The 72,089-nt window shown below is 37.2% G+C and overlaps 1 protein-coding gene across 1 annotated transcript; it reads left to right on the plus strand.

Annotated features, from left to right (window-relative positions):
- The first annotated feature begins 18,579 nt into the window (after positions 1 to 18,579).
- Positions 18,580 to 44,837, plus strand: LOC149808562 (NPC intracellular cholesterol transporter 2 homolog a-like). Its single transcript, XM_089979118.1, has 4 exons — positions 18,580 to 18,758; positions 29,630 to 29,731; positions 33,656 to 33,831; positions 41,010 to 44,837. The coding sequence occupies exons 1-4, from the start codon at positions 18,662 to 18,664 to the stop codon at positions 41,094 to 41,096; spliced, it is 462 nt and encodes a 153-aa protein (XP_089835244.1). The 5' UTR covers positions 18,580 to 18,661; the 3' UTR covers positions 41,097 to 44,837.
- Positions 44,838 to 72,089: the final 27,252 nt, after the last annotated feature.

Consider the following 72,089-nt stretch of genomic DNA (forward strand, 5'->3'; position numbering starts at 1 on the left):
TGATAAGAATTGACTAATTTTATTTCAGTAACATGACTTTTGTAAAAATTTGTTGTCCAGTGTTATCAACGATGTCATCAATGAGGGACCGACAAACATTAATGTCCATGATACCGTCTGTAAATAATCTCTGACAAATATCAACTGCTTCATTAATGATTTCTGGGGAATTATTACCGGTTCGTTTTCTGCCAATCAAAATTTCTAGTCGTTCAACGTCGGTAAGGACATTACTGGGACATGGAGCAATAAGTCCACTTCCTCCAGCAGCAAAACGACTTCCAGTGGCTAGACAATATTTCTCTTCTTCTTCAACCCATAACCATCATCGCATCTTCCATTGCTTCTAATTCTTCTTCTTCACTTGTTCTTTTGACTGCTTTTTACTTACCTATTTTTGAAGCTTTCTTTTCTACTCGTTTTTTCAAGTTGCTGCTTCATTTCTTCTTCTTTTTAGCCTCCTTCCTTCCTTTACCTGTTCAGTATATTCATATACTTTCTGGTTGAAGAGGCCAACATTATAAATATCTTGCTCAGATCTGATTTGCGGAGTATCATTAGCTATGCGATATACATCCCTAATCCAGTCGGCAGCTTTTAGAGTTTTAACATTCGGGTTTTACATATTTATCTCTATCACGATATCTATACGCGGCAATATTAATTAATTTGTTTGGGTCTTTGATAGCAGCAATACCTTCAAGTGTAAATTTTTCCATGATGTTAGTTCTGACTCTTGGCAAAGGTTATGGTTGAATTTCAGGTTGTGATAGAGGAGGTTGCTGGGGTGGTGGTTGAGCTGATTGAAGACGGCCAGTAATATCAAGACGTAATTTTTCAAGAGCTTTCTGAGTCACCTCAGTTGCTGTAACACTTTTCTTTGTTGGTTAGACAATTGGTTTAAATAATTGTCCTGAACCCTCTGCAAATTCACCCTGAGACTCCTGACGTGCTTGTAGTTGTTGCTTGACAGCATCACGAACATGGATATATTTCTTAATTGCCTCTAATCGCTCTCGAGCTACTCTAGCTGTGCGAGATTAGTAGTATATGGGGTGAGATTAGCGACAATGGGAATTAGCATTAAAAACACCCCGTGGATAAGATTAGCGACAATGGAAATTTAACATTAACCACCCTGGGTAAGATTAGCGACAATGGAAATTTAACATGGGCAAAAAACCCTGGGTAAGATTAGCGACAAGGGAATTTTAACATGTGAAATGGAAATTTAACATGGGCAAAAAACCCTGGGTCACTCTGGGGACAAGGGAATTTAACATATGGAAATTGAACATGGTGAGTCTGTATAGCGTCAAGGGGAATTGAACATGGTGGGACTGTCTAGGGACAATGATGGTAGAGGGTCAAACACAACAGAGACAGAGACATACATACACTAGTACAAGCGTGAGATTTATATATAAAGCATTACCAAGACCTGAAATCTTGCTGGGGTGTTCAAAAATTTGCATATTTGTAATGATGCTATAAATAGCTATAATCAAGGAAATGTTCAACGACAAAATGGATGTGACTAAAAGTAACGCTAAAATGACGAAATTGTCCCAGAATTTAAAGGAAAATAAACATATCCAAGAAAATTAAGTTACAATGGTTTAGACTAAAATGGATAAAATTAGTAACTACTTACAATATCAACTTGTGCGACGATCGTGGATAAACACCCATGTATCTATTTATAGCTATAATCAGCTAAAATTCATATGAAATTCCACTATCTATTTATACTACAACTTGTGGGTTATTCCTTTGGAAAATCCCACTATCTTTTTATAGCCTCAGCTTGAGTGACGTTCCTGTTTATGAACTCTAGTACATATGTATAGCTACAACCTATGGAAATCCTAAAGTCCATATTTATAGTCTCGAAATAGGGGATAAATGTCAACAGTGTTGCAAGTGGCTGACCTGAATACACGCTACTGCAGGTAGGTAGGTAGAGTGTATCTGATAGGGATAAAGTGAGTCTTTATAGGGACAAACAGAGACCAATACACACACACACACACACACACACACACACACACAACGTACGCGCGCAGACATACGCACACACACACACACACACAGAGGGAAGAAGAAAAAAAACCCAAATATACTATCAACACAGAAGGGAGATAATAAAAACCACAAATAAACTATCCACACAAACGTACGCGAACGCATACAAACCCCAAATATACTATCAACACAGAAGGGAGATAATACAAACCCCAAATAAACTATCCACACAAACGTACGCGAACGCATACAAACCCCAAATATACTATCCACACAACGTCGCTAACGCATACAAACCCCAAATATGCTATCCACACTCGGGAGGAAGAAGAAAAAATCAACCAAATATACGATCTACACAACGTACGCGAACACACACACACACACACACACACACACACACACACACACACACACACACACACACACGCACACACAGAGGGAAGAGGAAAAAACAAATCCCAAATATACTATCAACACAGAAGGGAGATAATAAAAACCCCAAATAAACTATCCACACAAACGTACGCGAACGCATACAAACCCCAAATATACTATCAACACAGAAGGGAGATAATACAAACCCCAAATAAACTATCCACACAAACATACGCGAGCGCATACAAACCCCAAATATACTATCCACACAATGTCGCTAACGCATACAAACCCCAAATATGCTATCCACACTCGGGAGGAAGAAGAAAAAACAACCAAATATACGATCTACACAACGTACGCGAACACACACATACACACACACACACACACACACACACACACGCACACAGAGGGAAGAGGAAAAAACAAACCCCAAATATAATATCAACACAGAAGGGAGATAATACAAACCCCAAATAAACTATCCACACAAACGTACGCGAACGCATACAAACCCCAAATATACTATCAACACAGAGTGAAGAAGAAAAAGTTTTTTGAAAGCACCTAAGCCCTCACCTGCAATGACCAACTCTGCCAAACACCTACACCCCACCCCCCACTCCCAACACTACAAAACCCATTTAACCCGTTATTTTATGGCATCAGTGTGTGATTTAGGAAACATCAAGACACAAAATGATGGATGAATAGACTGACTATTGTTTACCGACTTGCATGCCTAAAGAGCGTGCGTGAAGGAAAACATCCTTCCATTTCAATTCTAACTAAAACATGATCCAGAGGGATAGAAATAGGTGAAAGAGCACAATTTCATAAAGTGTGAGTAAAAACAAAACACGCCATCCTTATTATACAATGTCAAGACCAAGAGACACTTACGTTTTCTTTCTGGTCTGTTCTCTTTTAGAAGGTAGTATGAAATTTCACATCAGGGCCAACGCATCGGCTCACATTGTCAATTTTTCCATTTCCATGTCTTTACTGGTACAAGTTCTTCATCATCTTCAATTTTTTCTTCTTCTGAATCCCTCTTCTCTGTTTCGTCTTGTTTTTGTTTCTTCTCTTTTCTCGTAGGGCACTCTGAATTCCAATGTCCTTTCTCCTGACAACGATATTAGGTATCTTGACTTTTGTCTCTCTTTCTTAGACGAAGCAGGTATTCTGGAGACAAATACCCATTTACCTTTGCAGATATAGCAAACTTCATTAGCACTTACACACTTTCGTATGACTCTCATCGAATCAACGACCAAAAGAGTAAGTTTTGTTGCCACTTTCGCATGTGAATTATGCTTTCGTATGACTTTTAGCAGTTATTTGACCAGCAGGTCGATCTGTGCTGACTCTTCCATCTTCTTGATCGTTTGAGAGCGGAATGAATACTCTGACGCTAAGACACTCTCCTTATATACAGGGACCTGCTGCGTATGAAACCTAGTCAAATGTAATTTTGCAATAAGATGAAACGATTTCATTGAGGAAGTAAAAAGCAATGATGTACCGTATCGCCTCACACAAAACCTGAAGTGTTAGTTCAAATCCGTGTCAGCGATTTCGAAGACGACATAACTGAGCTTTAATCAATGCTCTCCGATTATGCCACAAAACCACGAATCCTGATTCACGCCAAAAGAAATTTCGTTCGGTCCATAAAAAATAGTATCACATCTGAGAAAAGCAAAAACGGACTTCCAGAAAACTGAGAACGACGGCTTACACCTACAACGTAAATGTATGAGTTCAAGTAGTGCGTAAAACTTAGTCAAATTAAATTTTTATAGTCAAGACGAAACGATCTCTTTTCGAACAAGAAAGCAGACACCAAGCGACAATGACGATCCGTGTCACACAACACTTTTCAAAATGTATATTATCAGAGGTTTGTTCTAGCGATCTGCACGCACGGTTAAATTAAATGTTGATGTATTTTGCAATAAGACGGACACAATTTCCATGGTATCGCCCATGATACGATTGTTCGTGTATTAGTTTAATTTTTAAAAATATTTTTTTATATAAATCGCCTATAGGATAGACCCAGTAAAGCATGGCCATTCTCGTCACTGTCTGAATAGCTACTCAAGTCAATTCGAAGCGAACGCGGTAAGAAAATAAGTATAGCCAATGAAATGGCTTACAACGGGTGATGCATTGTTTTGTTCTAGGACTGTGTGGCATAATAATCCGTATGTTCTTGCGTTGTTACCATTACAGTGCAGACAGACTGAAATGTGAATTTACAAGCCCTCTTTGTGTGTGTTGTACCATTTCCTCTTACCACATCAAAATACTGAGTGTCACAGTATTGGTTCGCGTTTTCAAGCTGACCATTTTTTTATATCTCACTTAAACATTTCGACATAAACACTCACACTCACATCGGTAGAGTCAGAACAGACGTGTTACAGTATTGAGGGGCATGTTATCTTTTTATTTTTCAAACTAATAAATTTGGGGCTTGTATGAAGTAAAGAACCGAAAGTACAGTGAAACTCAAGGATGATGACCCAATCTGTCTGTCTATTGATGCGTGTATTTACTTAAGAAGAAATATGACCTCTAAAACACAAAGAGATACGGCAAGCATGATTAGATTAAACACAACGATGTTTTCCTTCACGCCCGTGTAATTTAGAGTTTCAATCGTCTTTGAAGACAAACTTGGTCTCCTTTTGTAGGGCTTGAAATAATAAAAAAAACTGAAAAATCTTAAGCACTTTGCTATAGATAATTTCATCAACAGACTAAACAACATAAATACCGTTACAACAATAGAAAGCCTTAAATCTTCTATCAAAAAGAAATGCATGAAAAAAATTAAAGATTAACGATAACTAACCAATGAAACCGAATTTAACAAAGGCAATGACATGTGAAGAAATGCCTCTCACTTTGGAAAGGTAGGCGAATGTACTCTGTCATGCACCATCAACTTGAAAAAAATTATAAACAGAGAGAAACCTGAATTCAAAATTCAGTTGTTTCTTTTACTTCAAAATTGTTTTGTTTCTTTTTTCTTTTTTTGGAACAAATCTAAGCACTAATATAGTGTGGAAAAGGGAAAATGCACATACAAGCTTTGATATTTCTGAAAAAATGAGGGGATATTCCTAACGTTCATAACCACCTATATATGCTTGGACTTGTCTGTGACTTATCCACAAAACAAGATGTACATATTGCTGGTCAAGCTGCAAGTGTGTGCGTGTTTTTGAAAATGGTAAAAATGGGATATACAATTTTCTCGTGACACTTATAAAGTGAAGAGTCTGTGCAAGTGTCAAAAGCCAAAGTCATATAAGTTTTGTATTTTGTACGGCTTGTAAAGATTTCCACTTTAGAAAATGTGAAGTATCACAAGTTATTATCACAAACAGAAGTGGAACATAGGGGCTTGCAAGAAAGAAAATAACCCAGACAGTTGGTGTCATCAAGAGTGCTAGAGACGGTACCCGAACTTGCTTGCCTGCTTACTTGAATTAAAGTGATTTTCGCTCTGACGGAGCATATATCACTGGTTTAATAACGCACCGCGTGATTATTAATTACTCCTGGGGAAGGAAAGAGAGCCTCATCTCCCAGGCTTTTATGTACTCACAGACTACTTTTAAATTTAGCCACTCAGGTGTAGGACTAACTAGTCCTTAACAACCTGACTGAAAGACTTTAAACATGAGTGGGAATAGTCTCACCACACACTCATTTTTTCTGTCCGAGCGTGGTAAAGGAGGAAAAAGGTGCTCAAAAAGACAGCCATGGGTGTTAAGTACTCAACAAAACGCTAGCCTGTACTTATTTCAAATCAAGTCCCGTTTTTGCTAATGGACAGTAAAAAGTACCAATAATGTGTTAACCACTTGTGCAATTAGTTCAAATCTAACGAGTCTGTTAAATGTCCTATTTCCTAACATATCTATCATATATTAGTACTTAATGTAAATAAAAATAGCCATACTGATCTTATTTAAATTATTATGTCTAAGAGACATATACCAGTTTGGTCACTGTTAGGTTTAAAAAGTTAAGTTTGTTGCGGTGTTCCAATGGGTCAAGTTTGTTTCGAGAATAGTTTAGTCAAGGAGGGATACCAAGCCAAATATGGTTCCCCATTTAATAAAAAGCAATCTTTTGGAGCCCTAAAAAAGGCTGTTTTTTCTGTTAGAAGGTAACACGTCTCTCTTTTGCTTTCACGTTCTTTCCCGCACTCCTAGTCTCATGATTCTTGATATCAGGAAATGCGTAGCCATGATGGGCGGCAATGTAAGCAGCGGCTTCTACCAGTTGACTGAGGGGGTATCCAGTGTAGGTTTGTCTGTAGAATTGGGGAAGAACTCTGACCCTAATCCCCATTGAGAAGGTCTTGGTTTAAAGGTGTCTAGAGATTTGTAGGCAACGTATTGTATGGCTCTAATAAACTGCCCTGCTTTGTTGACGTCATACAATGCTTGATCTAGCCCCATTTCGGTGTACTTCTCAACGAGGGTCAGCGTCCCCCTCCTCCTCCTCAACCTCCTCAATTTCCTCTTCTGGTTCTGATACTAATTCTTTAGTTGAGGTAGATAGTTTCAAATCCGCTGCTATGGTGTCTGTCGCTGTTATTGTTGTTGTGGTTGTTCTTTCAGCTGAGATTGCCTGTAGTATCGGAGTGAGAAAAGAACGTTGTTGTTGTTGTAGGGTTTAACGCCATTTTTCAGCACACGATAGGCTATACATGGCGGCCAGTATTAATGGTGGAGGAAGAACCCGCGAAAACCCCGGAAAGAACCACCGACCCACGTGAAGCTACTGGCAAGCTTTCTCACATACCCACATTAGCCGAATCCGAGACTCGAACCCACACAGACAAAGGTGAGATGACAGTGATCCGTAACGGAGAGCGCTTTAGACCACTCGGCCACTCGGGGCCCCAGAAAAGAACGTAATGCCTCCGATAATTACATTTGAGTTTGCCATACCGTTTGTCTAACATATTTGGCCCTTTGTTTTGCCACCACTCTTTCCGGGGCAGGTTGTTTGTTAGGTATAGTCGGCTGTTGACTAGATTTTTTTGTGTTCTCGAGGTGGGTGGAGTGCTAACTGGCTAGGTCTGCATTTCTTGCTCCCGCTGCTGTTGCGTATATTTCTTCCCTCCACACCGAGTTCTGGGCCGAATTCTTTTAATTTCGTTGTACCCGAACTTACATTATCCATATTATCACCAACAAAAAAAACGCACAGACCTAAAAGAAACACTCACTCACTTTTTTATAGAACATTACTATTTTTAAAATTTTGATAAGCGACGGAAACGAAGGACTTAGAGTCGCACTTTCTAACCAAGATAAAGAAATCATGTGCTGATAGACTCACTTCTGTATTTTTTCTTCTAACTGACTAACATATCATAGGCAATGGAATGTTATTTCTTTTCGAGAGTATGGGGTAGCCCTGAAATTTGTTTTTTTTGGAACTTGAAGCTATGGCGATCGCTTAGGTTATAAGATGGCGGCCTCCTCTGACGACAGGCTTTCTCACAGGATAAGGTCTGCTTCTTCGGAAAAGAGAAGAAGAACTCTTTGGTGTCGATACAACTGTTGACAAAGCCTCTGTCAGGTTCATGCTGCTGATGTTGCTGCTCTCTCTGCTGTTTGTGAAGTCTGTACTTCTCCATCCATTCTTCTTTTTCCTTCTTGAATTCCTCCTTGAAGAGCTCTTCTTTCAGGTCTTCAGTGACTTTCAACATTATGATATTGTCTGTCTCTTCAGGTCTCGGTATCAGACTTGTCATGACCCTATGCAAATTCACATAGGCTTCGTTCAACTTGGCTAATCTTGAGCACGGCTTCGTAGGAAGATAAGTTAACAATGGATGGTCAGACTGGAGACTGCCCCGTTTTTATGGTCAAAGCGCGGACGTGAAGGAAAACATTACTACACGATTTTCGAGCCGGAACGTTCAAATAGTGTTATGGGAGGGATAGAGAGAAGTCAAAGAACATGAATCAAGATTCCCATAGCCAAACAAACCACAAAGGCATTTTTTTCTTCATAACACAACATTTTTTTATTCATACTAACAAACAACTCTAACATTTGTAACAATAATCCAACAATATAACATCAAACATTTTTTTCAAATACCAAACATTTTTTTCAACTAACACATTATTTTGGACAGGGCTGACAACGTTGTGAATGAAATTGTGATTTCCACTGTTGGACGTCATTAGGCCATTGATGAACACTACGTTTCCTGAATAGAGACAAAAGATAAGCATACTGGTCACAAAACCATCGATGTACTTTCACATCGTTTCTAGAAGAATGACGAGGATCAAAATGAGTCACTAAATGTTCTAAAGAATAGCCCAGGCTGCAATGATGCAGAAAATACACACAGTACTGTCCACACACCAAGGAATATGTGCCTTGTTTTTTCACATTATTGAATCGTGTGGTCTGAGCATTTCTTCTCATAAAGTCAATGATATCGTCTTCCAAAGGGGGCAGTCCATAGGAATCAAAATATTCCACACATCCTTCTTGAGGAAAGTAGACGGCTACCCAGTGGGTTCCTGGGAGATGACTGTCGTCCGTGTTGATCACATAAGCTTGATGGTTTTGAGGTGTGCAATGAGGGAGTTCATCTTTAGCACAGACGACAGGATTCCAAGAAGCAGTGTTCAAACTGTGGTTCAAAAGGTAATAAAGTTCTCAGGTATCCATTTTTTGTTTTTTTCTTCTTCACAGGTAATGATAAGTGATCAGTTCGATCCTGACTTTTTGCTTGAAAATGTCTGACAAGTAACCGTTTCTTCGCCTTGTCTCCCAACTCTGATCCAACAGAGCTTCGATGCGATGGATCTCTTGAGTTGTTAATGGAGGACAATAATGTTCACGCAAGCCTTTATACCACTGTTGTAACACGTCTTCTTCCGAGATGAGACTCCAAGCTTCGTCCAGATATTCGTCCAATTTTTCTTCTTGACTCAGCATTAGGCATTTATCGTGTTGAATTTGACTGGGATGATCGTTATGACATCCATAGCAATCTTTCTTGATCAATTCCTTAATTTTTTTCTGTCAAGACTATAGCATAACAGGAAACTAAATGTGATTCTTGTTCTGGCCATCTAGACTTCATCATGATGACTTCTTTGTCTTTGTCTTGGGGTTCTCCTTCCTCAAGATCTTCACATTCCATGTCCAAAGAATCTCTACTATACAAACATTGATAAAAGTCTTCCATGACTTCTAATAGCCTAGAATGACTTCTCTCAAACTGTTGGTTTATATTGTATTGTCCAATTCAGCATACAGGATGACGTTCACCGTATTATCTGCGCGTAGATTTTCTGCAAACTGAAATTCCACACGCATCTGGCCGGATTTTATAGGGTGAAAATGTCCCTTCTCGCTGTCTTGATTTACAATTCGTTAGAGAACCGTTTTCGAAAATGGAGTTTCACTGTAACTTTTCCTTTGGAGAATGGAATATTTTGTCCCAGATCTCCTTTTATAGCAATGTTGACAGTGTCTAAATACGACTTACTGACGGGCAAATAGTGAGAATGTACAAATTCACGGTGTACGTGATAGGTGTGTGCACCTTCCTGGTCATTGTTTGTGGTACTATCCACTTTAAAAGGAATGGCACGCAGTAACGGAACAGAGGTGTGTCCCACCACGTTGTACTCAACCACATCGGAATACACAAAGATCGAATTAAGTCCTTGGTTCAGTTCTACCGGGTTTCCAAAAGCTCTGTAAAAATCCATATTACTTTTGATCTTGGGGCTCAAATTGTTTGCGACCATTTCTGCATGTCCACCCAAAATTTCAAACAAACTACTATTGAACCTGAGGGACAATGTGTCCGTATCTTGAAATTTGATCACGAGACGATGAGCCACTTTATGGTACTCAATCTTCACACTTTTTTTTGGCTCTGTTCAGTGCTTTGCCAAAGGCTAAGTTGAACCTGTCCGCAATAGTGTCCACCAAATGTTCACCACTAAAATAATAACCTGAAGGAATTTTCAAGGTGTAGATAATGAAGGCTGGATTGCTGGCTGGTCTTGTGTCCCCTAAAAACCCGATTTTATTGATTTCTTCCTCCAGTTGGGCATTCAGGATTTCCACCTCGAAAGTGTTTTGCTTTTCGGTGATGTTTTTGATTTGTGTTGGGTGAATGATTTCCACTAAAGCCACTTCCCAATGGGCTTCGTGATCTAACTGGATGGTCTGAGGTAATTTGACTGTGTAACAGCACAACGTGTTCTTGGGAAACACCTCCATGGAACTGTCACTGGGTAAGGTTAAGTAAAACTGGTTGTTATTGCTCATAATTCCAGAGTTTTGTGGCGCTCCGAGGCGATACTGGAAGTTAGAGGAGTGTCTCCGCCCAAAATGGGGTTGTTGTTGGAGTGGTGACTGGTACTGACACTGGAAACAAGGTTCCCGTCGTTCCCGTTCGAAGAGAATTTCAGGGAGGGATTAGGAAGCAGGTAACCGATGTAACTGCTCAATACAATGGTCCACAAGTGTTTGTCTCCTTGTTGCAAACTCAAATTGGCAATGGATGCACCGATGACACAATACACCACGAAGGTTTGGCAGAAAAAGACGATTTGCGTTTTAGGCACACGTTTTCCATACCACACCCACAAGGGTTGTGTTTGTAAATCTTGCAGAGAAGAATTGGGTGAAGGAGTGATCGCAGTAGCTGAATCTGTGTGAAAGGGCATGATGGTCACTTCTTTTTATAGTGCGAAGCGTCGATGCAAGAATGAAAACTGGGTGGATATCCTTTCCAACGTACTTTGACTTCTTTGACACGTCGTTTGCCCACTTTACGGTTTCTGCGTTTGACAATGCCTTTGATGTCGTACACGTCGTCTTTTTTGGTGACACGACTTGATTTGAAATAAGTACGGGCTAGCGTTTTGTTGAGTACTTAACACCCATGGCTGTCTTTTTGAGCACCTTTTTCCTCCTTTACCACGCTCGGACAGAAAAAATGAGTGTGTGGTGAGACTATTCCCACTCATGTTTAAAGCCTTTCAGTCAGGTTGTTAAGGACTAGTTAGTCCTACACCTGAGTGGCTAAATTTAAAAGTAGTCTGTGAGTACATAAAAGCCTGGGAGATGAGGCTCTCTTTCCTTCCCCAGGAGTAATTAAAAATCACGCGGTGCGTTATTAAACCAGTGATACATGCTCCATTAGAGCGAAAATCACTTTAATTCAAGTAAGCAGGCAAGCAAGTTCGGGTACCGTCTCTAGCACTCTTGATGACACCAACTGTCTGGGTTATTTTCTTTCTTGCAAGCCCCTATGTTCCACTTCTGTTTGTGATAATAACTTGCGATACTTCACATTTTCTAAAGTGGAAATCTTTACAAGCCGTACAAAATACAAAACTTATATGACTTTGGCTTTTGACACTTGCACAGACTCTTCACTTTATAAGTGTCACGAGAAAATTGTATATCCCATTTTTACCATTTTCAAAAACACGCACACACTTGCAGCTTGACCAGCAATATGTACATCTTGTTTTGTGGATAAGTCACAGACAAGTCCAAGCATATATAGGTGGTTATGAACGTTAGGAATATCCCCTCATTTTTTCAGAAATATCAAAGCTTGTATGTGCATTTTCCCTTTTCCACACTATATTAGTGCTTAGATTTGTTCCAAAAAAAGAAAAAAGAAACAAAACAATTTTGAAGTAAAAGAAACAACTGAATTTTGAATTCAGGTTTCTCTCTGTTTATAATTTTTTTCAAGTTGATGGTGCATGACAGAGTACATTCGCCTACCTTTCCAAAGTGAGAGGCATTTCTTCACATGTCATTGCCTTTGTTAAATTCGGTTTCATTGGTTAGTTATCGTTAATCTTTAATTTTTTTCATGCATTTCTTTTTGATAGAAGATTTAAGGCTTTCTATTGTTGTAACGGTATTTATGTTGTTTAGTCTGTTGATGAAATTATCTATAGCAAAGTGCTTAAGATTTTTCAGTTTTTTTTATTATTTCAAGCCCTACAAAAGGAGACCAAGTTTGTCTTCAAAGACGATTGAAACTCTAAATTACACGGGCGTGAAGGAAAACATCGTTGTGTTTAATCTAATCATGCTTGCCGTATCTCTTTGTGTTTTAGAGGTCATATTTCTTCTTAAGTAAATACACGCATCAATAGACAGACAGATTGGGTCATCATCCTTGAGTTTCACTGTACTTTCGGTTCTTTACTTCATACAAGCCCCAAATTTATTAGTTTGAAAAATAAAAAGATAACATGCCCCTCAATACTGTAACACGTCTGTTCTGACTCTACCGATGTGAGTGTGAGTGTTTATGTCGAAATGTTTAAGTGAGATATAAAAAAATGGTCAGCTTGAAAACGCGAACCAATACTGTGACACTCAGTATTTTGATGTGGTAAGAGGAAATGGTACAACACACACAAAGAGGGCTTGTAAATTCACATTTCAGTCTGTCTGCACTGTAATGGTAACAACGCAAGAACATACGGATTATTATGCCACACAGTCCTAGAACAAAACAATGCATCACCCGTTGTAAGCCATTTCATTGGCTATACTTATTTTCTTACCGCGTTCGCTTCGAATTGACTTGAGTAGCTATTCAGACAGTGACGAGAATGGCCATGCTTTACTGGGTCTATCCTATAGGCGATTTATATAAAAAAATATTTTTAAAAATTAAACTAATACACGAACAATCGTATCATGGGCGATACCATGGAAATTGTGTCCGTCTTATTGCAAAATACATCAACATTTAATTTAACCGTGCGTGCAGATCGCTAGAACAAACCTCTGATAATATACATTTTGAAAAGTGTTGTGTGACACGGATCGTCATTGTCGCTTGGTGTCTGCTTTCTTGTTCGAAAAGAGATCGTTTCGTCTTGACTATAAAAATTTAATTTGACTAAGTTTTACGCACTACTTGAACTCATACATTTACGTTGTAGGTGTAAGCCGTCGTTCTCAGTTTTCTGGAAGTCCGTTTTTGCTTTTCTCAGATGTGATACTATTTTTTATGGACCGAACGAAATTTCTTTTGGCGTGAATCAGGATTCGTGGTTTTGTGGCATAATCGGAGAGCATTGATTAAAGCTCAGTTATGTCGTCTTCGAAATCGCTGACACGGATTTGAACTAACACTTCAGGTTTTGTGTGAGGCGATACGGTACATCATTGCTTTTTACTTCCTCAATGAAATCGTTTCATCTTATTGCAAAATTACATTTGACTAGGTTTCATACGCAGCAGGTCCCTGTATATAAGGAGAGTGTCTTAGCGTCAGAGTATTCATTCCGCTCTCAAACGATCAAGAAGATGGAAGAGTCAGCACAGATCGACCTGCTGGTCAAATATCTGCTAAAAGTCATACGAAAGCATAATTCACATGCGAAAGTGGCAACAAAACTTACTCTTTTGGTCGTTGATTCGATGAGAGTCATACGAAAGTGTGTAAGTGCTAATGAAGTTTGCTATATCTGCAAAGGTAAATGGGTATTTGTCTCCAGAATACCTGCTTCGTCTAAGAAAGAGAGACAAAAGTCAAGATACCTAATATCGTTGTCAGGAGAAAGGACATTGGAATTCAGAGTGCCCTACGAGAAAAGAGAAGAAACAAAAACAAGACGAAACAGAGAAGAGGGATTCAGAAGAAGAAAAAATTGAAGATGATGAAGAACTTGTACCAGTAAAGACATGGAAATGGAAAAATTGACAATGTGAGCCGATGCGTTGGCCCTGATGTGAAATTTCATACTACCTTCTAAAAGAGAATAGACCAGAAAGAAAACGTAAGTGTCTCTTGGTCTTGACATTGTATAATAAGGATGGCGTGTTTTGTTTTTACTCACACTTTATGAAATTGTGCTCTTTCACCTCTCTCTATCCCTCTGGATCATGTTTTAGTTAGAATTGAAATGGAAGGATGTTTTCCTTCACGCACGCTCTTTAGGCATGCAAGTCGGTAAACAATAGTCAGTCTATTCATCCATCATTTTGTGTCTTGATGTTTCCTAAATCACACACTGATGCCATAAAATAACGGGTTAAATGGGTTTTGTAGTGTTGGGAGTGGGGGGTGGGGTGTAGGTGTTTGGCAGAGTTGGTCATTGCAGGTGAGGGCTTAGGTGCTTTCAAAAAACTTTTTCTTCTTCACTCTGTGTTGATAGTATATTTGGGGTTTGTATGCGTTCGCGTACGTTTGTGTGGATAGTTTATTTGGGGTTTGTATGCGTTCGCGTACGTTTGTGTGGATAGTTTATTTGGGGTTTGTATTATCTCCCTTCTGTGTTGATAGTATATTTGGGGTTTGTTTTTTCCTCTTCCCTCTGTGTGCGTGTGTGTGTGTGTGTGTGTGTGTGTGTGTGTGTTCGCGTACGTTGTGTATTTGGGGTTTGTATGCGTTAGCCACGTTGTGTGGATAGTTTATTTGGGGTTTGTATTATCTCCCTTCTGTGTTGATAGTATATTTGGGGTTTGTATGCGTTCGCGTACGTTTGTGTGGATAGTTTATTTGGGGTTTGTATTATCTCCCTTCTGTGTTGATAGTATATTTGGGGTTTGTTTTCTCCTCTTCCCTCTGTGTGTGCGTGCGTGTGTGTGTGTGTGTGTGTGTGTGTGTGTGTGTGTGTGTGTGTGTTCGCGTACGTTGTGTAGATCGTATATTTGGTTGTTTTTTTCTTCTTCCTCCCGAGTGTGAATAGCATATTTGGGGTTTGTATGCGTTAGCGATGTTGTGTGGATAGTATATTTGGGGTTTGTATGCGCTCGCGTACGTTTGTGTGGATAGTTTATTTGGGGTTTGTATTATCTCCCTTCTGTGTTGATAGTATATTTGGGGTTTGTATGCGTTCGCGTACGTTTGTGTGGATAGTTTATTTGGGGTTTGTATTATCTCCCTTCTGTGTTGATAGTATATTTAGGGTTTGTTTTTTCCTCTTCCCTCTGTGTGTGTGTGTGTGTGTGTGTGTGTGCGTATGTCTGCGCGCGTACGTTGTGTGTGTTTGGGTGTGTGTGTATTGGTCTGTTTGTCCCTATAAAGACTCACTTTATCCCTATCAGATACACTCTACCTACCTACCTGGACTTTGGGGATTTCCATAGGTTGTAGCTATACATATGTACTAGAGTTCATAAACAGGAACGTCACTCAAGCTGAGGCTATAAAAAGATAGTGGGATTTTCCAAAGGAATAACCCACAAGTTGTAGTGTAAATAGATAGTGGGATTTCATATGAATTTTAGCTGATTATAGCTATAAATAGATACATGGGTGTTTATCCACGATCGTCACACAAGTTGATATTGTAAGTAGTTACTAATTTTATCCATTTTAGTCCAAACCATTGTAACTTAATTTTCTTGGATATGTTTATTTTCCTTTAAATTCTGGGACAATTTCGTCATTTTAGCGTTACTTTTAGTCACATCCATTTTGTCGTTGAACATTTCCTTGATTATAGCTATTTATAGCATCATTACAAATATGCAAATTTTTGAACACCCCAGCAAGATTTCAGGTCTTGGTAATGCTTTATATATAAATCTCACGCTTGTACTAGTGTATGTATGTCTCTGTCTCTGTTGTGTTTGACCCTCTACCATCATTGTCCCTAGACAGTCCCACCATGTTCAATTCCCCTTGACGCTATACAGACTCACCATGTTCAATTTCCATATGTTAAATTCCCTTGTCCCCAGAGTGACCCAGGGTTTTTTGCCCATGTTAAATTTCCATTGCCCATGTTAAAATTCCCTTGTCGCTAATCTTACCCAGGGTTTTTTGCCCATGTTAAATTTCCATTGTCGCTAATCTTACCCAGGGTGGTTAATGTTAAATTTCCATTGTCGCTAATCTTACCCAGGGGGTGTTTTTAATGCTAATTCCCATTGTCGCTAATCTCACCCCATATACTACTGAGATTCCATTATTAATATAATAATGATTTAATTACTCACACACTACAGCAGCAGAGAGGGTAAGACCACAAATTAGTGTCCCGGTAGATAGGTAGTGTTCTGGTAGGTAAACAAAACATTATACAAATTTTGAAAATCACGAACGACAAAGATAAAGTAACAAAATAAACTAACCCAGTTAACTCTCTGTTTTGGTTAGAGGCTTCTGCTTGGCGTTATTGACCTCATATTTGTAGTGTTCGTAGGAAACTATTTTTCGCAAATCGACCTTCCAGAAAATGGTCTGTTCACCGTCTCTGCTGCTTACGAGCACGAGTTTCACTAATTTGATTAATATGGCTTTTGTAACAAAATATGTTCCAAAGTGAAGATTTTGAAAAATATAAGAAAAACTTTAATGCCATTTTACCTATAAACTTTAGTTTATTTTATGTGATATTGATGTTGCTCTTCAATATAATATTTTCTTCGGATTATAAGTACAATAGTATCACAGGAAAATAAACTCAGATGCGTCAAATTGGGTGACGTCCTACATGATCTTTTCGATCAAGGGTCGTCTGGATGTATGAGAGAATATATGAAATTTCTTATCCGTACTTTTCTAAAACAACTAGTGTTTCCAAAGTAATGAGAAATATCACTGTGAAAGAAGCATATTTCTGAGGAGGTGAAAGTAAATGCTTAAATGCGTTATGACCACGATATCAGTAACTCCGTTGCGTATCATAGTATCTACATTGTTGTTGTTGAGTTTAATTATAGTAGCGTTCGCACAATTGTGCATGTACCACTTTTTTCTGACTGCACCGCAGCCTGCTAGTTGTTCCTGGGGAAGGGGATGCTGCCACCTCCCCCAGGCTTTTATGGATTCAAGGAACCCTGATAGTTTGGCCTCAATCTGTGGGTCCATAAAGGTCCCTACAGTTGAATGGTTGGCTGTCATTAGTGGGAAGGAGAGCTTGGGAACGGTTCTGCTCGCTTTACATCGCCGGTTTCTTGTTGCATTTGCCTGGTGTTTTTTGTTTTTTTTGTTTTTTGTTGTTTTCGAGATTTTTTTTTCTTCTTCAAAATCTTCTAAAAGGATGGGGGATGTTCTATGCTGTTTATAGAGGTTCTTAGTAGATATCATGTATGAAGAGAGATTTTCAAGGTTATTATGGGATTACTAGTCAAGGTGTTTAGGGTGTGTTTCCTACGTTATGTCATTTATAAGTTTTTAGATATTACCTCTTTAAGTTATTTATTAATTGATGTTTTTAGAGATTGAATGTTATTTATACTTTATTTAGCAAGAGACCGGAGTCCTAGCCGATTACACGGTTCGTTAAGGACATCTAGAACAGGAATCCTAGCTGATTACTCGGTTCGTTAAGGACATCTAGGACATCCGATTTTGCGGTTTCCTTAGTTTTTTTTATAGGTGCTTCGTAAGTGAATTATTTATTAATACTTTTATAAAACTGAATGATATGTTATGGTTTTTTATGTGGTGGCTTCTAAATTTATTTAGCTAGTTACTGGGTCTTTTGGTTTTGTGGGGATAGTAATTATATTTTGTTCCTAAGTCCTGCTGAGTCTATGAATTGATTTATATTTTTATATGCTGATTGTTTATTGTTATTAGAGTCCATAAGTAACTCTGGGTATGTGTGTGGTGATCCAATCTCTTTTTGGTTTTTGATAAATATTTTCCGAGCGGGTTGATATTTTGGGCATATATTGAATACGTGGTGTAGATCTTCGGTGGTGTGGCAGTTAAAGCAGTTAATGGTTGCTGGTTTGGGTCCTATAAACCTTCCAAAACTGCTTGCTAGTTTAGTTTTTCCAGTTATTATCCTGTTTATGGTTTTCTGTTCTAAATAGGTACCCTTAGGTAGCTGTATGTTCCTATCTACGTTTTTTTGGGTTTCATGGTGCATGACTTCTGTTTAACGACCGTTTCCAGCAATCATTTGATTTAAAGTGGAAATTAAATTCATTTTAATATAGAGCAAAGAACAACAAACAGACGTATACAATATCGTGAAGGTCATTATATGTATTTACTTATTCGCTGAACGCTAACTTTAAGACCCGGGATACCATTAGCACACCGGTATATACCTTCCGGAATTCTGAAATGATCATTTTGCCTATACCTCACGCTTACATTAAGTGACTAATCATACGCACCAAAGTCACGTGACAACATCACCTCATGTCACATGATTCATTCATGACGGTACCGCCTTGGAGAAACCTCTTTCATATTAATAAGTTTTCTTAAAAAAGTGAAGAAATGGCAACAGAACAGTGTTTTTTAACTGTTTTTCTGTGCTTAATAGTCTTTTTAACACAAACAGCAGCAGTGCCATATAAAGATTGTGGTTCGACAGGTAACATTTATTTTTTTGTTCATAATTTCCTTGTCAGTGGGCTGAACATCGTTACTGTACAAACTACATCACGAATTTTATCCTATCAGTAAGTCAGTAAATTATCAGGTCAGCGTCATTAACTGTAGCTAAAAGTACCAAGTTCGTTTCACACGAAGTATGTAAAACGAAATAGGTACTTTTAGCTGCGTCAGCACTCCACAAGACCTACCAAGATGCGACGAATAGCGTAGAATTCGCCCCATCGAGAACTCGCCCTGGGAGAACTCATCGCAGGTGTCAGGAGAAGTCACCCCATGGTGGTCGGAGAAGTCACCCCAAGGAGCATATATATTAATTCTGAGATGTCGCCATATGGTTAAGCCTTTATTTATTGTTGTTTTCTTCAACTTAATAATAACTTATTAAATCTATAAAATTCGCAATTTTTCAACTTTTCCATGTGTAGGATACTTTCTTATTTGTAAATATGTTTTTAATTTATTCAACGAATTTTGTAATTGACATTCATCTGAAATAATGTGTCACTATATTTTGGACTGGCTATATTGTATACAGTTTTTACATGACATGGGATGACGTGAATAATATTCCACATTTTGGTGGATATTAATTTCCTTGATATGAATATTTGTAGAGATAGTGTTATCAATATTTTTTATTACATTTACATCTAAAAATGAAAGATGCGTACTAGATGCAGTATAAGTAAATTTAATCATCAGGTGAAAATGCTTTAGGGCAGGCGATCAGTACATTTCTTCAGTTGAATGCTTCCACGGTTGAATGCTTCCAAATCATAAATATGTCATCTAAAAATCTGAACCAAACAGATGGATTAAACTTTTAGTTTTGAAGAAAATCCTGTTTTAATTTGCCCATGAAAGGGAAGAGTAAGAAGGAGCCATATTAATACCCATTGACATAGCCATTATTTGTATGTAATTCATATTAATAAATTGAAAATAATTATTTTCCAAGATAAGTTTTATTATTTTACAAATATCTTCACTAGATAGTGTGCTATTATTAGGATTGTTATCAAGAAAATATGTACATGCTTCAGTACGATCTGCATTCGGAATGTTGGTATATAGTGTTGTTACATTTAATGAATACCAGGATTGAAATTATCAGATAACTGTGGAATAGGCTTCAAATTTTTTATGAAAGTAGTTGTATCTTTAATGTATGAAGGAAGTGATTTAATCAAAGGTTGTAAAACACTATCAATAAATTTGGATAGGTTTTCAGTATATGAATTACAACCTGATATAACGGGTCATCCTGGAAACTTGAAAGGTAAATTATGATCAGGATTTATGAGTTTTGGGTAATATGTAGAATTGAGGTGTACGTATGTTAAGAGGGAAAGGATCAAATTCCTCATATATGGAATTATTATTTTTAGCAATCTCATTAATGCATGTCAAATTTTTTAAAATTTCTATTGATGGGTCTTCGATAAAATGTTTGTATCATTTTTCATCATTTAATTAATGTTCAACTTCTTTAACATAATCGTCTTGATTCATAATAATAATAGTGTTTGACTTGTCATCCTTTTTAATCATTATACAGTTGTCATTCCTTAGATTATATAAAGACTTAATTTCGCCCTTACAAATATTACTATGATATTGCTTTTTATGATTACAAGTTAGTATCTCGTTTGTGATTGCATATATATAAAAATCTAAATATGAATCGCGTAAAAGATGATTTAATTCATTTATAAAATGGTTATCTGGGTGACAAGTTTTGGGGTGACTTCTCCAACCAGTTGGGGCAAGTTCTCTGCATACCAGATGCAACCCCCCTCCATTGTAAAATACCAGTATTGGTCTCTGCTACATACAAATCCCAATACAGATACTTTTTAGGACATTGACTTGAACATTTCTTGAGTTACAGATAGGATAAAATTCGCGATGCTGTGTGGAACAAACTTAGTCCTACAATGTAAGACATGGCACATGTTGTTTTTGTTTTAGTGTTGTTTTACTATCCAAATAACGGGCTTGTATGGCATGTTCCAATTTTGGTCGACATCGGAACGATTAGTCAAAGTTTCATGAATATCTCACACATTTGGCAGCCTATATCGACACTCTTCTACTAATTTATGTGTAATTAATATACTTACTGTGCTGTCTTTATCCTGGCGGAATGAAAATATGACATAATCAAATGGATACATTTTCATGTTCCATTTACATACTTTTGAATTTGTTGCCATGCGACGGTAGTTGATGTATGCTGAACTATGTTTAAGTAGGTTCATGTGGGGGATATGTTTCTTGAACAAAATGAAGCGTTGCTTACAATTCCAATAGGCATAATATATTTTAATTGATTTCATTAAAGAATAATATTTCATCTTAACCCTTTTTCAGCATTCCCAGCTTTCATAGCTTTCCAGCGAACTAAAATTTAGGCCAACAAAAATGTTATCAATGTTGAGGCCTTACATGTAGGTATACCAAAACATAAATATCAGCATCATGGTCTTACATGTAGGCATACCAAAACATAAATATCAGTGTCATGGTCTTTCATGTAAGCATACCAGAAACATAAATATCAGTGTCATGGTCTTTCATGTAGGCATACCAAAACATAAATATCATTGTTGAGGCCTTACATGTAGGCATACCAAAACATAAATATCAGTGTTGAGGCCTTACATGTAGGCATACCAAAACATAAATATCAGTGTTGAGGCCTTACATGTAGGCATATCAAAACATAAATATCACTGTTGAGGCCTTACATGCAGGCATACCAAAACATAAATATCAGCATCATTGTCTTTCATGTAAGCATACCAGAAACATAAATATCAGCATCATGGTCTTTCATGTAGGCATAGGAAAAACATAAATATCAGCATCATGGTCTTTCATGTAGGCATACCAAAACAAAAATATCAGCTTACTGGTCTTTCATGTAGGCATATCAAAACAAAAATATCAGTGTTGAATTCTTTCATGTAGGCATACCAAAAACATAAATATCAGCATCATGGTCTTTCATGTAGGCATATAAAAAACATAAATATCAGCATCATGGTCTTTCATGTAAGCATATAGAAAACAAAAATATCAGCGTCATGGTCTTTCATGTAAGCGTATCAAAAACATAAATATTAGCATCATGGTCTTTCATGTAGACATATAAAAAACATAAATATCAGCGTCATGGTCTTTCATGTAGGCATACCAAAACATAAAATATCAGTGTCATGGTCTTTCATGTAAGCATACCAAAAACATAAATGTCAGTGTTGAGATCTTTCATGTAGGACTAATTTTTTCTCAGTATTAAAAAAAACTAATTTGCACAAAGCATAATTAACTGCATTGAAAATATGTGGCTATTAGAATGACAATGCAAGATAAACAGTCCTGTATTTGATTTCATTTGTTTACTGCCATTATCTCATGTAAAACAATTAATGGGAATATTGAAAATAATTGCAAATGCCACAATTATATCTAAGATAAAACTATTTCATATGGTCAGAATAAGCTTAAGCACCCATTTTTATAAGAAGTTGACAAGTTGTGTATTGCTCTAGTGAGTCCTGTGATTTTGGTCAGTTCTGACTGAATATTACACTGATGCAACCCATGTTAGTCATGAATCTTGGATTAAAAAAAGGAGAGAAAAAAAGATTTCATATTAGAACTCTATTTAATATTTAAGTTATGACACTCCTCTCGCTTTAACCAACACTTGGTTTTGACTTAAAAGGACAAGTCTTGCTTTTTCTAATTCAGATTATTAACACTAGTGTACTGCAAGAAAATAAAATTATTGTTTTTCCGGCAGGCTAGAGTATATCACACATCCTAGTGCATCAGCCAGCGGTGCTCACAAAGCCAACTGACATGATCACGAAGATCAATTTACTGGTTTTCATGTTTTGAAAATGTTTCATTTTCTTCAGCCTAGTGGTTAGAGTGTGCCTCAGATGCAGGAGGCTGTGGGTTAGATCCCCAGCCGAATCATACCAAATACTTAGAAAAAAGGTACTAGCAGCTGTCTTGCATTGCGCTCAGCATTAAGAGTTTAGTGTTTGGACTGGTTGGCCTGGTGTCATGATATGTGACTGGCTGGGACATCATGCTACATGTCTGCAGCATGTTGCCCCAGTGTTAGGCATCACTATAAACTGCCACACTGCAGACATCATAGTAATATGACTGAAAAATTATTAATGCTTCATTAAAAAGTCCAAATTACACACACACACACACACACACATTTTCTGCAAGTTTGTTATGAAATTTTAATAAGGTTGAGTGTTGGAAAAAGGCTGAGCACCTTAAAGAACTCTGCATGTGATGCACAAGCCATCTGCAGTAGAAACATAGAATTAGACTGATTCTGTCAACATGAATTACATGGATTCTGTCAACATAGAATTAGACTGATTCTTTCAACATGAATTGCATGGATTCTGTCAACATAGAATTAGTCTGATTCCCTCAACATGAATTACACAGATTCTGTCAACACAGAATTAGACTGATTCTTTCAACATGAATTTTGTCAGCATAGAATCAGAATGATTTTTTCAACATGAATTACACGAATTCTGATAACATAGAATTAGACTGATTCTCTCAACATGAATTATACTGATTCTGTCAACATAGAATTAGACTGATTCTCTCAACATGAATTAACGGATTCTGTCGACATAGAATTAGACTGATTCTCTCAACATGAATTACACAGATTCTGTCAACACAGAATTAGACTGATTCTCTCAACATGAATTACATGGATTCTGTCAACATAGAATTAGACTGATTCTCTCAACATGAATTACACGGATTCTGTCAACATAGAATTAGACTGATTCAATATGAATTCTGTCAGCATAGAATTAGACTGATTCTTTCAACATGAATTACACGGATTCTGTCAATATAGAATTAGACTGATTCTCTCTATTCATCAAATTAATATCGTATACCTAATACAGTGCTGATCATTTGGAATAAAGGAATAATTACATTTATTAATATTATCAGTTTATTTTATTTTGCATTTAGAAATGGACATCATTTGAAAAAAGTAATGAGATATTCATTTCAGTATAGTATAATTTCTACTGCATAGATTAAGTATGTGCATTTGCTGTAGTATGAGAACTGTCCAAATTGTTTTGGTTTGGTGCTTTGTGGCACAGCAACCATTGTAGGTTATTTAGTGCTGAGGCAATTAGAGTTAAGCGCCTTGCCTATAGACACACCACAGTTGGTGACCAGGCTGGTCCAGTGGTAGGCTTTAAAACTGCCCCCTTTTGGTTGCTAGTCCTGCACGCTGAGCACTAAGCCACTGTGGCCCTTTTCTCCATGTTGTCCTTTGAATCATTGTATACATGGCATCGAAAGTCAGGTTGTGATTGCGCATGTTATTAGTACTTGCCAAAGGTTGGGTCAAGTTTGAAAATACAGGGGAGGTAATTGTGAAGCAGTCCAGCGTGTCTTACTTGGGATAACCAAGCATAGAGTTTGTACCCAGGGCAAGTTGTGTAACGCCAATGTAGACAGCAGTTTTATAATCCCCACATTCTTCCATTTGCTCCTGTTTATAAATTTGTTGTCACTACCTAATGAAGAAATTTAAATCAAAATTAGTTTTTAGAGCTGCAGTACTATTAAAACAGCAATGTGATTTAATTTGAACACCATACAAAATTTGAGTTAGTAGATTTGTGTAAGGATCCCTTTCAAACCAAGATGCAAAGTTATGATGGAAAGTTTGAATACAGATTCCATAATTGAAATATTTGATAAGAAGTTTTAAACACTTCAATTACCTCAGTTCATAGGACAGACTTTTTAATGACCGACCCACCATTCATTTTCTTGTATTAATACATGATAGCTCTAAGAATATACTGGGTTTAGTATTGTTACAAAATAGAGGGATGTGGAGGTGGGTGCAAATACTTGATCTATGTTGGTTATATTTTTCTTTCAGATTAGGTTGGATGGATTTGAAGTTGTGAATTTATTTAATTTATGTTACTTTTTTAGAAGTTTAAAAAAATATGCTTAGTTCATTATGCTCAATTAGTTGAACAACCAATGGATCAATCAGTCAATAAATCAATTATTACTTCCATTTTGATAGCAAATAAATCTGAATAATTCCTCCAAGAGCATAAATAAAGCATCAAGTGGCAAAAGTCATTAAAGCCTGGATGCTGTGGTACAAGTTTTATGAATAATAAAATACTTTTTATGCCAAAGTCATTAAAACCTGATACTGTGGTATGAGTTTCGTAAATAATAAAAAATATGTATGCCAAAATCAGTAAAACCTGGATTACACATTTTATAAACGGTCAAATATTTTGCATGCCAAAATCAGTAAAATCTGGATACTGTGATACAAGATTTAGGAATAACTACATTACAAGGTACTGTAAGACCTTTTACATTCAGTTCATACTATATTATCTCTGTCGTTGTTTATAATGCTTGGTGGAATGATGTCATATAGGAAGGTACGTAGGTAGATAAATAGGATTTGAGATAGGTGAATGGAATTACCTATCTACCTACAGTGTGCATTCATTGCCACCTTTTTTTTTTTAAGATGATGAATAACAAAAATATACCTGACTGAATGGGTGACAAAATTTGTAGGTTAATTCAGGGTCAACTCTCAATTTCAAACTAAACATTATGAGAATTGACTGCATTGAGAACAAAATTTTAAGCAATGAAATGCATACATTAGATTTTGGGACATTGTAGAAACTTTTAAATAGATGAAATACATTTGTCTAGATGTCAACTTGTGAATATGAAGAGGATAGTGCAGATGACTCTGAAGAAAACGTATCGTTAGAAAGTTTGTTATTAAAACTTTCAAAAATGCAAAGATTAAAAAGCCATTTGCTGAGCAGGTTTATCTGTGCTCCTACCAGTATGTTTGACCAGAGACAGTATGAACCAGTTTGATTGGTCAGTGGTGGGCCAGTGGGATAATTTACTGATAATGTTTGATTGTCATTTGTCATTATTTCAGTTTTTTCATGCTAAATTCCATATTTCAGATAACAAATATACCATTATGGGGACAATGCCAGAATTGTATAGCACAGCCCCATCACTGACTTAGAAGATTGCTATGTGGTAGTTATAACATACTTTATCTGTGTATGATGTATGTACATTAGAGCTGAGTAACAAAAACAATTTGTACCATAATATTTTAAACATATCATGATATGTACCACCATATACCACCATACTATTAGGGACCAGTAATTTAATGATCTGGGGCTTCAGCCTGACACTTTCGAAACAAAAAATTTCCGTCAGTCAAAAGCTGGAAAAAATACCATGCTCTGATGTTATATACATTATATTATTTGAAATAAAAATTATCTGGAATGAAAGAAAATAAAATATCTCAGCTCAAAAGAAAGTCACAGACACCTGCCCCCACCCCCTTAGATGTTAGTACCTTATATTTGATTAATGCAATGTGTCTGTGTTATTTGTTTTACAAGTTGCGATCTAAATACTCTAACCAAACTGGGATGATGAAGCTTACACTATAGCTGATATCCTGTAAGAGACACTTTGCTTTTAGAATTTGTTGATAGGAATTGGAAGTGTTGATACAGAAGCCTACAATTGACTAGTTACAGTATTGATATTATGGGACAGGAAACTTTGAGTGGGATGCCATAGAGGGTCGGTAAACATAAAATGCACTTAACAAATGATAAAATATTTAGTGGACTTGAGAAAGTATGTAAAATTCCAACAGATATAATTGCTGTCCTGAAATTGTTTGGATGATTTGCAGTCTTTGAAAGGAATGCATGTGCTTAACATGTTAACACATACACTAGTAAATAACTAAAAACTTAATTTATCCCCAAAAACTTTTTAGAAATTTGAATTTATACCAGATATCTTTCACAACAACCTATTTAGCCACCACATTAGTGTATGTGACACATGTCAAACATTTATGAAAAGATCATAAAAATAATTATATTTGATTCACATTTAATTTTTGGGAAAAGAAGCATTAAAAAATTATTTTGTCATATACATTGAGACTATGCCATTATTATCACTACACTCGTGGCAATATTAGTCAGGAATTTCCATATATTCCTTACTGATAGGAATTACTGGTAAAGTGAAAATGTTTGTGGTACATACCATTGGAGAAAATTGCTGCAGTAAACAAGTATACCAGTAATAACATGTACCTCTATGGACTAATCTAAATACATACAAGTATACCAGTAATAACATGTACCTCTATGGACTAATCTAAATACATACAAGTATACTAGTAATAACATGTACCTCTTTAGACTAATCTAAATACATACAAGTATACCAGTAATAACATGTACCTCTTTAGACTAATCTAAATACATACAAGTATACCAGTAATAACATGTACCTCTATGGACTAATCTAAATACATACAAGTATACTAGTAATAACATATACCTCTTTAGACTAATCAAAATACATACAAGTATACCAGTAATAACATGTACCTCTATGGACTAATCTAAATACATACAAGTATACCAGTAATAACATGTACCTCTATGGACTAATCAAAATACATACAAGTATACCAGTAATAACATGTACCTCTATGGACTAATCTAAATACATACAAGTATACCAGTAATAACATGTACCTCTATGGACTAATCAAAATACATACAAGTATACCAGTAATAACATGTACCTCTATGGACTAATCAAAATACATACAAGTATACCAGTAATAACATGTACCTCTATGGACTAATCTAAATACATACAAGTATACTAGTAATAACATGTACCTCTATGGACTAATCTAAATACATACAAGTATACCAGTAATAACATGTACCTCTATGGACTAATCTAAATACATACAAGTATACCAGTAATAACATGTACCTCTATGGACTAATCTAAATACATACAAGTATACCAGTAATAACATGTACCTCTATGGACTAATCAAAATACATACAAGTATACCAGTAATAACATGTACCTCTATGGACTAATCTAAATACATACAAGTATACTAGTAATAACATGTACCTCTTTAGACTAATCAAAATACATACAAGTATACCAGTAATAACATGTACCTCTATGGACTAATCTAAATATATACAAGTATACTAGTAATAACATGTACCTCTATGGACTAATCTAAATATATACAAGTATACTAGTAATAACATGTACCTCTTTGGACTAATCAAAATACATACAAGTATACCAGTAATAACATGTACCTCTATGGACTAATCTAAATACATACAAGTATACCAGAAATAACATGTACCTCTATGGACTAATCTAAATACATACAAGTATACTAGTAATAGCATGTACCTCTATGGACTAATCTAAATACATACAAGTATACCAGCAATAACATGTACCTCTTTAGACTAATCTAAATATATACAAGTATACTAGTAATAACATGTACCTCTTTAGACTAATCAAAATACATACAAGTATACCAGTAATAACATGTACCTCTATGGACTAATCTAAATATATACAAGTATACTAGTAATAACATGTACCTCTTTAGACTAATCAAACTACATACAAGTATACCAGTAATAACATGTACCTCTATGGACTAATCTAAATATATACAAGTATACTAGTAATAACATGTACCTCTTTAGACTAATCAAAATACATACATGTATACCAGTAATAACATGTACCTCTATGGACTAATCTAAATACATACAAGTATACCAGTAATAACATGTACCTCTATGGACTAATCTAAATACATACAAGTATACCAGTAATAACATGTACCTCTATGGACTAATCAAAATACATACAAGTATACCAGTAATAACATGTACCTCTATGGACTAATCTAAATACATACAAGTATACCAGTAATAACATGTACCTCTATGGACTAATCTAAATACATACAAGTATACTAGTAATAACATGTACCTCTTTAGACTAATCTAAATACATACAAGTATACCAGTAATAACATGTACCTCTATGGACTAATCAAAATACATACAAGTATACCAGTAATAACATGTACCTCTATGGACTAATCTAAATACATACAAGTATACCAGTAATAACCTGTACCTCTATGAGCTAATCAAAATACATACAAGTATACCAGTAATAACGTGTACCTCTATGGACTAATCTAAATACATACAAGTATACGAGTAATAACATGTACCTCTATGGACTAATCTAAATATATACAAGTATACTAGTAATAACATGTACCTCTTTAGACTAATCAAAATACATACAAGTATACCAGTAATAACATGTACCTCTATGGACTAATCTAAATATATACAAGTATACTAGTAATAACATATACCTCTTTAGACTAATCAAAATACATACAAGTATACCAGTAATAACATGTACCTCTATGGACTAATCTAAATACATACAAGTATACCAGTAATAACATGTACCTCTATGGACTAATCTAAATATATACAAGTATACCAGTAATAACATGTACCTCTATGGACTAATCAAAATACATACAAGTATACCAGTAATAACATGTACCTCTTTAGACTAATCTAAATACATACAAGTATACCAGTAATAACATGTACCTCTATGGACTAATCAAAATACATACAAGTATACCAGTAATAACATGTACCTCTATGGACTAATCAAAATACATACAAGTATACCAGTAATAACCTGTACCTCTATGAACTAATCAAAATACATACTTAGATGCATACTAAGCTAGGTTTAAGTCAATTCAGATGTTCTTATCAACCATTTTATATGAAGGACATCTTTAATCTCTTCCAGGTGGAAAAGTTACTGCTGTTGTTGTCAAAGGATGTGAGAGCAGTGATGTCTGTAAACTGCAGAGAGGAACCAATGTCACAATCGAAGTGGATTTCATATCAAGTACTTATCACAATTTTTGTTGTTTATGAAATGGAATTGTCAGTGTAAACTATAATGAAGAACTGTTGCTGCAATGCAAGATGTTTGTTTTCAAAAATCATGTTATTCGCATGACATTTTCCATTGGTTTAGCTGCTAAATACATGATGCATGGAATGTCAGCTTGTTTGTGTGGCATCTCTGAAGTTGATGAGATTTACATATACTAAGCAATTTCATTTGATTGGCCATGGGTTAAAGTCTTGATTGTAGAGACCCCCATATTTAATCTGTATCTACTTCCTCGTCATTTGTAGCGGTGTCAAGAGACCATAAAGTTTTGATTGTAGAGAGCCCCCATATTTAATCTATACATGTATTTACTTTCCTCATCATTTGTAGTGGTGTCAAGAGACCATAAAGCTTTGATTGTAGAGACCCCCATATTTAATCTATATCTACTTTCCTCGTCATTTGTAGTGGTGTCAAGAGACCATGATTTTAGTTTGTTGCAAAAGGGTATGATTCTATTGCAGAAACACATTTGTGATAACTAAGGTCAGGGTTATATCTTTTTTGTACAATTTTCATGAGCAGTGCCGTTTACTTCTGTTTTTAGAGAGGGTTGTTTTATGGAAAATATGGCCATTCACAGGCCACATTTATTTTCACCAAAGTAATATCTGGGACCCATTTGATTTTCAACTTCTCAAAATCTTCTTGACCAGTTTCAACCAAATTTGGAACATAGTATCCTGGGATAAAGGCTTTTAAATGTTATGCAAATGATGCCTTTTTTGCTGTCAAAAATGGCTGCCATTGCTAAATGTGAAAAAGCCTTTAAATGAGTTTTCCAAAGCTACCAAATGGAATCAGATTGGACATAAAACATTCTGGCATGGAGGCCTGTCAGATTTGGGATTGATTATGCCTTCAAGTTGAGCCTCCAACTTAGGAATGCCCATCACCCTCTCAAGATCGGTGTACCAGTGAATGATATTAGCAAATCATGCCTCCCTTCCTGAGAGGGAAGTCTCATTAGGATAAATCTAATGGGGGCTTATCAGTCAGATCTTCATCACTGGTCTCGATTGTGGTGATTGGGTGTCATTCATCCACTTGTCACTTGGCTTCAAACATTGTTCATTGGTCACCAGGTTTGATTATTGGTCTGGGGAAGGGATCATCCTGGCCTCCAGTGAGTGGTGATGGTCCATTCCCTCCATTAAGTTTTCAGCTCTTTATCATCTGTTAGGCCAGGTGTTAGAGGAGGGAGAAATTTGGACATTCATTAGGGTGATAAATACAGGGGGAAGTATGGACATTCATTAGGGTGATAAATACAGGGGGAAGTTTGGACATTCAGTAGGGTGATAAATTTAGGGGGATGTTTGGACATTCAGTAGGGTGATAAATACAGAGGGAAGTTTGGACATTCAGTAGGGTGATAAATATAGTTTACTGCCCACCTTCACCAGACTTATGCCAGTTTGTAGAAACAATCAGCCTTCTTCCTGACTGGTACATTCAGTAATGCACCAGTAGCAGACCATGTATTACTGCTATTCAAATGTATTTTGTGGTGGGTAAACTAATTTTAATTGTGTAATATTTACCTGCTACTATTGCAAAGATCCCCTCCTCCAACACCACTTGGATGTCCTGTACTCGGGGTCTAAATCAAAAGAGGATTGTATTCATATGTTGACTGATATACTATGATCATGTTCTTCTAAATTCTGGCTCTCCAGTACTAATTGGCAGAAATAATTAACTTGGACTGGAGACTAGGAGTCCCAGAAAAGGAAAGCTGTGCAATAGTAGCAGGTAAGTATTACATGATTAAACTTGCCTTCTCTACCCACTGAAAAATATGGCTGCTGTTACATAACAAATATACAAATATTCAATAACTTTTAAATAGCCACTTAACAGATTTTATCAAATATTCAATAACTTTTAAATAGCCACTTAACAGATTTTATCAAATATTCAATAACTTTTAAATAGCCACTTAACAGATTTTATCAAATATTCAATAACTTTTAAATAGCCACTTAACAGATTTTATCAAATATTCAATAACTTTTAAATAGTCACTTAACAGATTTTATCAAATATTCAATAACTTTTAAATAGCCACTTAACAGATTTTATCAAATATTCAATAACTTTTAAATAGCCACTTAACAGATTTTATCAAATATTCAATAACTTTTAAATAGCCACTTAGCAGATTTTATCAAATATTCAATAACTTTTAAATAGCCACTTAACAGATTTTATCAAATATTCAATAACTTTTAAATAGCCACTTAGCAGATTTTATCAAATATTCAATAACTTTTAAATAGCCACTTAGCAGATTTTATCAAATATTCAATAACTTTTAAATAGCCACTTAACAGATTTTATCAAATATTCAATAACTTTTAAATAGCCACTTAGCATATTTTATCAAATATTCAATAACTTTTAAATAGCCACTTAGCATATTTTATCAAATATTCAATAACTTTTAAATAGCCACTTAGCATATTTTATCAAATATTCAATAACTTTTAAATAGCCACTTAGCATATTTTATCAAATATTCAATAACTTTTAAATAGCCACTTAGCAGATTTTATCAAATATTCAATAACTTTTAAATAGCCACTTAGCAGATTTTATCAAATATTCAATAACTTTTAAATAGCCACTTAGCAGATTTTATCAAATATTCAATAACTCTTAAATAGCCACTTAGCAGATTTTATCAAATATTCAGTAACTCTTAAATAGCCACTTAGCAGATTTTATCAAATATTCAATAACTTTTAAATAGCCACTTAGCAGATTTTATCAAATATTCAATAACTTTTAAATAGCCACTTAGCAGATTTTATCAAATATTCAATAACTTTTAAATAGCCACTTAGCAGATTTTATCAAATATTCAATAACTTTTAAATAGCCACTTAGCAGATTTTATCAAATATTCAATAACTTTTAAATAACCACTTAGCAGATTTTATCAAATATTCAATAACTTTTAAATAACCACTTAGCAGATTTTATCAAATATTCAATAACTTTTAAATAGCCACTTAGCAGATTTTATCAAATATTCAATAACTTTTAAATAGCCACTTAGCAGATTTTATCAAATATTCAATAACTTTTAAATAGCCACTTAGCAGATTTTATCAAATATTCAATAACTTTTAAATAGCCACTTAGCAGATTTTATCAAATATTCAATAACTTTTAAATAGCCACTTAACAGATTTTATCAAATATTCAATAACTTTTAAATAGCCACTTAACAGATTTTATCAAATATTCAATAATTTTTAAATAGCCAATTAACAGATTTTATCTAGATTTGACGGAAAGCGTCCTAGCATTCATCCAGTCCTGATTTTTGTAAAAGATGCTTTCTCAGTTTTGGAGAAATTATATCAATGTGCATTAAAATATGGATGAAGATACCAATTTAGAGAAAACGTGATGCATTTGTTTACATGACAAAAGAAATTAATAGCAGTGGAAAATTTTCAACAGAAAGCATCACATTTAACCAGAATTTTTGGCCAACTGTTCTTTCATTTGACTGTTGACAAGTGAGTTGGGTGGGCTGACTTGAGCCTCTTGTTTCAGTGTGTAAAGTTTTTTAAAATGTTAAAGCTTCTCTTTTTTTTAATCAGTGTATGTTGTTGAACTTTGATACACAAGCTTGCTGGGTATCTGAACTTTGTATTGTGGCTGATGCATCACAAAAGTCTAAGTTTTGTTTCAGTTATAAAACTGGATTTTTTTTACTTAAAAAATTTATTCTTTGCATTATGCTAACATGTTTAACATGATATGGATGCATTTGTCATTGGAAAGTAGGGATAAAAATTATGTTTATGTTAGAGGTACTATTTGTCATGGTTACAGAACTTATTTTTCTTGTTTCAGTGGAAGGTTCTGACAAAGCGACATCTGTGGTTCATGGTATAATTGGAGGAATTCCTGTCCCCTTTCCCCTTGCCAATCCTGATGCTTGTACTGGCTGTAATCTGGACTGTCCACTGGTCAATGGCAAAAATTACCATTTCATAACAAGTTTGACAGTTCTGTCAAGTTACCCACCGGTAAGTTGTATATTTTTATTGTAATTTTGTTGTTGGCAGTTTTAGTTGACATTTAATTTGGGACAAATGAGTTAACATAATTCTTTTGTGTAAAACTGTATAGTAGCCACAGGTCGTGGAATGAAGTGTGAGTTGGAAAAGAAGTCTACTCAAAGTCTAGGGTCGTTTAATGTAAGGCAGTAATCATGTGATGAAAGATCGATATTCTTTACCATTGTTCAGCACTGGAAAGTGAGATCATGTACATATAGGAATGTGTGAATAATAGAATCCAAGATTTATGTTTCTGTTAATTGAATTTTTTTTTGGGATACCATTTGTGGAATTTGTTGTTGTTACAGACCATTAGAGACCTATAAAAATAACAGTACGAGTCTTATCTTGTAGAGGCATTTCCATAGATTTAAGTATAAAAAAATGTAATTAAAAAAAATGTGGAATTCAATAAAAGGCAGATAAACTCCTATGTACATCAGTGTAAAGTTAGAAAATTCCACCTGATAGTCAGAATTTTGCATCAGACAGTCAGGAAAGCCTTGTATCTAATGCAGAATTCTGATCCTAACGGCATTTTCCTATGCAGCACCAATGCATAATGAAAAATAAGGGTGACAGTCAAATTGGTGTACTAAGAATTCTGATGCAACTTTCAAACAGCAACAGATTTAATGATGGAGCTTAAAAGTTAGGTTTACACTGAAATTTCAATTTTAATGATGTGTAGGTCAGGGTTCTTACGGTCTTTAAATTTCTTCGACAGTTTAGGAAAAATGAGGTAGCATATTCAAGGTCTTGAAGGTTTGGCAAAATTAAGCAGATTACCCTGAGGTCTTTCAAAGTCCTTGAAAATTTAAATAAACCCAAACATTTTAATTTCTTTGCAGCATAATCACAAATGAAATTGTTCAAGGTTGTTAGATTTGGATCGAGTCTAGTTTTCCTGGTTTCTTTCTTTTGAAATCAGGAAATTAATTATAATCTGAATTTCATCATTAAACATTATTGTAGTATTTTGCATTCAATGTTTTCTCATATAACATAACTTGTATACAAAATGTTAGCAAAAATAAGTTTTGGAAATCTATGTTTGTGGTCTTTGAAAGTTTGGGAAAAGTCTTTGAATTTATCATTCAGAATTCTGTATGAACCCTGTAGATGCTATAAATGATGTTTAAACACTATAAATGATGTGTGAACACTATAAATGATGTGTGAACACTATAAATGATGTGTGAACACTATGAATGATGTGTAGATACTATAAATGCTGTGTGAACACTATGAATGATGTGTAAACACCAAAATGATGTGTGAACACTATGCATGATGTGTAGATGCTATAAATCATGTGTGAACACTATGAATGATGTGTAAACACTATGAATGATGTGTAAACACGAAAATGATGTGTAAACACTATAATGATATGTGAACACTATGAATGATGTGTAGATGCTATAAATCATGTGTGAATGCTATGAATGATATGTAAACACTATAATGATGTGTAAACACTATAATGATATGTGAACACTATACATCATGTGTAGATGCTATAAATCATGTGTGAACACTATGAATGATGTGTAAACACTAATGATGTGTGAACACTATGAATGATGTGTAGATGCTATGAATGACATGTAAACACTATAAATGATGTGTAAACACTATATTGGCATTCAGAGAACAGTAGTTCAGACTGCTAATGTAAAGGCAATACACACCATCCAAACTGTATACTGAAGATAATAATACTAATATAAGCATGGGGGAAAACCCCAGAAGCTAACCATTTTCCCTAGGAGTAAAATGAGACAGACAAAATATCATAATATTGTCCATGATTCAACTTTGACAAATTTGTTTTCCTTTCATTGATAATAATGAGATGCAGATTAAATAAAAAAAACAAATACTGTATTTGCTGGCCTATAAGTCATTTTTTTACCAGAACATCTTGGTTTCATCTTATACCCTGAATCAACTTAAATATTTATCATGACATCCAAATTAATTTTCATATGTCATTTAAGTTTTCATATGTAAATTTGTTTTCCCCAAAAGTACAAAAATAATGTGTAAAAAAATATTTCCTTTTGGGGAAACAATCATGTACAAAAAAATATAAGACCCCACATTGAGAAGGATTGTAAAATATTGACATGATTGTCAGTAATAAATTAAACATATATCAGATGTGATGGTGATAAAGCAATATGCACTGGTACAGTAAAACCTGTTATGAAAGACCGCCCCTTCTACCAACAAAATTGGTCTCTCAAGATAGGTAGTCTTCATAACAGGTTTATACAAAAAGACCAGTTTCCAAGGTCCAGTTTTAGAACTATTTAAAGAAGAATAACCACAATCACTGTATGTATCTTCTAACCTTTATCAATAGTTCTTGCTAAAATATTGTATGCATTCATCTGAAAAAAATTTTTATAGCAGTAAGGATATGTTTAGATCATAAAACATGAAAGTCACGTTTGAAGATCACATGTATATGTATGAAATTGTTTCTGATTTCTTTTCCTTTATGAGATCCTAAATTTGTTTCAACGATGTTTAAGCCACTATTTTGTGAGTGGTCTGCTCTTTTTCACTTCTTTGTGTTAAAATAATTATTTTCTCCAGCATTAAAATATATCTCTTTGTAGTCTAAGGTTCTTCCTTTGTTATTAAGGTACTAGGTGTAAACATTATTATTGCTCACTTGTAATATGACTGTAAAGATGGTTTTGAGTAAATGCATTGTATATCAATCAATTAATGAAATATAATTAAATAAAGAAGAAATTTATCTCATTCAGATACAGATTTATTTACTCAGACACAAAAGTCAAGGGGCCCCAAGTGGCCAAGTGGTCTAAAGCGCTCTCCGTTACGGATCACTGCCATCTCACCTCTGTCTGCGTGGGTTCGCGTCTCGGATTCGGCCAATGTGGATGTGAGAAAGCTTGCTAGTAGCTTCTCGAGGGTCGGTGGTTCTTTCCGGGGATTTCCCTGGTTCTTCCTCCACCATTAATACTGGCTGCTATGTATAGCCTATCGCGTGCTGGAAAATGGCGTTAAACCCTACAACAACAACAACAACAAAAGTCAAAGGCTTAATTCACATACAGGGATTAACTCTATAGACACACAGGGATTAACTCTAGACATACAGGGATTAACTCTATAGACATACAGCGCTTAACTCTATAGTCATACAGGGATTAACTCTACAGACATGCAGGGATTAACTCTAGACATACAGGGATTAACTCTATAGACATACAGGGATTAACTCTAGACATACAGGGATTAACTCTATAGACATACAGGGATTAACTCTATAGACATACAGGGATTAACTCTAGACATACAGGGATAAACTCTATAGACATACAAGGATTAACTCCATAGACATACTGCAGTGTTTCCCTTTACGCACACTTGTGCATCAGGAACGCACGCTGGAGAAAATTGATGCACACACTTTGTTGCCATGCGTTTTTTTTAACGCAAACAATTTGCATGATGCGATCAATATTTATTTAATATCCAATGCATTGGACGAGGTGTGGCGTTGTGTATACTTCGAGCATAGGCATTGACTGGTTGCCCGCTTTGTTTACTCCCTGTGTTGCACTCCTCGATTCGTATAGTGAGTGCAACGCAGTGAACATATGAAATAAGGAACCTGACTAGCATAGGCAATGTTTTGACAGAGTAGCTTCCCCATATCTCGCAAGTTCTCATGCAATTTCCATCGAGCTGAGCAAGATGTCATCTTGATGTTTAACTTCAATGCTTGTTGCACTAGAAAGTGATCTCATATTAAAACGTAGTGCACTAACAATCATTAGCGAAGAGAGTGAAAGAAGCAGAACACAAAAGAGTAACTATGGATCTAACTTTAATGAAAAATGGCGAAAATAATTCCCTTGACTGTAATACAGCACATCCATTAGGATTAATACCAGTGTGACTTCTGATTGCGTGATAGCGAACACTGTAAAAGTTAATAATCCTTTCATTTAAGAATTTTAAAAGATCTGCCCTCGTTCACCACAAGATATCTGGAGAACACATTATAACCCAAGGCATTCTTTCACAAGAAAGAAATCAGTAAACATTTCCGAGGCAAATGCGTTTTATTTGGATTACACAGTCAAGGGGTCATTGCAGATTTTGTTGGTTTTAACTTTGCTGCAATAAAAGAAAGATCTTCAAGTTCAAGTGTAACTTATTAGAAACAAGATTAATCTTTAGCCTCCTTGATGTTTGGATAAATTTGTTCTAGGATGAAAGACAATGAAACCAATGATAGTACACATTTTATGACAGGCAGTAAATTAACTGCCATTTGGTTAAAAATATTTATTAGGCTTTTTGTATTGGTATTGGCTTGTATGTAATGTGTTGGTCTATAGTATTGCTTCAAAAAGATTATAAGGAGACTGTTAAAAGTACGACTTTAAAAGAAAAATGAACTAATAAAATTATTCTTTGAACGGACAATACATTTGTTTGTTAATTGTGCATAATGGTTTATTTGTATATTTAGAGAGAGAGAATGTTGTGCAAGTTGCAATATCCTATTCCAAGCTGAAAAAGTACGAGTCAGATGAAAATTGCAGTGCATTTTTGACCCCCACATTTTTTATTTGACCCACAGTTCTGACACCAAGGTTTTTTTTTTACCCTCAGTTTTACACCCCTGGGGGATACACTGCCTATAGGGATTAACTCTATAGACATACAGGGATTAACTCTATAGACATACAGGGATTAACTCTATAGACATACAGGGATTAACTCTATAGACATACAGGTATTAACCCTATAAACAAAGTGTGTAACCTGGTCGCACCAATGTGAATAGATGACAGTTTGGTGGGATGTAATCACTGTAACATCAGGGAAAAAGCAACAAACATCACAAGCATGTAGCACTATCGATCGAATCCCAGAAATGATTCTCACTTGATGGTTTAATAGACAAGACCTTATTCACCCCCAGGCAATACGGATTAACTCTAAAGACAAACAGTATATGCAACATTTACCTTAAATTCAGCACTACAGTGCCAATTTGCGACATATACATTAGTCTGGTTTACATAGTGGCAGAGTGTTCTTATAATAAAATCGATCAGTGCATTACAATTGCAGTTTTAAATGATAGGTGGTTGCTGATAACAGAGGCTGTTTATAACAGGTTTTATTGTAATATACATTGTTTCAGTTTGATTACATACATGTGCATTAGAGTAGACAAGTTAGAAACTGCATAACCATGACAAAGAGCACTATTCCATCGCATTATTCTTCTGGCACCTCGTGATATATTAAAGTATGCCTCAGTCTGAGAGAGAGGGAGAGATGGGTGGCAGGGTTGTCAGGATAATTGTAATCTGTATTGTTTAGTTATGATTGTGATCTTACACATGTGCATTATCAGTTAATACCACTGGGCAAAATTTCCTCTTAGTTTTGGTTATGATATCCATTGTCCCAAGAATCATATGGCTTTGTAGTGGTATTTACATGCTAATTAAATAGCCAGGTCATCCCAGTTAACACCTCTTTGATATCAAGATTCAGTAGACAAGGTTAAATTAGTGAGGCTACCAATAGGAAAATGAGGCTACCCATTGGGTATTATGAATACAGTACTGTGTAATGAAAGTAAAATACCAGTTGGTTATTCATATAAATTTCTCAACCAGTAACACCATTTGAACTTGCCGACAGAACTGTCAGCAATTTAAAGTAACACCTATCATGAGTAAATATACAAAACAAATGCTGTCTAACTACAGGAAGAGTACATGCACTTATATAATATTATTCAATTATTCAGTGGGAATGGAGGTCATTGTACTGGCAAAGAAAATTAGACAGCATGCTAAATGGCCATTCTTGGGATTTAGGAGTGTGTGTGTATGTATGTATGTATGTATATATATATATATATATATATATATATATATATATATATATATATATATATATATATATATAAAAACTTTGAAACTGAAAGGGTATGATGGTATGTATTTTAATTTATTCTCTTTGACAAAAGCCTCGGCAGGGGTAGTAAGGTACAAAATGTTTTTTTTTGATCATGAAGTGCAAGAAGAAAAATGCAATTGAATACATATGCCTCCCTTCCTCTTTTCAAAACAAAACTGAACAAAAGGCATTTATAGTGAAATCTGTGATATTCATGAAATGAAGTTCAATTCCTCATATAGTCACAAATTTTATTCAATGTGTAGTTCAGTGAACTTTTAGGTCAGCGTCTTTATGCTAAAAATTCTTAATGTGTTTAAATTACTTTGTGTGAAACAAAGGTACATTATTGTATAATTAATGATCCTGACCTGAAAATATATTCAGTTACAGATAGGATGAAATTCGCGATGCTGTGTGGAATGAAGTGAAATAGATGAAGCTGAGGTATTGATCTAGCCTTGTCTTATACTCAGCATTGACTTATATATGGCTGAAGGATGGAAAATGTACAAAATTTGCTAATTCAAAATGACTCTGCATTGACTGGCAAGTATGATGCAGTAATGGCTTTATCAACTCTTAGGTGGTCTATGGATGCTGTATGTTACTAGGTCAATCAGTGTGAAACATTCTATTTTTTGGGACTTTAACTGAAACTATTGCATCTTTTATAAGATAAATGTTTGCAAATAATTATTTTGACTTTTTTGCACAAATTGTCAGTGATAATGGAAATCAGGACATGTTTGCAAGTTAGTGTGCACAAAGATGGCAGTAGAATGTTGTGTGATACAAGACAGCAGTCACATGATGAAAATTAGATATACTTCTTTGGTGTTCTACAGCAGAAAACAAGATCATAAATTTGTGAGAACATTCAGCATTTGTCTCCTTTAATTTGATATGTATATCTTTATCTTTAATCTTTCTGCATTCCATGACTTCATTGACTTGGCAAATATGGAATTGAACTTCAGAGTGTCATCAGAGTTTATCATAGTCTATAATGATGGCACCCAACTTTTACAGAGAGACAGCCACTGGGATAATAAAGAATAGATAAAGATTCCATAATCTCTTTGTCACATTGGTGAGAAAAATGTTACTATGAAGCCACATGATAATGAAACCAGGTGTACTGTTTCAATAATTTTTTGTTTGTTTTTCAGATAAGATTGGTAGTCAAATGGGAACTACAGGATGGAAACAGCCATGACATATTTTGTATAGAACTTCCAGCACAGATAGTTGATTAGATGTCAGTTCATGGAGATGCCTTCCTTCTATTGACTTTGCCATTATCAGTCAAAGTTTTGTTTGCCCCATCCTCCTTATTTTTAAAATCAATTAATTAGTGTATACAGTATTCTTTTCCATCTTTTGGCATTGTTAAAAATAGTTTTGATAAAATGATTGCTAGAAAAAAATGTTAAATGAAGAAAAAACAGGATATGCAGTTTTCTGCACAGGTATATTAATTAAGTACAAGTATTGTTGTAGAACAAGATAATTGTTATCTCTTTTTATATATGCCCACTATAAGCCAGAATGTTTTATGTTGTAATGCACCATCCATGCATGTGTTTGTTTGTCTGTTCCCTTGTTTGTTTCTCCATGATAACTTGAGTTTTGCACCAGCAGCCTCCTCCTCTGTACAAGCATGCATTCTTGGTAATTTGGGTTAAAAAATCAAGGTCACTGATGTAATGAAGAAGGTTCCCTTACAGTATCGTTGGTTTCTACATCACAAACCAGGGCTGAACCAGGTGTATGGTTTGAGCATAGTAAAGGAAGAAATTTGTCAGTTTTGGGATTTAGAGTTTAATGGTCAAAGTCACTGACTGAAGGATGAAAAATATTTCACACAGTAACATTGATTGTGCATGACAGGTCTAGACTGAACTTTGTGGATAGCTTGCACTTGGAGTAAAGAGGAAGCCTATCAGTATCAGGGTAAAATGATCAAAGGTTAAGGTCATGGTGGCTGAAAAATGAGAAATTATTTTTGCACAAAAATGTCAGTTCTTGATAATATATCTTAACAAAATTTTGTGGGTGGCTTGCACTTTGGGTAAGAAAGAAGAATATTGATCTTGAGGTTCGAAAGGTCAAAGGTTAAGGTAACCGCAGCTGAAAGAAGAAAATCAGTCTTTTTATAGTATGGCTTAAATTTTAGTCCACATATGTTGACCAAAGTTTGAAGAGTGCTAACACTTAAAGTATGAAAATGCCTATTGATTTAGGGGTCAAAAAGTGCAAGGCCAGGGTTATTGAACTCAGAGAGAGAGAGAGATGAGTTTTGTACAGTAACTTTTATATTCTAGAGTAAATCCTTTAACCAGTCTTTGTGGATGGGTTGTTCTTAGGGTAATAAAACACCTATATATTCTGGGTTTTAAAGGTCAGAGGGTCATAGTTGTGGCAAGTCTAAAAAGAAAACAGTTGTTTATGCAGAATAAGTTTAGTTAAAGATTGCAAAGGTCATGGTCATTGAGACCAATGATGCCCAACTAGTACCTTCATGGAGGACTATCAAACATGGGATGGATGTGTAATGTACTTGTAATGGTATGCTTATTGCATTTTTAAATTAACAATAACTCTGTATCGAGCAATGATTCTTTTTAATGTTTGTATTTTTCAGTGTTTAATTAATCTCCATGCATCAGTACAGATGTATTCTGATTACTGTATAGTCAGCTGATGAATGAATCTCATATGTATGAGTATATGAGATTGGCTTTCCAATCTAGAATGAAACCTGTCTGGCTTATTTTTAAATCTGAAGAAGAGAGTGTTGAACATTTTGTGCATTTTGTAACCCACTAGGACTCAAAAGAGTTTTTTTGAGATGCAGGATCAGGGCAAGTGACTTTTATAAAAAATCACTTGCCCTTACCAAACTCCATTTACCTCATAGTGCCACATTTATTACTATTATTTTGAGAGTGTTGAAACCGCTGTGATTTCATTAAAAATAAGAAATATAAAAATGCTTGAATCATGAATCATTTTTGTGTTTGCCTCTCAGAATGATGTAATTCATAAGGGACAAAATGTGATCAGGGTTAGCACAATTTTAATATGATCTGATTTCATTAAAAGTACATTTTTTGTCCAGGACCTGGTGTAAACCTGGTCTGGTTACCAAAATAGTTAATGATGTTTCTCCTGCTGTAAACAGTTTTCTTGACTTCATAGCTTCGATATTTTTCATGACTCATTTTACAATTTGCGGATGTTCATGCATGAAATTCTTATAGCATTGGCGTACACCTATGCTTTTGGGATCTCCGACTGTTTTGTCTTTAGCATTAAATCAGTCTACTGTCTGTATTTTATTATGATCTCTACAGAAAAGGATTCCAGTGGAAAGTTTCTTTCCTGAAAGCTGTGAAATCTTCTTATAAAGCTTTATCAAGGTTGAAAACAAATGATGTCAGAAAGAATTGGGGTCTTTGTTATTTAAGTCAGTAAAATGGCTTCAGGTTTGAAAATTAGGTCATTTCATTGTACATTGAGACAATGGATTCATCACAATTACCAAAAACATCCATTCCATATGCCTGTAGAATCAGCAGCTACCAACTGTTTGAATTAAATGGATTACAATACAGTCTAATAATCTGTTTCTTTAGATTGAAAATGTTATCTTTTGTTTATGTGGTTAATCTCCAGATGTGGAAGTAAGCAGACAATCCTAATAAGAATTAGAGACATACAAATGGAAACCCAACAGTGATCTCAATATTAATAGTTTACCACAGTCAGGCACTTCACAATAAAAATGCCACATTTCATTAGCATGCTCAAGGTTTTTTTTGTTGTTGCAAAGATTAGATACCATTCCAACAGGTAACTCACTTAAAACACATGAGGGGACTGATTTTAGAAGGGCCCAGGTGGTTGGACTGTTTGATTTATTTTAGCACTGCCAGTACCAGCTTGATTAGAATTCCTGTTTGACTTACTGCCACTTGTTATTTATTCTTCTTTCAGAAAAAAGCTTCATGTGTTTTCTGTTTGAATGATGTTATCAGTCTGAAACTAAAATGGGTTTGAGTGCTGCGTTTGGGACTGAAATGGGTCTGAGTGCCAAGTTTGGGATTGAAATGGGTTTGAGTGCCAAGTTTGGGATTGAAATGGGTTTGAGTGCCAAGTTTGGGATTGAAATGGGTTTGAGTGCCAAGTTTGGGATTTAAATGAGTTTGAGTGCCGAGTTTGGGACTGAAATGGGTTTGAGTGCCGAGTTTGGGACTGAAATGGGTTTGAGTGCCAAGTTTGGGACTGAAATGGGTTTGAGTGCCGAGTTTGGGACTGAAATGGGTTTGAGTGCCAAGTTTGGGACTGAAATGGGTTTGAGTGCCGAGTTTGGGACTGAAATGGGTTTTGAGTGCAGAGTTTTATATTGTTGATTATATCAGCAGCTGTTTTCTGTTACATATGCTAGAGTTAAGCGTGGCAGATATGAGCGTGGAGTATTACACATATGTAAATAGATAGTGTAAGTATGTGGGGTTGTGCAAATTTGCAGGTCGTTGAAGACTCCTTATGTCTCGAGATAACAAAATATGAGTGAGATTTGAAACGCAGTATCCAAACTGTATGCAATTACAATCTTTTCTAAATACCTTTTTGCATGATACATGGTAAGAGCAATGGCAACACATTCCAGTGAGAATTACAGTGACATGTTTTGTCCATATGAAGAAAATGAAACTCCTCTTCTTAAACTTGAGAAAATTTTATTTTTCCCACCAAAAACATTTTGCTTACTATATATCTATATATCTATATATCTATCTATCTATCTGTATATATATATATATATATATATATATATATATATATATATATATATATATATAATTTTTATGTACTCTATTTTTTTGTATTTTGTAATTTATGGATTTTTTTTCTTCCTTGTAAAGACATGTAAAATATCTCAGTAAGATTGGGGTGCTGAGTACTTTTTTTAATAAACACTTTTTTGTGAAGATGTGCTTTAATGTTTTTTTTATACCTTAAAGACCAAGATGTAAATTGAACAAATAACTATTTTTCAGCTTTTATTTACCAACTACAGTGTAATTATTTGTGTGAATTTGCTTTCACAAGTTTACATGTTATCAACTAACAGGTGAGTGGGATAGGGCCCAACTAGGTCCCTGGTTAAGTTAGTGTCATCATTTGCACTTATAAATAATAACAGATAATATAAATTATAACAATTTTTGATAAAATTTTTGTCAAAAACCATTGTAGGTACATTACCAAGTGTTGGAATGAAAAAATATATTGGAAAGTTGACAAGATCTTGAAGACCAAAAGAATGAATGTCAAAAGTATGTACTTGTGAAATGGAGAGATTATGCTGAATCTTGTAACAATTTGGAGAGGTTATGCTGAATCTTGTAACAATTTGGAGAGGTTATGCTGAATCTTGTAACAATTTGGAGAGGTTATGCTGAATCTTGTAACAATTTGGAAATGGAGAGGTTATGCTGAATCTTGTAACAATTTGGAGAGGTTATGCTGAATCTTGTAACAATTTGGAAATGGAGAGGTTATGCTGAATCTTGTAACAATTTGGAAATGGAGAGGTTATGCTGAATCTTGTAACAATTTGGAAATGGAGAGGTTATGCTGAATCTTGTAACAATTTGGAAATGGAGAGGTTATGCAGAATCTTGTAACAATTTGGAAATGGTAGGAAACATTATACCATTAATATAAATAGGACTCTCATTGATCATGAAAACATAGCATATTTAAAGATAATGATTTTCTATGTGAAATATGCTATGAAATGCAGATAAAACCAGATTATCAACCTTTATTACTACTAGCTGACTTCAGATACATACAAATAGCAAAGTCGCTTATGTTAAAACAAGTAATATGCCATGCTGTCCTTGAAAGAAACCTGACCAGTACTGTAAAAGAACCAACTTGTCACACCGCCAACAAATGCACACTTAAAGAATGAACTTTTCACACCACCAATAAATGTAAGTCAAATGCTACATTTTCCCCTAACTTGAACATTTGAAAAGTTTTAAAAATATTTTTTGTTTTAAATGTTAAAAATGATTCCCATAGCAGCAGAGGAGGCGAACAGACCTTTTGCTGAAACATTACTTTGAAAACTAAAAACTTCATATGAAAAAAATAAGACCACTGATGTTATAACCGAAGCCTCTAACTCTACAGAGAGTTTCTTTAATTGGTTTATTTTGTTACTTTATTGTCGTCTTTAGTGTTTTTGTCAAAATTTGCATGTTTTTTTTGTTTACCCACCAGACGTCTTACTGAGGTCGCGCCTCCTCTGCTGCTATAATTACATAATTGTTTATATATCAGTAATGGCACCTGGTGCTGAATCTTATACAGCTAGATTAGCTAGAGAAAGATCGGAAGCAATCAAAAAGTTTTTGCCTGTTCATGATTCTTTTAGACAGAAACTTAAAGAATCTCAAGTTGAATATGCAGAAGGTACAGAAAAATTATTTAAACCTATTACAAAGGTTACTGAAAGAGTTGCAGAAGCAACTGAAGGTCTTCGCCCAATGTTAGAACACTTACTAGAAAAATAGCAGAATGAACTAAGAAAACAAAAAGGATTTTAAAAAAACTTCCAACTGATATAGCTGTTGCTCAGCCCCCTCCCTCCCCCCCCCAGCAGATAAAGAAATGCTTAAAGGTCTTGGTGAAATAAAAAAAGCTATCACACCTAAACCTAAAGTAAAAAAAAGAAAATATTGAATTGATTAAAAAATTTAGAGAAGGTGTTGTTGAAGAGCTTGGAAATATTAAAGAAAAAGATTTATCTCGTATGACATTAGATGGTATTTTTAATAAGTCTAAATATTTAAAACCTGATCATGATTCTGTAAGTGATGATAATTTCATCAAGCGGGTACATCACCTATATTATAACAAAAAGCAAGCCAGAGATAATGATCTAAAATATAGAAGTATTTTTTAGCGAAATAAAACGACTTTATAATAAGACACTGGAACAATATTATAAACAAAAACCTTCCTCAATGCAACCTCCCCAGCAAGAACCTTCCTATCAGCTTCCTCCACTGCAGCAACAAGTAGAATGACAACAAAAACAACCACAACCTCCTCAACAAAAATTACAACCACAATCTCCACCAATTCCTTGATCACAACAAAAACCACAACCTCCTCAGCAAAAACATGGGCTTATAGAAATATATTTGTTAAAGATCATAAATTACTCAATGATCGAGGAGAGTCAGCAGGTATTGCTGTTTTTTTTTAAAATAGAGAGAAATTTGTGTATAAAGATTCTCTTGAATGGGTAAAACCTGAAAAATGGATTGCTACATTATATGCCACCCATTAAAATCGAGATTCTTTAGATACTGCTAGTCAGGATTTTATTGACTTTAAACAAGAAGCAATGGTACATAGAGATGAAATATATAAAAAAGCTAGCTAAAGAAAAAAATGACCGTTGAAGAAGCTAAACAGTGACTTGATGACCCTGATGAAATTTACGAACCTAAGTCAGGCACTACAGGAAGTGGTTTTTCTACTCAAGGAAGCGGTCTTATTGCTTGTCCTGACGTAGATAGATTAGAAGTTCTGACTGGAGGTAAACGTGCCAGAAATAATTCTGATATTTGTCAAAGATTATTTACAGGCGGTATTATGGATCACAACATTTATCATTCTCTGATTAATGAAATTGCTGATGATCATCACATTGACTAAAAAACAACTAATTAATCAGTATGTAATTAGAAAGGATTATACATCATGCTCAATGTGGACCTGTAATGGTCAGGGTAGTGAACTTTTGATTACCAACTTACAAAGCAATTTACGGAGATGGACTCGGTGATACTGTTATGGGTTTATTAAAAAAGATTGCTCCAAAAGTAGTACTGAATGCAAAACAATTAGGAATGAAGGCTATTGATGCTGTTCGTGATAAAGTTATTAATGCTATTGGAAATCTTGTCGGTAAAGCATTTTCAACGGTCAAACGAAGATGAACTCGATTAGTACAAAGAACACCACAACCACCAGTGAAACTGGCCAGCACTGAAGTTATGCCTGCAAATGTCAGTAAAATAATAAATCAAGCCGCAAACCAGAAACTATCAGAGTTGGCTGGTGAAACAGAACAAAATATAGCTTCAAGTTTGACAGCTGGAAGTGGTCTTTGTGTTAGACAATTATAATGTTCAAATGTGTATCTGATCCAGCATTCGATATAGACGCACCAGTTCTTAAAGATGAATCTATACGCGATTATGAATTTTATTCTTATGACACATGACAACCAAATCAGCGTGCGAGTTGAACTACAAGTTCAAGATACAAGCAGATATTTCCTACCCGATGAAACATTTATTGAAGTAGAAAGTGAAATTATAAAAGCAGATGATCTGAATATGCAGCTGATGTTAGAGATGGTTTTGTCAACAACGGTATCATGGTGTTATTTGACAGTGCCACGTATATCATCAATGGAAGAAATATTGAATCAATTCAGAAGGATGTCGATGTTGCTACTACGGTAATAGGTCTAGCAAGATATTCAGATGATTATACAATATCAGCCGGTCTGACAATGATGTTCTTCAAAGACGGTACTGACCACCCTGACAGCACACCATATAATATGAGGCGACCAATAAACTTTGCTGACAATGCTGACGCTAGTAGTAATGTGGGGCACCCTAGCCTCGGTGAGAGTTTAATGTTAAAATAGTGTTGCGGCACTCTAGCCTCAATGGAAATTTAACATGGGGAAAACAAGCCCGGCACTCTAGCCTCAAGAGGAATTTAACATGGGGAAAACAAGCCTGGCACTCTAGCCTCAAGGGGAATTTAACATGGGAAAAAGTCTTGGGCAACTCTAGCCTGAAGGTGAATTTAACATGGGGAAAAAGTCTTTGGGCAAGTCTAGCCTCAAAGGGGAATTGAACATGGGAATATATGGTGGAATTATAAACATAGATACAACATTTTTAAAAAAATTTTTTTTTGAAAGGCAATGAAAGTCGTGGTCTTTTCGAGGCATTGAAGGGGCCCTGAAAAGGGCCTTTGGGTTTATGTTAACATACCATGCCGTTAACACAGAGGGCATCATATTGGTCTTCTTCTTGTCCTCAAACTCTGTCTTACTTCAGGGCCATAAATGAGAACCCTCATTAAACATCCTTGCCTCTCCACGTATATTCTTTTCCACACATACGTTTCTGTCATTCTAACAACAGTCCATGAGGATCGGACGTACACTGGTAAGTCCGTTCTAAACATCATGGAAGAGACAAGAGTTGATTCCACGTCGGTCCACATGTTGGTGACGAGAACAGGTGAAGGAATGCAGCAAACTGGGGGTATTTATAGGGAGAGGGAGGATTGAAACGGATTGAGTTCATTGACCAATCCAAACGCGTTACAAAATTCAGTCAACCTTTGTCCAATCGGAAGAAAGCAGTCCGTGACGTCACATGTCCTATATAGAGGCACTAGCGTTTGTGCGCAGTCAATCCATGCGACACAGTGAGCATAAACGTGGCGCAAACTCAGAAGACCATGAATTGGGGTGCACCGGCCACGGAGACTACCCAAGTGAACCAGGACTTACTTCCAGAAGAGGTGAATTGGGATTTTGTGGATTTTCTTTCGCAACAATTCGTTCCGGAACCTTCGCCACCTCCTCCTTCATTACCGCACGTGGAGAATTTTAAACAAAGACAAAAAGAAGAACTGGAGAAATTTAAACAACAGCAAAAGGAAGCGGAACAAGCTTTTCTCCTACTGCAACAGCAGCAAGAAGAAGAGATAAGAAAGAAACAACAATAAGCAGCAGCAAAGAAACAAGAGGGTGAAATTCAAACGGTCACGATACTGTTGGACATTTTAGCGGAGTTAAGAAGTCTGAAACAAATGTATCAGACTTCTTTGTTACAACCGAAGAGAAAAAGAACTTCAAGAGCTAAACAACCCAACCCTGTGACAACACCTACTGTGCCACCCTTATCTACCAAATCATCATCATCATCGACAGTACGCAGTCCAGAAGTAGGCCTTGGCCGTGGCAAAGGGTTAAGACAGTTAAAGTTGATTGCTTCCTAAATTTGTTGTTTAAAACCCACCAAGACCCAAAGGCCCTTTTCAGGGCCACCCATGTCTCTCGAAAAGAGATAAGTGTTTCAATTTGCCAACATCAATTAAAACTCAAAAAAAAAAAAAACAACCTTTCTTACCCCTATAGTACGTGAGAATGATTGAGTGCATGTGAGTGTAGATTCTTATTCTAAAAATCATAACCTAGAGACACTTACGTTTTATAGACTGTTTATTCTGGTACAAATTTTACAATCCAAATCACAACACCACATAACGTTTTAAAAAGTCCATAGGCTTCTTTTTCTGTTTTCACTCTCTCTCTTTTTTTGAATGTCTTCACTTTCACAGCTTTTTCCTCCTTTTCATTCTCACTTTCTTCCCTTCCTGTTTCTGTTTCTTCACCTGTCTGCATTCTTCCTCTTCTTCTCCATCACTTCCCTCTTCTTCTTGCTCCTGTTGTTTCTTAGGGCAATCTGGAGACCAATGTCCTTTTTCTTGACAATGATAACAGGTATCTTGACTTTCGTCTCTTTTAGCCTCTGTTTTGTTTTTTGACGATCTGGACACTCTGAAGACCAATGCCCTTTCTTCTGACAGATATAGCAAGTATCTTGACTTTTATCTCGAAAGGAGGGTGAGTAGTCCCTCGGCTGGTCTGAAGAAAATTTTCGGATGACCCCTCGCAAAGCGCTGATGAAAAGTTCGATTTGTGTAGTCTCGTCCATTGTTCTGCTCGGTTTGAGAGTGAAATGAATAGCGAAAGGACAAGACACACACCCTTTATATACGCTGGTCTGTCATGGATATAAAGTAACCCATGGTGTTTAAACTTTAGTCATTTGACTTTTTGCAGTCAAGATGAAACGATCCAATCCAATCGAGAAAAAAGAAGAAGAAACGTGATCTATCGCCTCGTACCATGGCTGAAGTCTTGGCACAAATTCATGCCAGTGATTTTGAAGAGGACATGAGTGAACCAGAATCGAAGCTCAGAGAGTCTTCCTCTAAACAAAGTCAACCACCCTTAGTCAACCCTGAAAAGTACTATCACATTCGAGGGACAAAAAAGCGCCCCTCTAGAAAATTTAGAACCACGGTTTACAAATACACGGTGAAGTTTAAAGATTTCAAGTCCGAACTACCGTTAGAGAGAGCAGAGGGCTTCATCACCGAGGTGTGGGATTCTTTGCTCACCACACTGAAACACCAATGTCAAGCCAAAGAAAACGATCGCTTGAGACTTTCCATACAACACGACGGCTTGAAATCCCCTGTTTGGATCGAGTTTAGTAGCCCTGTAGAATTGACCTCTTCCAAAGTCATGGACAAAATTGAACACGTACAACAATCTAATGACCAGTTTGACATCACCGATGGAAAAGCGACACTGTTTTTGACCCACGTCTCTCCTCCCAAAGGGACTGGACGCAAAAAGATGTTATTGGTGGACGAGCTTCCGCATCACCAAAACAAGTCTCGTCCGAATTAACAACCCTCAAGACCAGATGTGTTTAGCCAGGGCTATCGTGGTGGGACGAACCTATGCCAACAAGAACGACACGGCAGAATGGAAAAGAGCCTGGAAAACTATTCGACAATCGGACCGAGCCAAACAACGAAGTGAAACAGAACTCCTGTTACAACAAGCTGGCCTGACCAAAGTCACACTCTTTGGTATTCCTGAAATGCAAAAATTGCTGGATGCCCTAGCTCCGCGCTACACCTTGAAAGTACACCCTCAAGAAGTGCTTGGGTCTCAGTTGTTTCGAGGCCAAGATTTTAAGGATGGAAAATACATTAACCTCTATCATCACTATGAGCATTTCGATACCATTACCAGTGTCCCTGGATTCCTGGGATACAGTTATTACTGTGAGAAATGTGACTATGGCTATGACAATCGAGAGCAACACAAGCATTGTGGATCGAAATGCTCAGGATGTTTGGCCTCTCAACCCTGTCTGGACAAAGGACAAGAACGAGTGCATTGGCCTACTTGTCTGCGCACGTTTGTCAGCCCTGCCTGTTACCAACAACATCTAACAACGCAAGGTGCACAACAGAAATGTGCTTGTCACCTCCTGAGATTGTGCCCTACGTGTGGACAAGGCATACGTACAAATAATACCAAGGCACACGTCTGTCGAGGAAAGAAACGATGTCATATTTGTCACCAAATCGTGGACTTGGAACATCAATGCTAAATGCAAAAATACCAACCCCAACAAGAGGAAAATGAGGACCACAAGAAGAAATGGAATTTCATCTTTTTCGATTTTGAATGCATGCAAGAGACCGGCATTCACATTCCAAATTTCTCTGTGGCTCATCGAGCGTGCGAGAAGTGCATTCAAGAACCTATCTTCAGTCATTGCCCTCACTGTAGCAAGATTCCTGGAGGACGTGAAAAAATCTTTCGGGGACCGAACACGCTAGCCGATTTTGCCCGATGGGTCGTAGACCCCATCGACAAGACGTGGAGTCAAGAGGACATCGAACGCTACGGAGATTGTCATTGTCATGCCACAGTGATGGCTCACAATTTCTCCGGATACGATGGACAGTTTCTTTTGAGATACTATACGGAACAAGGCACCGAGCGTCCTAAAGTGACTTTGAACGGAGCCAAAATCATTTCCATGCAAGTGGGACAAGTGCAGTTTAAAGATTCGATCAGTTACTTAGCCATGCCTTTGAGTCGAATGCCTAAAACGTTTGGAATGGCAGAAATGGCTAAAGGGTACTTTCCACACTTTTTTAATACCGAAGCCAATCAACATACCGTTCTACCCCATTTGCCTGAGGCTCACTATTACGACACCGACAACATGCGTACCGAACAACGAGAAGCTTTCTACGCTTGGTACCACGTTCACGCCTCGGACCCTTTTGACTTTCAGGAAGAAATGCTAAAGTATTGTCGTTCCGACGTGGATATTTTACGACGTTGCTGTGGAAAATTTCGAGAACTGTTCATGGAACACGGAGGGGTAGATCCTTTGAAAGAAGCTTGCACCATTGCCAAAGAGTGTTCCTTAGTCTACCGAAGACGAAAGACATTCAAAGAGAAATACTGGACACAAGAAGACATTACTTTAGATCACATCAAGAAAAACGAAGGCAGGCGATCGTTTGCCAAAGTGTTGTTAAATTGCTTGTGGGTAAAATGGCACAACGACCGTGTTTACCCAAGACTGAATATTTGACAGAACCTTCCCGCTACTTCCGGATGATTCACGACAAAACCAAATACATGAAACACGTGGACGTCGTTCGCGATGATTTGATCTCAGTCAGTTACGAAGAAGAACTGGACTTTGTAGAAGCCAACGAATTTGGAAATGTCATCATTGCGGTTTACGTGACAGCTCATGCTCGCTTAAAATTGTACGAAGCTTTAGAACTGTTAGGGGAACGCGTTTTGTACTTTGACACGGACAGTTGCATTTACATCGATCACCCGAGTCAACAGCACCCTAACATCGAAGGAGACCGTTTAGGAGCCTGGACAGACGAGCATCCCGACGACAAGATTCTAAGTTTCGCGAGTGGCGGTCCTAAAAATTACGGCTACGAATACCGGAACAAACAAGGAGAAGTGCACACGGAGTATAAAGTGAAAGGATTGACTCAATTATCGCACCAGTCGAGTGATGAACTTTGACGTATTGAAAGAAGCCTTGCAGTCTGGAAAAGATGAACACTTTAAAGTGACCACCTATCAACCGAACAAGATTGTACGTTTACCCACTCACCAGATCGTCAGTCGACCCTTGGAAAAAGTCTATCAAATCGTGTACCAGAAGCGAGTGCAACTGCCCAACCACTTTACTTTGCCGTATGGACATGTTGGTATAAAACATTGGTTGTAAGAGGATAGCCACCGACCAGAAGGATCACTTCGCCACAGCAAGAATCGAGTGAGAAACCCGATGAGAACTCCAAGTTCAAACCCCACCATTTTCCGGTCTTCTTGCCTGACTATTGTGATTGTGCCCGTCGATTGGAAACGTTTCAAAAATGGCCTACGGATAGGGAAGGATTACCTACTTCGAATGTTTTAGCTAGAACAGGATTTGTCTACTTGGGACCTGAGACTCGATTGGGATACGAAGTACAGTGTTTCAGTTGTGGCCTGAAGTTACGAATGGATCTATGTATCTATAAAGATTCAGCTATTTTGGAACATACTCGATGGTCTCCACACTGTCCTTATCTTTCTATGGCCTTTCCACCCATTACACTACGGTACAATTATGACGGCACCTTAGAGATGGTACCTTCCAAAACAAGACATAAAAAAAAGAACGATGTACAAGCTTGAGACTTCATTGCGATTAGTATAAAAAGGAACCATAGGCAAGATAGATAGTTCATTGTGACTACCAAGACCAAGCGAACAAGATGAATCCTTTGAAAGAGACAACATTTCAGTTTGGGGATTGTAAAAAAGTTTTACCTTCCCCTAGTGTGATTAATATTGGATGGATAAGACCCATGCATTTCAACGGAATATGACCGGAAGGAAACTGCAAGTGTTCATGCGGTTGCCATTGTAATTGCGTAACTGAGTTTGCAGACGAGTGCGATTGTGAGCCTTGCGATGGGAGCAATGCTGTACGCTGTCACCTTAGCGATGCCGTAAAGCATAGTGGGAACTTTGTTCTCACTGCCCCTATCATGGAAAGTGATGCTGTGCATGTCAAACTTGATGGATGCAAAATCGATGTCCCTGGTCATCGCGGACACTTTATTGGGTTTCATGGTCAATGTGGATGTCAACCTTCACGTCTACCACCCTACGGATGTCATCCAGCCCTGAGTAAACTCCTGTCCATGTCACCCTTCCCTCACTGAAACGAACCTGTGAAAGACGAATATTCGTTCCCTCTGCGTTTGTCTGAATACTGCAACTTTGAAAATCGTTTTCAATCGTTCAAAGGAAATTGGCCTAAGTATCTGGGAGGACCAACCCCCGAAGAATTAGCCAGAGCCGGATTTTTCTACTTGGGCGAAGGGGATAAAGTCAAGTGCTTCAGTTGCGGTGTATCACTTCACCACTGGGAACCACAAGATTCGGCTTACCTGGAACATGCTCGATGGTCTCCCAGTTGTCACTATTTACCTTTAGTAGGACAATATCAGTAATCCCTGAATGGATACTTTACAAGAGAACATTCGTGCTTTGCCTGTGGAGTTGAGAGAACGCATTTACCGAGAAATGGTCAAAATACAAGTGAAACGTGAAGAACAATTGCATCCATTACGTCACCAGATGTTTAACCACTGGTACCTGAATGCTATAAGAGAACTGATTCGTCAGAAATTGTTTCAGTGGTCAGACCTTGTTCAATACTTTCAGGTCGCCAATGATCGACATGTTGTGATTTTGGTTAATTCGAGATTCACCTAGTGCAACGAATTGAGGAAGACGAATTTAAGGATTACCAACACATTTTACGTGGAATCTACTTAGTGGAAGAGGAAACTTCTAATCGAACTCTGAAGTGTAGGTTACAGTTTGGAGCATTTAAATTTCCAACTGGAGAACGAAGATCTCTGGCTAGAAAGTACGTGTATTGCTTCCGAAAAATAGAGAATATAAAAACAGGCTGCCATGCCACGACTTTTATCACATGTGATTGAAAAGATTCCTTGGAAGGAACTCAACGACCATATTCAAACCGTGGATCATTACCATCAATTATTACAAGAACTGTTTCCGTTCAATTTGGGTGTGTGTCTTAGGGACTTGTTTTCTGGGATTTCGTTTACCAGCCGATTCCTTGTGGACTCTTTACGAACAATACTTACTACCCAAATGGTCTTAAATGGTCACGAAAGACTCATTTTGCGTTTTCATCTGGATACTTCTCGACCTCTACATGAAAAAAAGATTCGTCAACTTTTAACTACCGAAGACGTGTATGACGATGTGTGTAGCTTGTGACTTACACCCCCACTGGACAGATGTACGTGCCTGGAAAAAATGGGGTTTTGAGGCTTGGATCCAAGAAGTGGCCCAGTATGCTCGAGAGTTGTGATCCTTCCTTTCAACGTCCAAAGAAAAAAGCCACTTTTCAACCTGTTTTAATAACAGTACCAGAAGAAGAACTCGTCACTCAGAACAGAACTGTCGTGGACATTCCTCAAAGACCATTTCGGGAGTACACTTGTGTGACCTTAACCCCTGTTGAACTGGTCAGAACATTACCCAAAACATGTTGTACAGAAACTTGTTTCTATTCCACGTTGATCGTTTTCATGTGCCTTTTATCGTTGTACTTAAGTCTTTGGCTTTTATGTATTTTAGTCTTTCGTGTTCATGTTTAAAATCCTCAATAAACGTGTCCTGAAAAAGTATAAAAACTCTTGTCTTGTCTGTTTTTGTGTCACAAGTGACATTGCTAACACTATGGCTACCGCTGCTGTATCTGCTCCCTCTTTCTCCACTGTCAAAGTCATCGACGAACACTTAGATCGTGCCAGTTGGGAGGCTTTGTATCTTCGCCATCCCTTTAACATGCTCATTGCTGGACCTAGCGGTTCAGGCAAAACCGAATTTGTCAAACGTTTGATCGAACATAAACATCATTTGATCGATCATCCACCTCAACGCATCGTGTGGTGTTATAAAGAGTGGCAATCGGCGTACAGCCTCTTGCGAGAAAGTCAAGGCGATTCCATCGTGTTTGTGGAAGGCATTCCTAAAGAAGACGATGGGATCGTGTCTGACTCCCGTCAAACCCATTTGGTCATTTTCGACGACATGTTAGGAGAAGACGAAGAAGAAATTAAACTTTGGTTTACACGCAAAGGGCATCATCGTAATGCCAGTGTCATTTACATCACTTAAAATTTGTTTCAACAAAGTAAAGCCCATCGCACCATCAGTATCAATGCTCATTACGTGGTCTTGTTTAGAAGCCCTCGAGATAAATCGCAAGTGCAAATCTTAGCCAAACAGTTAGGAACGCCTTGGCTGACTCAGGCGTACGACGATGCCACTCAAACTCCACACGCCTATTTACTAGTCGATTTGAAACCCACTACCCCTGATGATTTGCGATTTCGTACCCAATTATTTCACCACAGGTGTCAAGAAGGAGGGCCTGTCCTGTACACGTTTCCGTCCTCGACTTAACCCCACAAAAAATCTATAAAAACCTTAGACACTTTTCGTCTGTCTCACACAGTCTCAACATGACGTCCCTTCAGTCGCATCTTCCCGTGAAATTGATTCGTGCCTTGTATGCCATCAGTCGAGAAAAAATCCACAAATACGGGCTCGTGTCTTAGAAACCAGTCTCAGATAAGTCTTACGATGGTTCACGGTGATAGCACGTCAATTACTCCAAGGGATCATTCAGATTCCTCATCAAACCAAACGCTTTTTTGATCGAAACAAAGTCGCTTTGACCCAACTGGCCGATCCCCGCATCGACACTCAAACCAAAAAACAAATAATTTTGAAACCTGGAGGGAGCGGTACTCTAGGAGGTGTCATCATTCTCTCTCTCTTAAGATGGGATCCTAATGCTCCCAAAGTTCTCCCGAAGAAAAAAGCCAAACGAAGCTCCAAGAAGAAAAAGAGCCACGGTGTCAAGACCAGGTCTCCAAGGAGACCCGTGTCTCCAAGAACTTCTCCAGTGGCGGGACCCTCCTCTTACCGGTCACCACCCCGGAAAAAGAAAAGCCCACTGAAAAGAGACGGAGAAAAAGTCCCCAGAAAAAGAAAAGCCCACAGAAAACTAGTCGCAAGAGAGGCACCTCGGCCAGGACACAACCTTACACTCGCAAACCACGACCTGCAAGGACGGTAGCCTCAGGTTCATTCACTTTTCCGTTGATGACACCAAGAACTGAGAAGTACTTGGAGACGTTGATAACACCAAGAACTTCTCCGTTGATAACACCAAGAACTTCTCCAGTGGCAGGACCCCTCAATTTAGCGGCAGTGGCCGCGGCTCACAAAGTACCTTCTCCCAAAATCAAAGTCCAAGAGAGATCGGGCATGTTACAAAGTTTACTGGATTTGTCCAAGCAAGAACTGACTCGATTTAGTCCGTCGCGTACCCCTGCACGACGTGTCATGCCTGTCCTCAAGTTAAGACGACGTAAAGACAATCAATGGCGACGCGTTCCAGTATAAAAAAGGTCTGTGACAAAGCAGGGGTATCAGTGTTTTGGTGCTCCTGAAGACTCAAAGATGTCACTCTCCAGAAAACATCCCTCTTCTAAGCCCCAAGGAAAGAAAAGGAAAGGACTGCCTTCTCGTTTAGTCAAACATGGGGACATGCTATTTGTCCTGTCCAAAGCTTCTCCACCCCTACGAAAAAACTCATTCAAACAGCCTCCAAAGAAGTCATCGATACCGTGTGCGAATGTTGTCTCAACGTTTTGAAAGGCACGATCCCTTTGTCCAAACACCAGAAACAATGCTTAGGCAAGCATCGTCACGGTCTTCGCGAAATCGTTCAAAAGAAAATTCCCATTCGTCAAAAGAAGAAGATGTTGGTCCAAGGTGGAGGAATTTTACCCCTCTTGTTAGGCAGATTGCTGAAAGGAGTCTTGGGAATCATGTTGGGAGGACTGGTGGGAGCAGGATAAAAAGGACCTCTGAAGTTCCAAGATCTCAGAACTGACCCTTGACATCCAATGGAAGGACGAAAACTAGCTTTAGTGCCTTACAAACGATGGATGGAATACCATCGTTGGCAAGGACAACGGACCCCGCATTTACCTCCCAATCCCGATTTGAGGGAGATGTCCCAGTTACAACACGAATTGCAGTCCTTGATGGACCACCAAGATTTGTCCGAAACAGAAAAATCGCAAAAGTACGGTCAACTCTTGCAACGACTGCAACTCTTTCACCAGAAAGCTTTAGACGAAACGGCTTTACCCACTCTGAAAGATTTTAAGACCTTGATGAAAAGTTCACCCCCACACCATCACCACCACTACTACCACCACCACTACCACTACTACCATCCCCAGGGGTCACCAGAGACGCTACCCCACAAAGGTCTGAGGAAGAAGAGATACGAGAAGTTTTTCAAACACCGTCACTAGCTCCCATTTCTAGTAAGATTGCAGCATCCTTGTTGACCCCTTCTCCCACACCCCAACGAGAAGAAATGAACGCCTGGGTTAAAAAGATGATGTCCACTCCTCCTTCGCCAGAAGTGAAAAAGAAAGAAGGGAAACCAGAAGTGAAAAAAGAAAAGAAGACCAAAGTCATTCCATTGCCCCCTCCACCACTACCTCCGACTTCTACTCCCGTAGCCCATCGGACACGTAAATCCGTTTCCAAACCACCCTTTCGTGCCGCCCAAAGTAGCATCCTCGAAGAGTGGGTGCCTTATTAACAAAAGAAAACGGAGAAGGTGTTAGCCAGCATTTACTACGATCCATCCCATCCTGCAGGTTACGGAGGTGTTCAAAAATTGTATCGTGCTGCCAAAATTCGACTGAAAAGTCTCCGTTTACCTCAAGTGCAACGACGGTTACAAGAACAAGCTACCTTCACTTTACACAAACCCATTCGACGCAAGTTTGCCAGAAGTCGCACACGAGTGGAAGGCATCGATTATCAATGGCAAGCCGATTTAGCCGATGTCTCTCATTTGGCCAGCTACAATCGCGGCTACAAATATTTGTTTTGTGTCATCGACGTCTTTTCCAAGTTTGCCTGGGTCGTGCCATTGACTTTCAAATCGAGCCACGAGTTAGTGCGAGCCCTGCAACGAGTGTTGAAACAAAGTGGTCGTCACCCTCTTCGATGGCAAACTGACAAAGGTACCGAATTTCTGAACCAAGCTTTCCAAAAAGAATTAAAGAAACGTGACATTCATTTTTTTACCACCGAGAATCCCGAAACCAAAGCCAGCATCGTGGAACGTTTTCAACGCACATTGAAAGAATGCATGTGAAAATATTTTACGCATCACCACAGTCTGAGGTACATCGGCATCTTACCACACCTGGTGCAAGCATACAACCAATCTTACCATCCAAGCATTGGACGTGCCCCGCAAGAGGTGACTCCCGACAACGAAGCGCTGGTTTCTGATCGCCTGTTTGGTACATCCCCGACGAGGGCTGTCCCCAAGAAAAGTGTAGTGTTGGCCGTAGGAGATTGGGTGCGAATTGGCAAAACCAAACGCACTTTTGACAAAGGTTACTTACCTAACTGGACTACCGAATTGTTTCGTGTCACTGGACGAGTGCATGGCCGTCATCCTGCCGTCTATAAATTGGAAGACATGAACGGAGAAGTGCTCAAAGGAACGTTTTATTTGCCCGAGTTACAACGTGTACGACATCGAAAGCATTCTCGAACGCAGAACCCGTAAAGTGGGCAAACGACTTGTCAAAGAAGTCAAAGTACGTTGGAAAGGATATCCACCCAGTTTTGATTCTTGGATCGACGCTTCGCAAGTCATCGACTATAAAATGAACTGACCATCATGCCCTTTCACACAGACTCAGCTACTGTGACCACTCCTTCACCCAGTTCTTCTCTGTAAGATTTACAGAAACAACCCTTATGTGTGTGGTGTGGAGAACGTGCGCCTAAAACGCAAATCGTCTTTTTCTGCCAAATCTTTGTGGTACATTGTGTCATCGGTGCAGCCATTGCTAATTTGAGTTTGCAACAAGGAGACAAACAATTGTGGACCATTTTCTTGAGCAGTTGCATCGGTTACCTGCTTCCCAATCCCTCCCTGAATTTCTTCTCGAACAGGAACAACGGGAACCTTGTGTCCTATGCCAGTGTCAGTCACCACTCCAACAAATACAACCCCATTTTGGGTGGAGACACTCCTCTGACTTCCAGTAACCCCTCGGACAGCCACAGAACTCTGGAATTATGAACAATAACAACCAATTTTACTTAACCTTACCCAGTGATAGTTCCATGGAGGTGTTTCCCAATAACACTTTGTGCTGTTAGACGTCCAAATTACCTCAGGCCATCCAATTAGATCACGAAGCGCATTGGGAAGTGGCTTTGGTAGAAATGATTTACCCAACACAAATCAAAAACATCACTGAAACTCAAAACACTTTTGACGTCGAAATTCTAGACCAAACGGTGCAGCAAACCATGATTACCACTAATCAACATAAATTACTTCCGAAAGACACAGTATCCGGCAGCAGCAGTGACACTTCTCCTCCTTTTTATATTTATCACTTTAAAATTAACTCAGGCCATTATTTTAGTGGTCAACGTCTGGTGGAGGCAATCGCTGACAAATTCCATGCAGCATTTGACAAAGTTCTGACCACACTAAAAAACGTGTCACTATTGAGTGCCATAAGGTGTCTCATCGTCTATTAATCAAATTTGAAAGTGAGGAAAAAAGTATACGTATTAAATTTTGCCCTGAATTGTATGACGTTTTGGGTGGAGACCTCAAAATGGTCACGTATAAGCAGACCAAAAGGATTAACGTCGCAGACATTGACAACAACGGGCATTTTGCGAGGTATTTTCGTTTCCCGGTAGAACTGAGCCAAGGACTGAATTTGATCTTTGTGTACTCCGATGTGGTGGAGTATAACGTGGTGGGACACACCTCCGTACCGTTACTGCGTGTCATTCCTTTCAAAGTGGATTCTGCCACGACCAGTGACCAGGAAGGTGGAAACACTTATCACGTTCACCGCGAATTTGTACATCCTCATTATTTGCCCGTCAGCAAGTCTTATTTGGACACGGTCAACATTGCTATAAAAGGAGACCTGGGACAAAATATTTCATTAACCAAAGGAAAAGTCACGGTCCATTTTCGAAAACGGTTCTCTCACGACTCGTAAGTCATGTATCCAGTGTACCGAGGTGTTGCTCGACAGCGAGGACACGGTTTAGGAGATATGTTGAAATCAGCCTTTCGCTCGGTGGCTCCAGTGTTGAAACCGATGGTGACACGCGCATTGCACGCCTTGAAAGTTGCCTCACTGACGCAAGGCAAAGAATTTCTCCAAAATGTCATCATCGACAAACAAAACCCCAAAGAAGCCTTCTTGAGGGCGGGCAAAAATGTCTTGTTGCAAACAGGCAAATGCATTTTGGGCCGACGAGAAACACCTATAAATGCCCTGAACGCTACCGAGTCAGGCATTCCTACTTCCTTGACGCCACAGCAAGGAGAAGTCAGAAAGAGACGACGAAGAAAACACCCTTTTACAAGGCTTCACACCTCTAAAGCTAGAAAGACAAAAGAAAGAAGAACTGCTCGAGACTTAGACGTTTTTGATTATTAAATTATTGAAAAACAGAAAAAATGATGCACCGAGAGTCTTGCGTCTGTTCCAAGTCGGAACTGGATCTGTTTGCCATGCCACCCACCATGATGACGATGCAAGAATCCTAATGGGTGGAATTTCACCCTGCCTCCTCACTGACAGATTCCGCTCCCATCGAGTTTGAAATCAAAGGACAGCCCGAAGATTACATCCATCTGAATAGCAGTTACTTGTACTTGAAAGTCAAAGTTCTAGATAAGACGACTGATGGTGGAATAGAAGACACTGAGAATATAGCTCCCGTCAACAATTTCATGCATTCCTTGTTCAGGTCAGTGGACTTGTACTTGAATAACAAACTTGTCAGCAGCAGCATGGATACTTACCCTTTCCGTGCCTACCTGGAAAATCTCTTGACGTACGCAATAGACGCCAAGAATACTCATCTCAATGTCTGTGTGCTATGGGAACCTGACGAAGCGAACAAGTTTAACACATTAGATAAAAGCAATAACGGATTTGGGGAAAGACGAAGAAAAATCTTAAATGGACAGAGTCTAGAACTGATGGATCGTTTGCATTTGGACACGTGGTTGCAAGAGAAATATTTGCTGAACGGTGTAAATGTTCACTTGAGACTGAATCTCAGCAGTACCGCTTTCCATTTGTTGGCTGATACTGATGCTATTACTGGTTGCAATCCCAAAAGCAAAATCGAGAAGGCCAAACTCTACGTACGACGCGTGGAAGTGTTACCTAAAGTGGGAAATGACATCAGTCACACTTTGAGCAGAATGACCGCCAAGTATCCAATACGACGCGTGGAAGTGAAAACGTTTACCATTCCCGCTAGCCATCATTCCATGATCGAAGATCATCTGTTTCAAGGACAGTTACCCAAGCGTTTAATCCTTGGTATGGTCGAGAATTCAGCCTTCAACGGAGCAATCACTGAAAATCCTTTCAACTTTCAACATTTCAAGGTGAAGAAAATCGAAGTCAGCCGCGATGGCAAAACCTTGTGTACCAGACCTTTCGAACCTGATTTTGAGAAGATGAATTACTTGAGATCGTACTTGTCCTTGTACGAAGCCACCGGTCAGTTAGGAACCAACACCAGTCACGGCATTACGTACGAAGATTACGCAGGAGGCTATGCTTTGTGGGCTTTCGATTTCACTCCAGACCAGGGCAGTGACGAGGGACATTTCCACCCTATAAAATCTGGTCAGATTCGTGTGGAACTTCAGTTTGCAAAAGAGCTGTTAGAGACAGCAAACGTCATCCTGTATGCAGAATTCGACAATACGATAGAAATCAACAGTTTGAGAGAAGTCATTCTAGACTATTAGAAACCATGGAAGATTGTTATCCCTCTTTACCTAGTGGAGAAACTTGGACATGGAATGTGAGGAGACCATGGAAGAAGAACCCCAAGACAAAGACGAAGTCATGATGAAGTCGAGATGGCCAGAACAAGAAGCGCATTTCGTTTCCTGTTTTACTATAGTCTTGGCAGATAAAATGAAGGAATTGATCAAAAAAGATTGCTATAGATGTCACAACGATCATCCCAGTCAAATTCAACACGATAAATGCCTGATGCTGAGTCAAGAAGAAAAATTGGACGAGTCTCTGGACGAAGCTTGGGGTCTAATCTCGAAAGAAGTCGTGTTGCATCAGTGGTATAAAGGCTTGCGTGAACATTCTTGTCCTCCATTAACGCCTCTGGAGATCCGTTGCATCGAAACTCTCGTGAACCAGGGTCCGAAGTCGGAGCTAAACGCCTTTTACTTGTCAGACATTTTCCAAGAGAAAGTCAGGATCGAATTGATCATTTATCATTACCTATGAAGAAAAAACCCCACACAAAACATGGATACCTGGGAACTTTATTATCTTTTGAACCACAGTTCGTACACTGCTTCTTGGAATCCTGTCGTATGTGCTAAAGATGAACTCCCTCATCGCAAACCTCAAGACCATCAAGCTTATGTGATCAACACGGACGACAGTCATCTCCCAGGAACCCACTGGGTAGCCGTCTGCTTTCCTCAAGAAGGATGTGTGGAATATTTCGATTCATATGGATTGCCTCCTTTGGAAGACGATATCATTGACTTTATGAGAAGAAATGCTCAGACCACACGATTCAATAATGTGAAATTACAAGGCACAGATTCCTTGGTGTGTGGACAGTACTGTGTGTATTTCTGCATCATCGCAGTCTGGACTATTCTTTAGAACATTAGTGACTCATTTTGATCTTAGTTCTTCTTCTAGAAACGAGGTGACAGTAGATCGATGGTTTTATGACCATTATACTTACCTTTTGTCTCAAGCTAGGAAACGTGGCCTAATGACTTCCAACAGTGGAAATCATAATTTCATTCACAACGTTGTCAGCCCGGTCCAAAATAGTGTTAGTGATTTGAGAAAAAAAATGTTTGTTATTTGGAAACAATGTTGAATGTTAAATTGAATAGTTATTGTTCAAATGTTATAGGTACTTGTTAGTGTTAAGTGATTTTGAATAAAAATGTGTTTTTAAGAAAAAATGTCTTTGTGGTTTGTTTGGCTATAGGTATCCTGATTCATGCTCTTTGACTTCTTACTATCCCTCCCATGACACTCATTGAACGGTCCGACTCGAAAACCGTGTAGGGATGTTTTCCTTCGCGTCCGCGCTTTGATCATAAAACCGGGGAAGTCTCCAGTCTGACCATCCATTGTCGACTCATCCTCCTACGAAGATGTTCTCCAGACTAGCTAAGCTGAACGAAGCCTACGTGAATTTGCATAGGGTCAGACACAGTCTGATACCGAAGCCAAAAGAGATAGAGAATGCTAGAATGTTAAAAGCCACTGAAGACCTAATAGAAGAGCTCTTCAGAGAAGAAATTAACAGGGACTAAGAAGAATGGACAGAGAAGTACAGACTTCAGAGACAGCAGCAACAGCAACAACAGCAGCAGCAGCAGCAACTTGAACCTGACAGAGGCTTTGTCGACTGTCGTATCTATACCAAAGAGTTCTTCTTCTCTTTCCGAAGAAGCAGACCTTATCCTGGGATAAAGCCTATCGTCAGAGGAGGCCGCGATCTTAGCACCTAAAAGATTGCCATAGCTTCAAGTTCACACACAGACACAAAAACAGCCCTGTTCAGGGCTACCCCATACTCTAGAAAAGAAATAACAATCGATTGCCTATAATAAGTTAAAAAATAGAAGTGCGTGAATAAGCACATGAATTGTTTATCTTGCTTGGAAAGTGTGTGTGTGTGTGTGTGTGTGTGTGTGAGTATTTTCTTTAAGTGGCTTGTCAACATTTTTTTAGAATAGTGATGGGTAGTATAAAAAAGTGTGTGTTCTTTTTTAGGTCCGCGCGTTTTTTGGTCATGATCTAGGTAATATAAGTTTTGGGTCTTAGGGGATGTTTTTCTTCACGTCCGCGCTTTGCGCATAAATTGAAAACCTCTCGGCAGTCTAGCTACCCTTGTTGATTGATCAACACTACAAAATGAGCAGAAGACTAGCGAAACTTCTTGAACTCCATGTGCACCTGGAATATGCCAGGCTCATACTGAATGAGCTGGCCTCAGAGGCTATAGTGTAAGAAGGAATGATGAAAGAGGAGGAGAAAAGAAAAAAAGAAGAGGAGGAAAAAGAGAGGAATGGCTGTACCACAACCACAACAAGGAAATTTCAGAATCCCAGAGACAGAAGATTGGGATTCTGAAGCCACTCATCCCGCCTCTGCACTCCCAGCGAAAAGAGTGAAAGGAGACTGGAGTAGGAGATGCGTGTGCGGTGCCAGACCGGGGAGGTGCAACTACTAACAGGTGTCTGTGGAGTTGAAAAAAAAAACACATCCCTTTTCAGGGCTAACCCATACTCTAGAAAAGATATAGTAATAGATTTGCCAATGTGTGTATGTGGAGTAGTGTGAATATAAACACTCACTCCTTTCCTACTGTGATTGAATGTGTTTATGTGTGATTGTGTGCGTGTTTGTTTGTAAGCGCTGAGGTAGGTTTGTGTGAATGGTAGATTATTGGGTTTTGTAAGCGATCAAGTACGTTTGTGTGAATGGTAGATTATGGTAATGTTTTTAGCTGCTTGCGTGCGTGGATAGTAGATTATGGGTTTGATTTTAAGCTTCTCCTGTGTGTGGATAGTAGATTATGATTTTTTATTTATTTATTTTTTTTGGCTGCTTACCGTGTGTGGATAGTATATTTGGGTTTGATTTTGATGCTTATCATGTGTGGATAGTGGATAATATGAGATGAGAAAAGTAGGGGATGTTTTCCTTCACGTCCGCGCTTTACCTATAAGAACTCATGGCGTTAGTCGTTCGCACCATTCCACGGACTAAACAGAGAAGATGGAGGTGACAAAATTATTCAATCTGTTAAGAGATATCTATTTCTGGATAATGGATGTTGAATATGTTGTAGAAAGAATAGAAAAGGAATGGAGTGATGGAGATAGGAAAGAGTTGTTAACCATTCAAAAGAGTCTAAAGGTAGCCAGAGATCTCATTTTAGGGATGATAGAAGAAGAAGTGAATAAGTCGAGAGGATTTATTGACCCACCTTATGTCAGAGTGGGAAGTTTGAAAAAAGCACTGGATCATGTCATCTAAGTCCGGTGCTTCCTAGAAAACCTATTGTATTGGACGGAGTGGAGGAAGGTAAAACGGGGGTTGGACAAGTTGAAGAAAGGGGAAGATCTCATGAGAATGGTAATGGAGGAAGAAGTCAAGAACATCAAAGAGAAATGGAGTAAAGAAAGAAAAGAAGAAGAAAACAAAAAGAAAAGGAAGAGTTTGAGCGGCTTAACAATAATTGGATAAAGATACAGACCAAGTTCAGAGCGTTGGGTCATCCTGACAGGATGCCGGAAAGTGATGAGAAGAAGAAGAAGAAGAAGAAGAAGAAAGGAATAGAGGAAAACGTCAGGAACTGGATAGAGAACTGGAGAAAATAAAAGAAGAACAAGAAGAAGAAGAAGAAACCCAAAGGCCCTTTTCAGGGCCCCTTCAATGCCTCGAAAAGACCATGACTTTCATTGCCTTTCAAAAATTTGTTTAAAAAAATGTTGTATCTATGTTTATAATCCCACCATCTATTCCTATGTTCAATTCCCCTTGAGGCTAGAGTTGCCCAAAGACTTTTTCCCATGTTAATTTCCCCTTGAGGCTAGAGTTGCCCAAAGACTTTTTCCCATGTTAAATTCCTCTTGAGGCTAGAGTGCCGGGCTTGTTTTCCCCATGTTAAATTTCCATTGAGGGTAGAGTGCCGCGACACTATTTTAACATTAAACTCCCACTGAGGCTAGGGGACCCTACATTATTACTGACGATGATGCGTGGCCGGTGGTTCATGGTGCTAATCCAGATTACAACTTATGATTTTTATCACGACGATCAATGCTGAAAGATGTTCCTATAAGATTTTCATGCGTAATTCAACTGTCACATATTTTTGGATTTTGTAGAAATGTTATCGTTGGAGCTAGACATACAGTTGCACTTGTAAGAATGGCTACTGATGATGATGCAATCTGGCGACCTGCTGGTGATGATGGTAAAGTAATACTAACAAAACTTTCGTTGTGGATGCCAGTAATGACTTTAACGAATGCCGAAGAACGAAAACTACTTACTTTTTATGGATTTAGTTGGTAAATCGTTACTATCATGGTTGACAGTGACCACAGACAGTGTTCAGACTAGTGTTAATGGTTTATTTACATGTCACATAGCATCACAGCAGGGTGTTTCCGCACCACGACATATATTTGTTGCTTTTCAAGATTTTGAGCGAATAAATTCAAAAACACGCAGTCATATGAGATTTGACAAACTTGGAGTTAATGAAGTTTCTTTACGGATAAACGGGCATCAAGAACCGGCTGAAGATATATTGTTAAATTTAGATCAAATTCATGTAGCTCATTCATATCATCGTTTGGTGACATTTATGGGAGGTGATCAAAACATATACACAGGGTTGCAAATACCACAATTAGATTTTACGACGCTGTATCCGATTTATTACTTTTCGCTGGAGCATCTTGATTTGTCTAGACAATCTGTCGTTGATATTCACTTTTGAGCTCAAGTAACACAACCTCATGTTGCTGTAGTTGGTCCACCAGTTATTTATGGTGCTTACAGAGCAATTGCAGTTATTCATTTAGATAAAGCAAAATCGCTCAAATTATACAAATATCGTATAGGTGGCAGGGTCCAGTTTCGTAAATTGGCCCCTGGCAAATTTCTTAACTTAAGGGTATGGTGTGCGTTTTTGAGCTATTATTGTGTAATAATTAAAGATATGGATATATTTTGAACTAGGTGTTTCGGGCTTGTGATGTTCTTGAAATTTATGTCAGACATGTACACCTTCCATAGTTACTCTGCAGTATGTTGACAGTGAAATACCAATAGTCGGGTAGGAAGAAGAGCTAGCCTCCCATAGCAGTAGACACGCGTGGGTTCAAGGCAAGTAGAATATCTCAAAAACGACTTGGATGACAACTGTTCTGAACTGCATCAAGCTATTTAGTAGACAACGTTTTTCAAAATTTTCATCCAGGGAAAGGACTTGCGTTTGCACTGTGAACACCACATGCTGTCAAAAATGGCCTTCGGGTGTGCATAAACATTTTATTCTAAGAACTTCAGTAGACTCGTCAGGTCAAGTGTGTGATATAATTATGTTGCGCTACATAATATCTATCCAGATATATGGACTTTTTTTTACCTCACTCATGTATTATCTTTTTTGACCTCACTCATGTATTTTCTTTTTAATGAATTTTTATATTAGGCAGGTGCATACGACATTAAATTTGTACATAAAAACTGGACCCTGCCCGTTTAATTAAGGAAAAATGCTAAAACAAATTGGTGCAATGAACCACATCTTGTCTTATTTTCTTGTTCTTTATTTATATGTCATTAATTCGTATACATTAGCCTTATCATAGTACCTCAATTTGTCTCTTTATTTCAAATCTCTCATCTCTATAGGCGATTCATGGTCCAAGGGAGGTAACTTCTTTTTACACCTATAAATTATACCTATTGGTATCAGGACAAGTTAGCATATTTTCAGCTTAACTAAGTTGCTTTGAGAGGAAATGGGGGTTTAAACTGTGTTTACTTGATTTTCATGTAGGTATCAAGCTCTGTACTCCTATTTTAATGAAAGTTATTCATATTTCATTGTAGACACACAAAAAAAATAAATACATGACATGACGTCACACATTCTTCTAAGTAATTTCACTCGACAGGAGCAAATGCACTTTAAAGAAATCATAAGCAGACATACTGTTATAAATGGTGAATGTCATCAATGAAACTGTGTTGCAAATAGTGATGGATATGGCATCTTGCGGACAATGTTTCGAGGAAAAAGAAATAAAGTTTTAGTACACCCATTTTTTTTCTTCACCTTCATGCACCAACTGTAAAGTTGACACCAAAGGTTCACATATCACACCTATGCCACAATCAGAAATGTATACATATTCAACATCTGTCTGTTGAAAATTGTAGAGTTAATCATCAAAGGAAAGTCTATAAAAGAAATGGAGAATGCGTCGGACATCATGGTTATGCAAAATGTATAATATAAGGTAACTATTAAACTGTTAAGTTTATGCTATATGCATGTTATTTACTTGTTGATGGTTCAGCATTTAGGTATAATGAATTTGCATACAGTTTCCTGTTACATTTCTTTTTTTTTTACTCATATACCGGTTATGTTTGTACAAAAAACTCGATTTCCTCAATGCATTGTATTGGTGATTCTTATCATAGAGTGTCATTTGTTGAAAGAGTGGATCGTTCTTTCCTATTGATATACCAATTACCCGAGCTAAAATTAGAACTGATCTGCCTTTACCGACTGAAGAAGCATGTGTAGCAGAATGACATAGACCGGCAAAATGCCTGCTCCACACTGTATTCTTTGGAGCAAAAGTAAACACTTGGTTATGAAGGCTTTCACATTTATTGGTTGTAGACAGCCGAGATAATTTTTGAAGGTTATCAATGGAAAAGATTTTATCTAAAATGGATTGTATCTTAATAATATCAGCCTTATCTATAGCAATATGCTTTCCATAGGGCAGATGTTTTGTGTTATATGAGGACAAATGAGCAGTACAGACCAATGAATTTTGTTGACATTTACTTTTGCTTTCTATCGCGATTGACAACATTAGATCAAAATTATTTAACGAATATGAAACAAACAAAAAATCATCAATACACGCGTAAGACAACTAAAAAGATTATATCAGATCGTGAGAACGAAACCGCTGTCACTTATGGAAGCGAGAGTAAAAACGAAAGTAGCAATGAAAACGAGTGAGAATCTGTATTTAAAATATATTCTGTTATAATATTTTTTTTTAATTTTAATTTTTAAAAAAATACCAAATCAGATTTTTTATTCAGACTTAGACAATATCTTTTAAGCTGATCAAATTTAATACAGGAATGTGCATAATTAAGAATCTGATCTCTATCACACTTACGATTTTGTAATGATTCAAAATCAGACATAATTTTTTCAGGATCAAGTTTAATCTTTATACCGTTTTTTAACAACATTTTTATTGCAGAAATAATATCATTAATATTTTCAAAATTCATTTTATTATATATATAAGTTGTATTCCTCAACCAGGACGATATAGTACACTTATGTAATATAGCGCAAACACAAAATCTAGACTACTAAATAAATGTTTTACTTACCTGTTCTGTCGAATTCAGCTGCAGTCCTACTGGGGATAGAGAAAATCTGGTTTGCTTTTATAGTCCAACATTTTGGAAAAACCCATAAGTCCATAACATTCTAGAGAATCATGTGATTAAGTCGTTATGGAAAAACCGTCTAGGAAAACCAATAATCTAGATGGTTCTAGAGAATCATGTGATTAAGTCGTTATGGAATATTCTAGCAAATTATGGGTTTTTCCAAAATGTTTGACTATAAAAAACAGTCTAGAAATTGGATTTTGAAGTAGACAGGAGGTAAGTAAAATATATTCTTAAACTACGTGTGTTAATTGTTACGAGATAGTAAATTTAGTGCATGTTTACGGATCGAAAAATAGCTTACATGTACTGCCTTGATTTCGTTTGTAAGATAGAAATCATAAATATCCCTTTACTAATTTGAACTATTATATACTTATGTTACTCCACTGATAATAATTATGACACCGGTGGTTAATTAATTACCATGACAAATGAATTACGATCTACGCAGAAATATATACTGCAAAGTTATTTATCTTCCTTCAGGTTATTGACCTTAAGAAAGGAAGGAGCAGTAGTATATGAATGGGGATTTTGAGCGAATTTTCATACCGACGGTCTCAGAGCAACATTATCATACTTATGTTAACTACTTAATTACTCTACCGGAAAGAGACAGAGTTATCTCTCTTAACTATAATGGAAAATGATTTTTTGTTAATATTTCTTAGAGAGACCAGATCTAGCGATATTAGTTGCGACAAAATATACTGATTTTGATTGAATATCGAAATATTTGGCAGCTGCATTCATTGATTGAAATATTATTTCTTCGCCAGTCTCTGCATTTGTAGATTTAACCGCTATTTTTCCCATTTTCCCATTGTTTTACATCCATCAGTACTTCCAAATTTGCAATTTTGACTCTGCATGATAGCTCTCAAATTAGTTAAATTATTATCGATTTTTATACCGTTGATATGATCTATCACAATGCCGTCATCGAGTACTCCGTTGAAACATTCGAATATAAATTTATGGCAGTAATCCTTTTTCTTCCCACCAAACATTATATAACC

The sequence above is a fragment of the Sinohyriopsis cumingii genome, chromosome 1 (genome assembly GCF_028554795.1).
Source record: "Sinohyriopsis cumingii isolate HCF-2022 chromosome 1, ASM2855479v2, whole genome shotgun sequence".
Classification (NCBI taxonomy): domain Eukaryota; kingdom Metazoa; phylum Mollusca; class Bivalvia; order Unionida; family Unionidae; genus Sinohyriopsis; species Sinohyriopsis cumingii.

What these genes read in the sequence shown, in the direction of transcription:
- LOC149808562 (XM_089979118.1), top strand. Translation starts at nt 18,662, where the DNA reads ATGGCAACAGAACAGTGTTTTTTAACTGTTTTTCTGTGCTTAATAGTC. An exon ending in TAAAGATTGTGGTTCGACAG is followed by an intron (nt 18,759 to 29,629) that starts GTAACATTTATT and finishes AATCTCTTCCAG; the next exon opens with GTGGAAAAGTTACTGCTGTT. An exon ending in CGAAGTGGATTTCATATCAA is followed by an intron (nt 29,732 to 33,655) that starts GTACTTATCACA and finishes TTCTTGTTTCAG; the next exon opens with TGGAAGGTTCTGACAAAGCG.